At 51.2% G+C, this 68,050-nt stretch overlaps 5 protein-coding genes across 5 annotated transcripts; 1 reads left to right on the top strand and 4 right to left on the bottom strand.

Annotated features, from left to right (window-relative positions):
- Positions 1–298: 298 nt before the first annotated feature.
- On the bottom strand, positions 299–8,928 carry LOC112987285 (BPI fold-containing family B member 4-like). The gene is made up of 15 exons (XM_064521816.1): positions 8,820–8,928; positions 7,615–7,861; positions 6,995–7,099; positions 6,542–6,685; positions 6,014–6,074; positions 5,360–5,420; positions 4,721–4,812; positions 4,127–4,339; positions 3,804–3,857; positions 3,088–3,258; positions 2,829–2,896; positions 2,585–2,627; positions 1,489–1,552; positions 973–1,049; positions 299–581 (listed from the first exon to the last, which is right to left on the bottom strand). Exons 1-15 carry the CDS (start codon positions 8,926–8,928, stop codon positions 558–560), a joined length of 1,533 nt encoding a protein of 510 aa, XP_064377886.1. The 3' UTR covers positions 299–557.
- Positions 8,929–11,197: 2,269 nt separating this feature from the next.
- LOC112987284 (BPI fold-containing family B member 4-like) lies at positions 11,198–18,825 on the bottom strand. The gene is made up of 16 exons (XM_064521261.1): positions 18,776–18,825; positions 17,541–17,666; positions 16,867–17,245; positions 16,284–16,388; positions 15,734–15,874; positions 15,309–15,372; positions 14,834–14,894; positions 14,353–14,444; positions 13,882–14,085; positions 13,742–13,795; positions 13,475–13,645; positions 12,937–13,004; positions 12,541–12,583; positions 12,008–12,071; positions 11,800–11,876; positions 11,198–11,544 (listed from the first exon to the last, which is right to left on the bottom strand). The coding sequence occupies exons 2-16, from the start codon at positions 17,650–17,652 to the stop codon at positions 11,506–11,508; spliced, it is 1,674 nt and encodes a 557-aa protein (XP_064377331.1). The 5' UTR covers positions 17,653–17,666; positions 18,776–18,825; the 3' UTR covers positions 11,198–11,505.
- Positions 18,826–22,135: 3,310 nt separating this feature from the next.
- On the bottom strand, positions 22,136–32,850 carry BPIFB6 (BPI fold containing family B member 6). Its single transcript, XM_064521727.1, has 16 exons — positions 32,759–32,850; positions 31,972–32,142; positions 30,889–30,988; positions 30,123–30,227; positions 29,453–29,599; positions 28,849–28,912; positions 28,207–28,267; positions 27,998–28,089; positions 27,519–27,695; positions 27,259–27,312; positions 26,475–26,645; positions 26,136–26,203; positions 25,934–25,979; positions 24,993–25,056; positions 24,146–24,222; positions 22,136–24,004 (listed from the first exon to the last, which is right to left on the bottom strand). Exons 2-16 carry the CDS (start codon positions 32,096–32,098, stop codon positions 23,966–23,968), a joined length of 1,392 nt encoding a protein of 463 aa, XP_064377797.1. The 5' UTR covers positions 32,099–32,142; positions 32,759–32,850; the 3' UTR covers positions 22,136–23,965.
- Positions 32,851–36,555: 3,705 nt separating this feature from the next.
- LOC112987250 (protein TENP) lies at positions 36,556–43,145 on the top strand. The gene is made up of 15 exons (XM_026107051.2): positions 36,556–36,664; positions 36,946–37,045; positions 37,823–37,927; positions 38,170–38,307; positions 38,789–38,834; positions 39,197–39,257; positions 39,622–39,713; positions 39,899–40,075; positions 40,323–40,364; positions 40,489–40,653; positions 40,958–41,025; positions 41,650–41,695; positions 41,930–41,993; positions 42,141–42,217; positions 42,806–43,145. The coding sequence occupies exons 1-15, from the start codon at positions 36,556–36,558 to the stop codon at positions 42,872–42,874; spliced, it is 1,359 nt and encodes a 452-aa protein (XP_025962836.2). The 3' UTR covers positions 42,875–43,145.
- Positions 43,146–48,378: 5,233 nt separating this feature from the next.
- Positions 48,379–67,577, bottom strand: LOC112987257 (BPI fold-containing family B member 4-like). Its single transcript, XM_026107059.2, has 18 exons — positions 65,427–67,577; positions 62,165–62,409; positions 61,244–61,336; positions 60,433–60,563; positions 59,521–59,635; positions 58,859–58,963; positions 58,441–58,596; positions 56,902–56,965; positions 56,417–56,480; positions 55,478–55,569; positions 54,226–54,399; positions 53,382–53,435; positions 52,324–52,491; positions 52,147–52,214; positions 50,619–50,661; positions 50,029–50,092; positions 49,534–49,610; positions 48,379–48,897 (listed from the first exon to the last, which is right to left on the bottom strand). Exons 4-18 carry the CDS (start codon positions 60,542–60,544, stop codon positions 48,874–48,876), a joined length of 1,380 nt encoding a protein of 459 aa, XP_025962844.1. The 5' UTR covers positions 60,545–60,563; positions 61,244–61,336; positions 62,165–62,409; positions 65,427–67,577; the 3' UTR covers positions 48,379–48,873.
- Positions 67,578–68,050: the final 473 nt, after the last annotated feature.

Below are 68,050 nucleotides of genomic sequence, written 5' to 3'. Positions count from 1 at the left end.
CGCTTCCCAACGCGAGCTGTAATCCTGCCCCTTTCAGCCAGGCGTATTCCTCAAAATCCAGCCCTGAACACCGGCAAACGACCCTTCTTCCCTCATCTACGGGCAGATCTGCCCCAGCCCTACGGCGGATAACCCCGCGGCTCCGGCAGGCGCCAGGGCTGAGCGGGACCGCGGCTTCCCTCGGCCTCCCACCGCCCGCCCGGGGCTGGTACCCGCTCGGCTGGGCCGGCATCGAGCATCGCTGCGGCTGCGGGGAGCGCTGGGCTGGTACCGAGCATCGCTGCGGCTGCGGGGAGGGCTGGCCTTTATTGGAGCACGCGCGAGAGTGCAAAACATACAGGCATCATTCCGCGCATCCGCGAGGCCCCAGCCGACCAAGCCTACGTTTTCCACCCGTAAGTCTGTGCCGAGAGCACGTAGGCAGGATGCGGCCGCTCGGCGGCAGGGCTGGTTCCGCTGTGCCGCACCGCGCGGCGCCCCGAGGCCGGGCCGGACTGCCCACCGCGCCGGCGGGAGCGGTGCGAGACGCGGGCTCCGTTTCCGTGCGGCATCCCGGCTCACGCCGATAACACGAGCAGGTCCTGGGGGAGCCAAGGGGAAGGTGGTCAGCGCGCGCGGTCGCAGGCTTCCCGTGCCGGTGGCCCGGGGCGGCAGAAGTGGGATGCTCCGGGAGGTGGGATGCTCCAGGAGGTGGGATGGTCCAGGAGGCAGGATGCTCCGGGAGGCAGGATGCTCCGGGAGGCACCCAGGGGCAGTGGAGGCGGGATGCTCTGGGGGGTGGGATGCTCCGGGAGGTGGGATGGTCCAGGAGGCAGGATGCTCTAGGAGGCAGGATGCTCCAGGAGGCACCCAGGGGCAGTGGAGGCGGGATGCTCCGGGAGGTGGGATGGTCCAGGAGGTGGGATGGTCCAGGAGGCAGGATGCTCCGGGAGGCAGGATGCTCCAGGAGGCACCGGCCGCCCAGGCACTTACCTCGATGACATCCACGTCAGCATTGTTGAAGTCGATGTGGAGCAGTTTCGGGAGGGGAACGCCTCCTCCGAGGATGCCTGCGGGGCAGAGCTGCCGTGAGCCCCAAAGGGACCCCGAGGGCTGCGCAAACTCTCCGCCTGCGGGTTTTGTCTCTTGAAACTATTCTGCTTTTGTTCCCATCTCTCCTCTCAATGGAAGCAGGGCTTCCTGGGGGGCTGCGTGCCGCAGAGGCTGCCGGGCTCTGGCAAAATGCTGCTTATCCCCGCGGGTGGGGAGGCATCGCCCTGGCAAGCGGCGAACAGCCCCCTTTCCCAGGGCCTTTGTTTCCTCCCGTGCTTGTTCCCTTCCCAACAAAGTGCTCCGTCAACCAAAATGAGCCTGGCCATTGTTAGTGCAAATTAGTTCCACTGGCTCCTATTGCACACAGCTGAGGTGAATTAAAAATACATAAAACGGTTGTGTGGCGCCGGGTCTAGCGTAAATGAACGCACGGCTGAGGACTCGAAGCATCCTTACCGTTCATCGCAGGCAGGAAGGCGACATCGAAAATCTTCCTGACCAGCATCTCCAGGAGCGAGGGCTGCAGCAAGGAGAGGGTCAGCCCCGCCGCGGGTTTGCCCCACACCCGGACCCACTCCCGGACCCGGACCCGGCCGCCCGCCGGAGCCAGAGCCTGGTGCCCCGGCTCCCCCCCCCGCCAATGCAAACCCCACGTTCGCAGGACATGGACCTTTCTTTAAACATTTAATAGTCAACTTATAGCCCCAAAATGACAGCCCTCTGCAGAGCTGTCCCAGCTGGTGCTACGAGCTGCCTGCAGTTAACCCCCGCTGCAAACCTGATCGCCAGGTAACCTCGGAAAGGGGAACGGCAAGATTGTGAATTTTGCCCCCTACAAAACTCCAGGCTGCACCTTCCCTCCGGTGCATCGCTAGGAGATGTTGTGGGTATGTGCAGAATATTTTAAGCATACACCAAGGAGCTCAAAACCTCTCTTTTTTTGGAGAAGAATAACAAATCAGGAAAAAACCTCCCACGGACAAGGAACCCCTCTTCCCGGAGGCCGTCCCTCCCTGCTGCGTTAACGTGAGCGTGCTGGCCGGGCCCAGGAGCTGCCTGGGAATTAAAGTGCATGAGGAAGCACGCTGCCTGCCCCGGGCCAGGCTGTGCCGGGCCATGTCGTGCCGTGCCAGGAGACCCCCGCGGAGCTCAGGGATCGAAATCACGTCAGCTGCGGCCGTGTGCAGCTCTGCCCGGGCTAATTTGCTGTGCTTCTCAGCTGCCCGCAGTGCAATATAAACACCCTCTGCTACATACAGATAATTCTGCTTTCTTCACCTCTGGCCCCGTTTGTCCTGATGTCAGTAACACGGATTGTTCTGCTTCCCGTAACTATTTTTCACACACAGAGATTTACAGGATTTTGCCTGAAAATTGCCAATGGATCATCCATGGGAAAAAATCCATCTCCGGAGTGAAAGAAAGGTTCTACTAAAAATATGACACACAAATTACACCGTAATCGGCCCTTATTTCTCCTGAACCAGTATCTATCGGCACTTTGCTTCCCACAATAGATTTCACGTATTGCTGAAGCCGGCTGCGTTCTTACATCAAAATCACCAACGGATGAAGACACCAAGGAGAGATCAGTCCTGCGGGGAAAAAAAGAAGCAGAAGGGAGTAAAATTTGGGCAGTTCCTTTGGTGGTCTAATTCTACCAGTTTCCCCATCCGCACCCAGCCCGTGGTGGTCCCTTGTGAACGGTCCCATCTCGCTACCCCCGGGCTGGCACTGGAGCAGCCTTTCATTATCCGACGTGGCTGGCGACAAACTGACCCCAGTTTAACACCTACTTCTCAAGGCTGACGCTGATCTTCAGTTTTTGGTCTTCGACAGAAAACTGGGCCAGCAGAGCCGTGTCCTGCAGGCAGAGGGCAGAGAGGGCAGGGCAGGAGCTGGCTCTGCCAGGCCTTGCCCAGGCTACAACACGGGCTTTTCCGCCGCGGACGCGCGTCCGCGTCTACAGGCATCTGGGCAGAGGGGAAGGGGAGGGTGGGCAGCAACCGATGCACCAAAGAGGGATTTCCGCGTGGGTTGCTCCTTAATACACACAATATTCAGAAGGCAGAGGGACTTCAGGACGTCGTCGGGATGGACCGCCGCCAGCTCCGCTGTAGCCGTGAGCTGGATCTCGCCTCTGTTCTTCTTTAAGGTCACCACCGGTGCTTCAGGCACTGCTATTTTCAGCAGCAATTCGTGCGACTCGGGGTATGTCTTGAAAACCTGTCAACATCCGAAGGGAGAGCGTTTGGTGGCAGCAGCACCGTGCCGTTGACACCTGAACAGGCGGAACCAGCAAGCAAACACGGCTCAGAGAGCGCGCTGCCGGCGAGGACCGTGTTCGCCTGGAGTCAGCGCAGCGCTGCGGGGCCAGGTTTCCCCCAGTCCAGCCGGGCCGTATCCCAGTTGATTTAAGGGATTTCAAGCCAGCTGTGAGTTCAGCCACCATGGCAGCCCCGAGCCCAGGTCGGGATGCCTTGTCCTGGGCGCAGGACCACAGACAGCCCCTTCACCCAGGCAGACGCGCGGGTAGCTACGAGGCTCATCTGCGACGCAGGGGAGGTGCACGAGGACAGGGCGATAAACCAGGCTCTGGCCTGCTGCAGCTTTCAATTTTCAACCTAATTCAAAGCTCTTTCAAGTCCACAGGACTCTGAGATCTGTCAGAGGCCTCCGAGCAGGAGAGAGAGGGAGAGCTTCCCCGTCTCTGGCTGCTTCTCCTCTTACCGGATTATTTGCAGCGTAAAGTGGAAACCGCACGCACTCACCGCGGGGATCAGGGCTCCGAGGGTCGATGTCGTCAGCGGTGGAAGCTCAGGAAACTGTTACAGACAAGGAGGAGACGTTGTGTTGGAGTGTGCGTGACGATTTTGAGTAGGTATCTCCTACTCTGGCGCAGTGATGCACCCGAGGCCTTTGCCAGACGGTGCTCTGACTCTCTTTTTGCCCAAGATAGCAGGATTCCTCATCAATGGTAAATAAATGCTAAAGCATTGCAAAGCAAGAGCAGTTGGGCAACCACCCTTAACCTCTCTGGACTCCAAAGCTGGGCAGGGTTTCCCCGTCCCCGTCCCGGGCGCTTCGCACTCACCATCCCGCTGGAGATGGTCAAGTCCAGGGCACCTTGCTTCTGCAGGGCCGACATCACCGAGCTGAGGAAGCTCACGGACAGGCCCAGCTGGGAGGAGCTGGTGTCCGGCATCGGCGGCAGCGGCGGCACGGGGACCTTCGGCGGCGGGGGGGCAGCTTCTGGTCTCCCCAGCGGGTAGTCCACCAGGCCTCCTGCCACTCGCCCCACTGCAGTCTGCAATTGCCGGGGAGAAAGTTGAAACCTTTCAAAACATTGCACAAGGCTGCAGTGATATTTGCCTTTGTGCTTAACGTCCCGCTGATGCGAAATCACCGCACGTACAACCAGGCCACGCCAGCCTCCGCGACGTTCCCTCCTGCGGAGATTCCCGCAGTGCAAATCCTGGCCACGCTCTCCCGCGGCCGCGGCGGGCCCAGCCCAGGGCAGGGCAGAGCGCGTGGACCGAGGCCCCCAGCGAGCAGCAGCCGCTGCTCCTCGGAGCTGCCTGCTCCGAGACCCGGAGACAGCCCCAGGAGCCATTCCCAAGCTGCAGCACCGCTGTGAAACACCACAACACCTTCACAGAAATGCAAGGAAGAAAAAACCAGGGCTTACATTCAAATCAACTTCAAGGAACTGGCCGGTGACCAGTGGAAGGCTCGATAAGGTGTACTGGATGCTGCCCAGTAAACCCAGGGGCACCAGCGCTGGGGGAGAGAAAACTGATCAGTGGTTGCCCGCTGGGTTAGGGCACAACGCCCACCTCCCCATCCGCTCCTTCTCTTCTGGAAAAGCCCCTCGATTGCACGGGGACTCGGAGCAGGAGCCTGCACGTGGGGCCGCTTCACCCACGGGGTCCGAGCGCTGCACCAGACAGTCGTGCTGCAGGCAAAAGCATGGTCTGAGGAGCAACATTGCCCTTGCTGGAAACGAGGGGGAGAGGCTTCAGCCCCCATCGGTGCCCACCTCCACGCAGAGGCCCTTCGGTTAGCGATTAAAGACCGGGAAAGGGAGATCTGGGCCGGGAGGAGGATGAGGCCACGGATGCCGTGTGAGCTGGGGACGTGCCCCCCGCTGCCATCCGGGTGCCGGGTCCAGGCACCCAGCGGGGCCTCGGGTCCGTGGGGTGGAGCCGGGCGACCTGCTCTTGCTGCGGGGGGGCCCGGGGAGGGGGAGCGCTGCAGGCACTGCGGGCCGGGCCACGGGCAGGGATGCGTGCCGGGGAGGAGGGCACGGCGCGGGAAAGCAACTTACAGTTCACGAGCCCCAGCTGGTCGCTGACGAGGCCCAGGGCGACGTCGACCACGGGACACAGCTGCAGGAGGAACCGGAGGGGTGGCGGGTCGGCATCCGGAGCCGGACGAGGCCACGCTCCAGCAGCCCGTTTGTGCCTCATTTTCACGGGGAAATCAGAGCACCCGACTCACGGGCTCAGGCCCCTTTTGCACCGCCACGATGCTGCTGGACTGGTGTCAGTGCGGGGTCCGGCCCCGGCACCCTGCAGCGTGTCTGAGCGGTGGGGCCAGGACGGGTCCTAGGCGCCCGCGTGGACAGGCTGGAGCCATCCCGGGGTTTGCAAGAGGAGGGAGAGATCCAAACCCGTAACGTGGTCTAGGAGACCACGAGAAACGCCGGGGCGCTGGCACAGACCCGCAAAAGGCACTTTGACCTTGAACATCAAAGGAAGGAGCGGCTCTCCCCAGCTAGGCAGCGATGTGGCCCGTGTCCCCCACTGACCCCAGACCGGTGGGGCGGGTGCAGCGGCCCCCAGGCACCGGCCCCGATCCACCGGCAGCCTCAGCGCAGGATAAATCACCTCCCAAACCAGCTTGTGCAGAGATGACACCAAAGCTGGACCTCGACTGCTTCTGTGAAGCTGCACCATGAAGGGGTTTTTTTCAGACTTACCAGACTAGGAAGAACTCTGTTCAGGACACTTGCCAATAAATTGTCCACAATCGGGAGCAGGCTGTGGAAAAACACAGGAGCATCAAGAAAAAAACCCTGCTGCAAAGCAAATGAGTCTTGTTAAACAATTCCCTGTGAATATCATCCGGAGCAGACCTCCCGGAGCAACGCGCCTGCAGCAGCAAAGTGCATCATGTATGCTTGGATTTTGCATGAGCTAAGTCTAATTTGCATCCCAAAATAGCCAGTGGGAAATGTATTGCTGCCTTTTATGTATTACTGTATAGTCTCCTTAAATGAGAGGGAAGCAAACCTCAGCCCAAGCGGTCTCTGTGCACCGCTGTCACTGCGGCTGCGGGAGGGAGCCGGTGGCCGGGCTGGCGCGGTCCCTCCTCCCTGCCAGGGACGCACCGGGCAGACCCCGTCCCCGGTGGGGCGACGCGGTGGGAGGGTCCCCCCCAGCACGGGGACCTCAGCGCTGGCGGCTCTGACAGCCCGGCCAGGCACGGGGCCAGGTCGGGCGCTCACCCGCGCAGCAGCCGGACTTTGATGCCGCCGACGAGGGTGTCGCAGCGCTCCAGCAGCAGCCGGGGGTAGCCCGTGCCGTCCATGGTGAGCCTGACTCTGGCGGTGATGTTCACGTCCACCGCGATGTCGAGGAAACCCAGGAGGCTGCGCGAGGGAGACGGGAAAACCTGCAGGGCCGTCGCGTCCTCCCAGCGAGCGGGAGCTGGCTGCGAGGGGACAGAGCGGCCTTGGCCCCTCTGCGGTGCCTCGGGGACCGGCCCAGCGCGACGGCGGCCACGGGGACTCGTTCACCCTTGGTGCTGCGGGAGGACGCCTCTCCCACATCCCATGTGGGTGGACACCGGTCCCCTCTGACCGAAGCAAGCCGAGGATGGCCCATCCCTCACGGCTCGGTGGCCGCGGTGCCCTGTCACCCCAGCGCTTGGGGACACCCCCCCCCCCCCCCCAACCTACCTCTTGGCGCTGATGGCCGCCCTGGTGTAGAGGTTCAGGTGGACGCCGACGCCGGGCAGCAGCCGCAGCGACACCCTGGGCAGCGTCAGCTCGACGAGTCGCAGCCTGCGGCACAGGGCGAGGGGGGGGACGGTCACGGCCGGGGCACCGCAGCCGGCCCCGCGGCCCCGCGGCTCCCTCCCGGGACGGCCGAGCCAAGGAATGGCAGGAGCCACCAAGGTTCTTAGGTTATTCTGCACTTCTATTTGGCGCTCTGGCCTATGCACCCTGCTCCTGCACGTTCTGCCCCGCGGTGCTTCGAGCGACCGAGTCAGCGTGGGAACCTGGCAGCAGCTCGAGCACCGGCTTGCAGCCGCGGCCCTGCTGCCCGGGGCTGACGTGCGCCCGGCGCGCTGCCTTCGGGCGCGTTGCTCGGCTGCGTTTAACCTTTCCTCGCGGAGCTCAGGAGGCTGCTTTGCAGCCGGCAAGGCAAAACTGGGTGGATTTCCCGGCGATGCTCGTGCCGGAGAAGCATCGGCTGCAACCAAAGCCGAGCACCGCCGAAACGCCGCTATTGCCCCCCCCGACCCGCGTTCAGGGACGGCTCGCTCTGCAGAGCGCTGCGCGCCGCGCGTCCTTACCCCGTGAGCCCCTGGACGGTGCTGAGCAAGCCTCCCTCGCCGAGGACGCCGAGGACGCTGCCGCCGCCCAGCAGCCCGCCGGGGCCCAGCAGCCCTCCTCCGCCCAGGAGGCCGCCGGAGCCGCCGAGGACCCCCGCGGTGCCCAGGAGACCCCCGTCCCCCAGCAGACCGCCTGCTCCCAGAGCTCCTCCGGCCACCCCCGGCGGGTCGTGTCCTCCGGGGACGTCGCGGCCGGGCGCCGGCCGGCCTCTGGGACGAGGGACGTTTCTGGGGGCTCCCCCGTAAGCGTCTCCGCTGCCTCCGTCACCGAAGGAGCCACCAGCCACCCCGCCACCGCCGGCATCGCCCCCTCCACCGAGCAGGCCCCCGGCGAGCCCCCCCAGCAGCCCTCCGCCACCGCCGCCCAGCAAGCCACCAGCAACGCCACCGAGCAGGCCACCACCGCCACCGCCACCGCCGCCGCCGCCGAGGACCCCCCCGCCGCGGCCGCCCAGCAGAGCCCCGCGGCCGAGCGGCACGTCGCCCAGGGCGCCTCGGAGAGCGTCGCCGTGCTGGAAGGAGCCTGCGAGAGCTGGAGACGTTGCGCGCGGTCAGCCTCGGCGCGGAGCTGCTTGTGCGGCTTCTGCAGCGGCTACGAGCTGCTCTTGGCCGGGGACGGCGCGCTGCCTCCCTCCCCGTGCGCGCCCGGCTGGCCGTCGCGTCGCTCGAGCGCGGGTTGCGCAGGGGTTTCTGCTCCCCACTAATATCACTGCTCTAATTCCCGACTCTCTGCTGGTGTTTTCACCTGTCTGTGGCAGAAAAGGGGCTCTGGGACCTTTCAGACACTAGGACAAGAGGCAGCTGGGAGGCAGCTGCCTGCAGCCGCTCTAGAAAACGGCTTTGCACCGTCCCGGGGTTGTGCACTGCTAAATGCTGAGTGCGAGACGAAGCGAGGTGCAACGTGGCAGCCTCGGGTGGGCTTACGCCCCGAGAGCTGGCCTGTGTTTGCTCCGTCTAGGAGCCCGGCCAGCTCAGATTTCCATTAAAAAAAGGAAAACCCTCAGTTTGGTTTCAGGGCTTTTTGCGCGCGAGCCGCGTGCTGTGCCGCTTCCCTGCGCGCTCCCCTCCCGTCCCAGCCCTGGGGCTTCCACCGGCGCGACGGCTTCAGCCCCGAGGCCCGTCGTTCCCTTCTCCGGGGCCCTCGAGGAGGCAGCTCGGTGACTCACCGTCGCTCAAAACGCCCTTATGGATCCTGAGGACGGCGTCGCGGGACGGCTGGCTCGGGGCCGGGGCCAGCAGCACGCAGAGGCCGGCGAGGCTCAGCGCCCGCAGCATGCCGGCTCCGCGGGGCAGGGCGAGCCGCGGCAGGACCAGGCTCGGGGCCGCGGCCGGCGACGCGCCCTGGGCACACAAGAGGGGCGGGAGGCCGGGCAGCCCCGCGCGCCTCCGCCGGCAGGTTTCCAAGCCGGCTTTGCACGGCAGCGGCGGCTGTTTGCTTCGCCCCGCGTCGCTGCACCGCGGGCGACTCGCTCCTTCCCACCTCCGGTCGCCGCGACACGACTTTAAACTTCCCAAAAGAAATCGTTACCAACAACCCACGGACGCGCGGAGCTTCCCGCGCTCCCACCGCCCCGACTGCGTGTGCAGGGTGATGGTGCGAGCGCAGCAGCCCCGCGACGCACCGCTCCAATAAAGCCTTTCGGTTCTTCTTTAATGGCACGTTTTAACCTTAAAAATATCAACACTAATAGATCTAAGGAGATACTGTAACACAAGAAAATCCTTAATTTTACTGTGTCACATGAATATAAACTTTTTTTTCCTTCGGAGAAGGGTTTTCATTTTGCTCTGTCAACCCTTTTTCCTGGTTTTTCTGGCTAAGCACCAAACATAAAGCTGGATTACTTTCCTGCATTTCTACCACTAGTTAGGTATTTTCCACGGCTTTTTCTTGCTCACCAGAGTATACTGTAGGGCTCAGAGGTAGAAAGGTGACCCTGTCCCCCCCCAGCACCCAGCAACACACGTTGTCCCTCGTTACCTGGCCTTATCCCGGGTTTCAAAGCCTGGTGCTGCTCCCGCGGTCGGCTCCGGGTCAGGGGGAGACCGTCGAGCTGCCCACAGCCGCCCGGTTCCTGCGTCCTCTGCGCCGGAGCGCGGGAACGGGGCCTTATATAGCGACGCCCTGATGCGGAAAAGCGGAGAGACGCCTAAATTGTAAAAGCTGGGCTAGCGGATTGAGTGTGCAAAACAGCATTTGTGGTTTTAACATCTTCCAACATAAATAACGATTTGCAGAGGAGGGGAAGGTATTGAGCAAGGGGTTATCGGATACGCCGTTATCGGCCGGAGCCGTTGCCCAAGGGCCGGGGGCTGAGCCCAGCCCCGGGGCAGGAGCCGGGCTCCATGGGCCGCTGTTGGCCCCAGAGGAGACGTGTCGGAAAACCAGCTCATCCTGGGGCTCCGAGCACATCCCAGCTGATCCCTGCACCCAGGCTTTCGCACACAAATTGCTGTGTTGGCACCGCGCACATCTGCAGGCAATTTTTCAAGCCGATGCCCGGGCAGCTGCGGTGATTATTTACTCGCTCCCGTTTCGGGACGCTGCGGGCACCACCCTCCTCCTCTGCTCTCCGCCTGCTTTGTCTTCAAATTTAGACGTTAAAATCGCTGCACCCAGCTTCCCGAGCACACCGAAGGTCTCAGTCTGATAATCACCTTTGCGTGGACGTGCGCCTCGGCAATGCGATCGCACGCGGCTCCACAAAGCCCGAGCTAGCAAAACTGGGATTAAAGCCTGGGAGCTAACAAAAGAGCCGGGACTAAAGCCTGCAAAATCTGAGTTTCCAGGCGAGGCAGGAGAGCAGCGACCGGCCCCTCCAGCCCGCGATGCTGCCTGCCCGCCGGCTGCGTCTGCTTTTTTATTTTTATTATACCCAGCAAACGCCCTTCCTAGGCTGGGAAGTTTTTCCCGGGGGGGCAGGAACAGGAGCTGGAGGTGAAGCCGTCGGAGGAGCCGCGGGGCCGTGCCGCGGACCTGCCCGAGGCGTCAGCCGAGGACCGTTTCGGCTGCCCCGAGGTCCAGCCGGAGCAGCCTCGGCAGGGAGGTCCCTCCGGCTCTTGGGGCTCTGAGACGAGAGGGCTGGAAACATCTGGAAGTCCACGGATGGCGAATCTCTGCTCCGCGGGGCTGCTGGGGAGCGGCACTGAGAAGCAACGAGCACAACCCAGAGCAGAGGGGCTGCTTGCTGCTGCTACCGAGGCAGCAGAAGGGCCGGGGAGGACGCCGAAAGCCCCGGGGGCCCCGAGCCGGTGATGCACGGCAGCAGGGTACAGGCAGGTGAGCCGCTCTGCGCGACCGCACGCACGTTTCGCCAGCTTTAACACAAAGCAGGTGATGGACCCACAGCTCGTGCCCCAGGCTGAGCTTCCCAAACGCGTTGGGAAGGTGCCAGCTTATCGCACTGTTCACTACAGCTACAGTCCCCGCTTGGAAACGCGCTGTCTTTCTAAGGGTCATACGATATCGGGGAGACAGAAGCGGTTCCTGGCACCGGGAAACCCGTATCAAAGAACCATTCGGAGAAAGAAATACTGAGGCAGCGAAAGGTTTTATTGGAAGAGCAATTCAAGAGCAACATCCTTTACGCCTAAAAATGAGCTCTGGCTCCAGACTTGCAAAGTGAAAACAGGCCACAGAAAATCCCCCCCAAATCTGAATCAGCTGAGCAGCTTCTCCCTACCCCAGTGCTAGTCTACAGCAGAGCTCATTGCAGGATCCCCGTCTCCCTCGGGCCGGGGAGCTCACACCGCACAACGCCCACAAGAAAGCAAAGACGACTGGATTTTTTGCAGCGAATTCTCTGCCTCATCCAAGGAGCAGGGTGGAAAAGGCTCTGAAACGGGCTCTTTTTAGGACTTTCTGCAGGTCTGGGAGATCACAAAAGCGTTCTGCCGGGAAGAAGCAGCAGAAAAACAAATCATTTATCTCATTTGGATATCCCCCAGTTTTTCCCTACATCCTGCTCAGCAAGTTTCATTGCTGGGCCCACGTAGGCAGAGAGACCTCTTAAAAACGAGCAGCGACTCATAGGAAACGGGCTGGGAAGGGACTGCAGAGGTTATTAACGCCACGTGTCCTTGCCCAGGACTGGCTCCTCCCGCAGCTCCCCAGGAAGATAAGGTTTAGAAAAACCAGGCCCTTACGTCAACGACGTCAACGTTGGCACCCTCGAAGTTCATGTTGAAGAGTTTTGGCAGTGGGACCCCCACGTTCAGAGCCTCTGCAAAAGCAAGGAGAAACGGTTCATCCCGGCCGTGACACCCTGGACGCGGCCGAGGGAGGGAGGGAGGGAAAAACGCCCTGAAATACAGGCGGAGCTGCCAAGAGCGGGGGCTCAAACCCCGGCCGTACTGTTCACTGCAGGTAGATATCCAGCTTCAAGGACGTCCCTCACCCATCTTTCAAGAAGGGAGACCTGCAGGGGAAGAAGACGTGCATCAGTATCTGAAGAAAAGAGCAATGATTACTGGGATGAAAAGTGAGCGATGTCAAGCTTATAAATTAAGTTCTGTCTGTGCAGGATGCTGGGAACCATAAAATGCAAATGCGAGGACATTTCCTTAAGTAAAGCTCTTCCAGGAATGAGTGTGGGGGTGGTACACAGCGAAATGCTCTTCCAGTGATTTATTCCTGATTCTTCCTTCTCTCCTCGCCCGCGCTCACAGTATGCTCCCAACATCAGAACATACATATTCAAGTGTCGTTGTTACACACTATAATGGCTGTGTGAATCAACAGATCAGTCAACAATAATTCTCTGCCAAAAGAATAAAAAATGTGAAGACCCAGGAAGAATTAAAATTTTGGACCTCCTTCCCCGCATATCGTTTCTGACCATCACATCCCCCGCTGCAGCGGTCAGGTCCCGAGGGCTGGGAACTTACACTGATATTGCCGATTCGCGAATCCGCTTGTCTCAGGCTGATGCTGCGAAGGATAAAAGCAGGGAAGAGTCAGGGGCGCGATGCATCGACTGAAGCCGCAGTCGGACCTTCAGCGTGGTGCTCAGACCTTGCGTGGTCTGACGTTTGTCTTACGCACATAAGGGCATAACGATTTGGAATATAGAGCAACTTTTTTTTTTTCCTCCTAAGTCTCTCTTTACTTGGGATATGCACTTCACCTAAGCTTAGCTCTAGGAAGACGCAGCGAAGCTCCAGCGGCCCTTTACGTTTCTACCCCATCTACGTTGCGCTTCCCTGTTACCCCCCCTCGTCCGCTCCCCGCGCAGCCCCAAGGCATCGCCGCGTCCCCGGGACCCGCGCAGCGCTCCGGCTCACCTCTCGACAGCCAGGGTCGCTTGCAGCTTGTCGCCCGAGAGAGACGCACCCACGTTCAGATCGATGTCCTGCAGTTGGAACAACAAAGTAAATGAAGTTATTTCCCCGTCTACCTCCTAAGACTGAAAAGGAAATCCAGAATGTTCGTAAATAACCCGCCCGAGAGAGAGCACCTCCCCGTGCCTAGAAGCCGCGTTTCTGGCGGGTGGCATCACTGATCTTTCTCCCCAGGATTCTGACTTTCTGTCTTTATTTTGAATTATTTGCCAGATATTTCGCTTGTGCTTTGTTATGTGCATTTTAAAAGGACTGGGCACCACCATTTTGAAGACATAATAAATTCGGAAGTACAAGCACTAGATGCCTACGGGTGGAAAAGCCTAAGTGGATGCCGGAGACCAGTAAAACCCGAGACAGGTCCAGCTTCCCAAGGCCTCATCCCCACCCAAGCCATCGCGCTGCTTGCGGGCGGCGGGAGCGAGCACGGCTGCATCCGCGCGTCCCGGGGATGCGAAGGGAGGGGGGTGCTGGCACCTACCGCGTCCAGGGTGAAGAGGGGCTGCGGCGGGGAGCCGGGGCGCTGGGCCAGCGCCGTGATGGAGGCCGCGACGCGGGCGGTCGCCTTCCCGTCCCGCAGGGACACGACCGGGGCGCCGGTGCTCTGCACCCGCAGCGCCAGCGGCAGGGACTCCGGGATCTCCGCGGAGAGCTGCGCGGGCAGAGCCGTTACGGCGAGGAATCGCTCTCGGACGCCGCGGCGGAGAGCGCGATTCGGGAGACACGCACGAGAAATAAGACCGCTGACCTGCGGCAGCAGCGAGAGCAGCGTGGACGTCGACAGCAGGGCGTTACTGGACCCCTGCGGAAAAAGCACAGCGTGAAACGAGCCGGGTGCCTCCGCACGGGAGCGAGCGCGGGAGCCGCCGGGGCGGGAAGGGCGCCCACCTGGCCCGAGACGGAGCCCAGCGCCGCCGCCGTGACGTCCGCGTCGAAGGCGCCGGAGCCGCGGAGGAGACCCAGCACGGCGCTGAGCGCGGCCTGCGGGATGCTGAGCTGGGAGACGCCGGCGGCCGGCGGCGGCAGGGAGACGGCCACTGCCTGGCCCAGGCCCTGGTCAACCACGTTGCCCTCGGCGTCCCGGACCAGGAGCTGCAGGGACGGAGAGAGCAGGGAGGTGTCAAAGCAGCAGGATGCAACGCTGTGCTCCCCGATTAGCAAGGAAAAGGCGAAGCAGAGCCCCGGTGGTGGCATTAACACAGACCCTGCTGGGTCAGTCGTCAGTGCTTTTCAGGGAATGCTTCCCTAAAGATAGCTGGAAGTAAGAGGAGTCTCTTAAAAGCAGTCGCCACGTTCAGATGAATTCCCCTGATTCACTTATTCCAAGGTGTTTGCGCAAGGGAAAGCGGTGGCACTTACATTTAAATCCAGCTGGATGGATTTGTCGCTGATGATGGGCAGGGACCCTAGCGTGTACTGGAGATTTCCCAGAGCCCCGAGTGGGAGCACAGCTGCAGGAAAGAGGAAGGAAAGCTTCGAAACGGCAATGAAGGGGAAATATTCCCGGTTACTGGTCTCAGAAAACATTTGAACCAGTGGCTGCTCCCGCTCACAGTGTTCCCAGTTGGACAAGTGTCTAGAGAGCACTTTTTTTACAGCAAAACTGCTGTTTCCAAAAGCAGCAGTTTCTGAATTGGCTTTTTGCAGAAAGATTGTTGCTGATCGGGGGTAATGCAAACTGCATGTTGTGCTTGAGCTGAAAGTTGTATTTTTAGGAAGTTGTTAAAATATTTGTATTTATCCAACATAAAAAAAAAGGGGGGGGAACTCTAAATGCCGCACAGACACGGGCTGGGGGATTACAGAGGAACAGAAGCAGAGGGAGGTACCGAGCACTTACAGGTGACGGTGCCAAGCAGCGAGTTCAAAGTGCCAAGCACGGTGTTGACGACGGGGCACAGCTGCAGAGGCAGAAGTCGGTCAGGTTCCCCGAGACTCTCGGAGACACACATCCTGCTACGTCTTATTAACATGCCCAGCGACAGCTCGTCAGCGGGGCAATCCCTGGCCCCGCGGCTGCCGCCGCCTCGCTGGCCCCGCCGGGACGTGCAGCAGCCAGCGCCGATGCTCCCCACTTAACGTCCCAGCAGCGTGCACGAACCCTCTGCGCCCGGGGGGTTCAGCACCCAGGCGAGACTCGGGCGGGGGCTCGTTAACGCGCGCGTTTCTCAGAAACGCGACGGCAGCCGGAGGCTTTGCCCCGCGATGGGCGCAGGCACCGCGCACCGGCCGTTGCTGCAGCCGGGGAGGCCGGGCTTGCCCTTGCTCCGGGTATCGCGTCCCTTCACTTAATAAAGACCTTTTTGCAGACTCACCAGTTTAGGCAGGGCACTACCAAGGACGCCTTTTAAAGCCTGATCCAGAACTGGCAGTTTGGGTCTAAATAATAGGAAAGTAGGAAGTAGAAAGTGGCACAAATTAGTAACCAGAAAGAAACATACTCTGCACAGGAGAAATCTGAGGCCTCACTTGCACTGTCCAGGGTTGTACTTCAGCGCCATTTTTTTTAACAAAAATGAACCTTCCGAATGCGGCCCAGTGTCAGGACTGCAGCACAACCCAGAAATATGCTATTTCACCCACTTGAGCCAAAGCTTTAAGAGAAACTTCAGCATTTTAGCCTTCCTTGTGCCAGGTGAAAAAGCACAACCGCGCTGTCTTCGACGATTAACAGAGCGAACGAAACAAAGCTGCAGCTGCACCACGCGGCCGCCGAGCACCCCGCCACGCGGGCACCTACCCCACGCGGATGCTGATGTCTCCCAGAAGGGTCTTGCAGTCCTCGATGACCAGCTTCACCGCCCCCGTGGCGTCCTGGACCAGTCTGGCTCTTGCCGTAACGTTTGCTTTGACCTGAGCACGGAGCAGCCCAGCTGCAGCCCTGAGCAGAGCCCCGGGGATGAAACACAGGACACGTCTCACTCGCGGACTCGCAGCAGCTCATTCTTTGTGCTGGACGTCAGGCTTCCGAATTTAATCCACCACAACTGGGTTAGTCCCTCAGCCCGGCTAATGGGGAGACAGACGGACACGGAGGCCTCCGAGGAGCAATTTGGGAAGCCTCCGTAAGGGGCTGTCAGGGCTGCCGGGCGCACGAGGCTCAGACATACGTTGTCCGCACGCCGCTCTCGGAGGCGCTCCTGATACACCGGCATTCGAACATGCCGTGTATGCGCGAAGCTTGGTAAGAAAATACTCTAACCATCTACTTTCCAAAGAGATGGAGAAAACCCCCCGTCCTGCCTTGTGCAACAACAGCTCTGCTGTGCTCCAGGAGAGAAGCTACTTACGAGCCGCCGTCTATGGTGAGCTGGGTGTAGAGGTTCAGCTGGAGCCCGATCCCCGGCAGGAAGCGCAGGGTGATTTTGGGGAGGGTGATGTTCACGATTTTCAGCCTGGATAATTGAACCCAGAAGGAGGAGAAAGTAGCACATTTGCAAAGCGGACGCCCTGTCACCTCAGCCCCCCTCCAGCGCCGGCATCCGCTTGCCGAGCCCGCGGTCGCGAGGACTTGTTCTGGCGGCAAGAGAGGCTCCCGCCCCCGCCCCGTGAGCGCTGCCGCTGCGCAGGTCCAGCTCCAGGGCAAAACCCGTCTCCTATAGACCTGCAGCCCTTGAGCAGCCGCCGTGGTCCTCTGCCTCGGGTCAGCGAGGGAACCCTGCCAGCCAGGGCCTGCATGTGGCAAACGCAAGGCACCCTTGACACGGCAGGTACATAGAGCATCTCCCAAAGGCTTGTTTATAAACCTGCCCTGGGAGGGGAAAGAGGGATTCACGTGTCTCCAGACTGCAGGCTCTGGACCAGAACCTCTTTTCCCCAGCATGGCCCAGACCACACACTGCTCGGGGACACCCATCTTCCACCCTCACTCACCCTGTGAGCCCTTGCACTGCACTCAGCAGACCTTGCTTGCCAAGCAGGCCGCCAGCACGACCTTCTCCGCCAAGTAGGCCGCCAACAAGACCTTGTCCACCAAGTAGTCCGCCACCACGACCTTCTCCGCCAAGGAGGCCGCCAACAAGACCTTCTCCGCCAAGGAGGCCGCCAACAAGACCTTCTCCGCCAACGAGGCCGTCAACAAGACCTTCTCCACCAAGGAGGCTGCCAACAAGACCTTCTCCGCCAACGAGGCCGTCAACAAGACCTTCTCCACCAAGGAGGCCACCAACAAGACTGCTGAGCTGATCCCCGCCAACAAGGCCACCCAGGAGCCCTTGGAAAGCGTTGTCTTTGGCAAGTGACCCTGTAATAGCTGAACAAATGGATGGAAGGTCACTGTGAGCCATGCAGATTCAAAGCACAAAGATGCTGTGTCAGCCTAGCATCTCTTCCTGCCACTGCTCCTCCATTTCCCCCTTTACACCGTAGCCACGATGGTACCAGCAACTGTAAAGCCCCTGCAGTCCCCTGTCCAAAGTGTTTTGTAAGTGCAAATTACCAGCATCATCACTGCTGCTGACTTCTGATTTTCTGAGCACAGGCAAGATGCAGGAGGAGCAGAACTGGTCTCAAAATAAAGAAAAATCCCATCCCTTTCATACATTTACCATTTTCTACTGCATCTTTATCCACCCTGGAAATCAAGGGGATGTTTCCGAGAAGTCCTTGTGAAGGGGTCAGCAGGCCACAGAGGAGGAAGACTGCCCAGAACTTGGACATCTTTGCTCTGGGAACTGTGGAAAGCAATTGCAATCAGCGCAGTGTTGAGACAGCGACCACAAGCCAACGGGTTGAGGAAAGAGGAGGGTGGAGGAAAGGAAAAGCAGGAATGCCTCTCGGGGAGGCCAAAATCAGAGAGGGAGCTGCTGGCACCTCTCCCACCTCCTCACCACGCTGCTGTGAACAGTAAAGCCCCTGGCTGCACCTCACTGCAGAAGGAACCAGCACTTGAACAACAGTCGTTCAAAGACTGACTGTCAGAGCACCACAAAAAGCAAGGGGGTGTGCCGGTCTTCCTGCTTTAATTCCTTAGCACCAGCATGCAACATTGGTTACTTCAACTGGAATATCTGGGGTGTAGCCATTCTGGGTGAGAATTTCCCTGAAAAATAATGTTCTCTATCCCCAGTGAAGGGAAAACAGGATGTTTCTGACAACTCTAGTCATGGAAAGAAAAGCAATAGCACGAACACAGGACAAATAAACCAACATATCTAGCAAGGAGAGCATCTCCTTCTTTGAATGGCAGCATTTCTGCACAAATATCAAATGTCCGAGGCTTGTCTCTGCATAGAAGTTCCTTTTGCTAAAATGGTAATAAGGAGAAAATCATTTTAAAATGTTTCAGAGCCCCTGAAATATTTCCTGTATTTTTATGGGACCTACAACCAGAAGTAGCATTTATTCAAGAACCGTAACAAACTTCACTGCCCCCAATCCATTTAAATGTAAATAGCACATCAAAAAGAATCAAAACAAGCATGAAAGGTCTCATTCATCTTAGGTATAAACCTAGCCCAGATAATAGAGTTATACCAAAAATAATTTAACCGATAATTATTTATGAAAATCGTGAAATACCCTTTCTTCTTCAAGGACTGTCGATAAGATGAACGCTCACACGTGCCAGTGAAGCTCAGAGTGAGAGCAGCTTCTCACTTTACCTGCTGGAGCATAACTGACCATGCAGCAAGCAAGAACAACAATTTCTGTTAAAAAACAAGATACCTGTGCACACGATCGACACTCACAAGCTAATGTTAAGAGGTCTCCTTTTGGGGGCATCTGACCTTGCAGAAGCAGAAGCTCAGAGCATGCTTTCAGGGAATAATTTTGCTCATACCTGATCGATCTCTTGCTCGTAAGAACCTCTCCAGCCGATGTCTTCGTCTTCTGAAGCTGCCCGGCAGCACGGCTCCTTATATACAAAACTCTGCAACAGGAAAAAGGCAACTGATGTCATTGGGGACATCAGAATAATTGGTGGGAAGTAAAACAAACAATATATGGTTTCTGTTGACTTCCAATGAAAATATTTATTTATAGATGTTAAAAAGTTAGGTAAGTTATTGAGCAATGGCCAGCGAGGGCAGAGGCAGACTTCGGGCCAGGTCTGGGGCGGGGGTCCACACGGGATGCAGGCAGACACCCGCGTCTTGTGTTTCTGGGCTTGCTCTTCCTTCAGTGAGCCTAGTACCGGCACGTGGAGATGGCTGAAAAATCATGTCTTACTAAGCCTTTTTTTTTTTCTTTTTTTTTTTTTTTAAGGCTGAAATTGAGGGTTTGACTGAAAAATGTTATCAATATACTGGTTACCTGAAAAACAAAACATTCCTTTGGGGATGGGCAGGCACCACGTGCAGGGACATATGGGGCACTGCTACACACCCCCACTGCTCATCAAGACACTTTGGGTTTCAGTTTTTCAGCAGAAAATTAACATGCAACGGGGAAGGGATGGACGGAAATGGTTGCGCTGCCTATTCTGTCGGCATGGGCTCGATCCTGCTGCCGGTAGGACTTCTCATGAGATGCTCGTCATTATAGCAACGCATACCAGCACAAAACTTTCCACCACTTGGGTCCTTCCACAGTCCCCGTTGCGGCAGCACTGAGCACTTCAGCCTCGCAGCAGGCCCTTGCAGGGGGATGTGCCACCTGTTTCAGGTGATAAATGAAGACCAGAAAGCACCTTGCTCGGTGTCAGGACAGGCCCAGAGATGGTAACAACTTGGTGTTGCACCGTCCAGGTCAGCGTGCCGAGCCTGGCCTTCCCCACCTCCACGCGCCTGCGGGCTGGGAGCTCACCCAGCCCTTCCCAAAGCCAACAGGGTCTTTCCAGGGACTTGAATAGCTCCAAATCTATTTGATAATTGAGGGAAAAGACTTACTGGATTGGAATAGCGACACCACGATAAGGCATATTGATGAAGTGCTGCTGCTTCACGGATGCATTGAGCGTACAGGCTCTTTGGAGCACCACCATCTGATTCTCAAACGCTGCACTGGTCTAACTGGTACAGCATTATTGCTGAATCTGTCACCGACACCTTAGAGCAGTCCAGAGCGACTGAAAGCCACATGCGATGCCACGGAGAGATGCAGCTGAGAGGGCGATGCCATCGACCACAAAGTCAGGATGCTCCTGGGCTACAGCTGGTCGGCTGGCAGATCGTTTTGAAGTCCTGGAGGGACTGCTGTTCCCCGGATGGGTACATCAAGAGAGGTGGCCTCCACAGCAAACTATCCCATGCAGCGAATGTGCTGCAGGAGAGGAAGAGCCCTGCAGCTGCACAAGGTCTTCTGCCTCCACACCACAGCTCCATCTGGGCCTGAGCCCTCTTAGATTTCTGGGTAGGTTTTGGAAGCATGTTGAAAAGTCGTGTCCCACCTCATACACTATTGCTCATTTACTGCCAATTAATTTACTGTTACAAACAGGAGAAAAAGAGAGAACCTTCTGCTCAGCCAATGTGTCACATGTGTCTACAGAGTTACGCTGGTTGCTCCCAGTTTCACTCCCGGTCCTGGACCGGGATCATCTGCCCTGTGATATGTGGAGAGCTACTGCCTTGAGCCAGAGCAGAAAGGCAGCTCTTTGGGGCAGGAAAACAAAAACCCTCCTCCGTGGGCCACGGAGGAGACACAGCCCTGGTGTGAAGACCACATCCCCACCCGCACAGCAGAATCGGTCCTCAGTGGCAGAGGGGACGTGTTGGCCGGCCAAGGGACCCGTCATGAACGACCCACGCGGCTGCCTCACTCTGCGGTGACGGTGGCAGATGGGCTGCTCCCCAGCTCTCGGGAATAATAGCCCAGAAAAGTGCTTGCTCAGAGTTAATACGTTCTGCAAACTTGGAAATAAGTATTTCCAGGAGATTAGCCAGCTTTTGCCATGCCTTAATTACAGCTTTGAAAAATATCTTAGCGAAAGGCCAAGGAAAGGATGGCAGAGGTGCCAATTTACTTAAGCAGCTGTGGCTCTCCCTGCAACCTGATCAGTCAGGGTCCTCCGAGCACAAAGCCTGGCTGTCAAGGACGGATCAGGGCATTTGATAAGATGGAAGAGTGCCTTAACAAGATGGTATTGTGTTATCATCCCTCCTGCACCGCTTTGCACTTTGGGCAGTCACCACACAACACCTGCATTACCACAAGAAAAGGCCTGATGATGGCCAACCCGCAGCAAGGGGGCATTTGGGTGCTAGAGGAGCTTCTGAGCAGTGACCTCCTCGGCATGACTGCGACTTGGCTTCTGTCAGCTCTGCTGAATGCAGAGGTCTCTGACAACTAAATATTTTAGATAAACCCATAAAGAGAATCACATTGTGAGGTCCGGTTCTCACTGAAGCAACCCGCAAAGCCCAAGGAACACGAAGTCAAATCAGAGTATGAAGACAGAAACACAGAGTAAATCAGAACAGACTTGTTCAAAGGGAGACGAACAGGAATGATGTGAATAAATACAGCTTTGATGCTTGGAAACCGGGAAATTGAAATGTAAGGGCAGACGGTAACCGTGACATACCCCAGAGAAGCGTTAGAGATCTTGACGTTAATAAGAGAAGAGTAGGTATTGCTGAAACGTGGGCAAAATAACGATTGACTCCTTGGTAAAACTGGCTGTTGGGACAGTGAGAGCTTTGGAGGGCGAGGAGCAGAGCTGCCAGGCACGGGGCCCCGCGCGGGGCTCGGACGCAGGCTGGGGACACCCCCGGCACGCCGTGACCCTCACTGCCACAGGTGGCAAAATAAAACGCATTAGCTCTGGTTTAAAAAGGAGACCGCTGTCTTCTGCCCCCCCAGTGCAGCCTGTCCTCGCGACACCGTGCAGACGTCTGCCCGAGGAAACCGTCCCCGGGGGGATCCCTAAGCCACAGCAACCTTAATTTGTCATTTGAGTCCCCTGCACGCATCAAGCAGGGAGACTGGAGCGCTCCCCCTCGCTGGAAGGAGCAGTGGTCACGGGGGTCCAGCTGCAGCGTGGCCGGATAACGCTGATTCGTGCGCAGAGCCCAGGGCTGCCCCTCTCCCAAGCGCCCAGGGGTGTTACACACCCGCCACCTGACACCGCAGCTTGGTTAAGTGTTTCATGAAAAATTAAACAGCTGCCACCTGGGAGTTCCTGCTTTGATTTCTCCTAGGAGGGCTGCATACAGATATTCCCATTCGTTTTTGTTCTTCGTAAGAAAATTCAGGCTCAAACTGTTTGATTCTTTATTAGCTAATGTAAGAACAGTAAGGAAAATCTTGCTAAAAACGTGCTTGGCACCGACAGTGTTTGCGCTGCACTGCTGAGAAGCATCGTGAGCAGCACCTCTCGCAGGGAGCTGCTTTTACGACTGCTTGCTTCATTGCTGAGAACTTTTCACACAGACAATTCCTTACGAGCAGTGCAAAACAAATGCCTGCTGCGTCTGGTAACGCACGCAAGAAAAGAGATGGAGTTTTCATCGCCTGCCTCCCAGCGAGATTTTCTTGAGGACAATTTTTTAAAAACACAATGATCTTTTCAAAAATAGCCTTAATTCTACAGCAGCTACCTGTCACCAGGGAAAAATGTTCAGTCACATCACTTCAGTCAAGTCGAGATCGAAGCTGTTCATTGACTTACTACTGACAGGCAATTACCCGGCGATCGGTGAACTATACACTTGGGATCAATATCGGCAAAACTAGCAACAAACCACGATGCTGGGCACTTCTGAAATATTAATATACACCCAGAGATGTCTCAGTGCCCGTCTGCAGTGAATCCCGAGTAGCCCTGACCCCGCGTGCACAGGTACAGACACGAAGTCCTGGGAGGCCACGTTCGTGCCCGAGGTGGGTCCCCGCTGCGGGCAGCCCCACAGCCCAGGCGCCGGGCACCCGCTCGAGGACCGCGGGGCCCCTTCTGGCCCTGCCCAACCGGGTTTGGTCCCTTCTGCTGCTCTGTTCTCCCTTCCCTCGCTGCTGTGACAAATTTGCATGCTTTTAAACTTATTTTCAAACTGGCCCCTCCTTTGTTTCTGAAGTTTCTTTGCAATTCCCCGGTCACTGTTGAATCTGGTTGACGGTCATCTCCCCCTTCGGTGTCACTGGGTGGGGGAGCAAACGCCCCCCCGGCAGTTTTGGGGGCTCCGTTCACACGCGCTGTTCACACTCGTGTCCTGTCTCGCCGCTCCTGTTATCCCGGCCAAGGCTGGGCCGTGCAGGCACTACCCCTTCACCAGCAGCTCCCAAAGCATTTGCAACCTCTGAAAACCCTGTTGTGTGGAAGTAACAAATTTGCTTAGCAAAATGTGTTTGTTTTCTGGGTATAGTTTCTGACAGACAGGCACAAGGACCCTTTCAGAGTTAACCTTTAATCCTACAGCCATTACCAGATGACTGATGTTTGCAAATGGAAAGGTGCCTGGAAATTTTTGAATGCTTTCATTCTTCTTGTTGTGAAAGAAAAAGCCAAAGACAATATTTGCTAAATGCATCGGGGTTTGCAGGTTTTGAATGTCAGCTTTCTATCTGCAGTTGTACAATAAAAGCCCAAAGCAACATCTAATAACCACAGGTTCTGGAAAAACAACGTCAGGCATTCTGTTTGCGCTACTGTAGCTAAGGCGAGACATGTGCTTCAAGTGCTACTTACACGATGCACCTAAAACCTCTCTCAACACCTGCCAACGAATGCTGAAAGGAGCCTCGGCCGGCAGCACAGACCTCCTGCGCTCCTCCACCACCGCAGCTTCTTTCATAACTGGGCTATTTCTGTTGTAAACACAATCAGTTTAGGAACCAATCTTTTAAAAAGTTACCACTTCTGCAAAGACGTGCCTAGCTGATTCCACGAAACACACTGCACGCCAGAGCCCCATCGCTGGGTGCTGCGGTCTTTTTATTTTAGCTTGCAGAGTCCAAGAGAGTCAAATTACTCAAAAGTCAAGCAAAGAGGAAGATGACCCTTTGAAGACCCACCACGCTTGCTGGTCCTGCTTTGCCCTTTTTGGCTCATTCTCTGCTGCAGCGGCAGGGAGCGGCCGTGCCTCCTCTCGCGTCAGGTTTCCGCGGCGGGCACGCTCAGCACCAGAGCGTTCTGCAGATTAAACAGAAAAACCACAAGGGCTGCAGCTACCAGTCGCTTCTGTGCTCAGATGGGACAGACTAACAGCACTAGCTACACGGATTACACAGAATACAGAAAAAATACAATGCAGCTAAGCCTCTCTGTCCTTACCTCCGACCTGCTGATCTCAGCCTGCCGGTATTTAATGCCCAGCAGATCGGGCAGCGGGATCCCTCCTTGCAGCGCCTCTGAAACGAGCAAGCGGGACTGCGGTGAGAAGCACCTCCGGCTGCTGCGGGAGGTGAAGGCACGAGACACAGCACCAGCGCATCCCTGGCCTATTTTCTTTTGCTCTGCTCTCCAATGACAGCTTCCACTCCATGTCTTAGAAAAGGTGTTGTGAATATTCAGAAAGAAAATCAATAGGGATGATATTCCCATTTAGGTATTTTAGCATGGGTAAAATCTCTACTTCTGGCATACTTTTCACATTAATTCAGCCGCTAAATTGATCTTGCAGGGTGTTTCTTTGTTGTTGTTTTGTTTAGTGACCACCATGCTTAAGCCCAGCCAAGGTAAGAGGGACACATTGATTTTTGAGACTTAACACAAAGAACTTATGAAAACTGTTCCCAGTTTTTCATGGAAAGTGGCTTTGATCCTGAGGACAGGAACAATGTTCAAAGAGACTTCAAAAAAGCAGCCTGCATCATGTGCAGCATATCTGTTTTGTGTGCGCTGCTGTCTCTTCTGCGAACGAGTGGGCACACCTGAGCCCACGTCCAGGAAACTTTGCCCTTCCCTAGCACCGACTGCAAACCCTGCATGTGCAAAACGACAGGCAAGCAATTTTCCCAGGCAGTTTTTCACAGACGTTAAGGGCAAGAAAAGTATGCAAGGTCAGCCAGTCAATGATGTTTCCAGAAAAAAAAAGACAACAATCTATAAGAAAAGAAATGAGAACTATTTCCCCGTGCAAATAGCAAATCCTCAGATGAAGTCATCTGGCTGTGCTTACCATTGATGGATGGCACATAAGCCACATGAATAACATTTGCCAAAATCCCTTTCAGCAGCAGCTCCTGAAACAGAGACGAGCGAGGTAAATAGCTCATCTTTCTGAATGTCAGCAGCCACTTCTGTCAGATTCACTTCCATTAATTCACCTAGGATAGTCTCCAATCTCAGGAAAATTGCAAAGGTTTCCTCCCCCTCCCCTGAAAGGAATGGGAACATTTGAGAAATTCTAAATTTCAATGAAAATTGCCAAACGAGAGACTATTCCCTGCTGCCACCTACACTGTTCTCACAACTCTAAAAATGTTCTCAGCCGCGATTCGGCTCATCGCGGCAGTTGGTGACGGCGTCCACGGAGCAGGCGATACCGCGACTGTCCCTGGAGCCCAGCCGCTCGTCCTCCTCGCGCACGCGAAGCCCCAGAGCCAGCCCTGTCTGTCGGCCCTGCAAACAGGCACTACCGAAACGCAGCTCCAGACGCTCGCCCTCGCTCGCGCCTCCATCGTGGAGTCAGGATTAGGGGAAGAGTCAGGACATTTAAACAGTCAATGCATGAACATGAGTGCAGCCCACACTTCCCTCTCCCTTCAGTGCCAGCACGGGGGAGAGTTATTTATGGTGAAAAATCTCCCGGGAATTAACAGAGTGCATTATAAACAGGGATGGATCCCTGCCAGAGCATTCATGCTTGTGGGCAAATGGTTTGGGCGGCTAATTTGTTATTTATAACATCTTCCTCGAAGTAACATTTTGATCTTTGGTTTTAATCGAGTTGGTTGTCTTTTTTTTTTTTTAATAAAACTGTTATTGATAATGAAAGAAACGGAATGGGGTTGCGAGGAATGAATTCCTATTATAGTTAGCAAACCCGTCAGTGCTCAGATTCATAGATGCAATCTCAGCACTGCTCTTGCCGTGCACGGCACACATCACCGAACTCACATCAAATGTGCCAACGGATGAGGAAGCCAAGGCCATTCCAGATAAACTGCAGAGGAAGGAAATACAGCGTCATCCATCTCCCCTCAGCCCCTGCGCATCTCTGCCGCACGCTTTGCTTGCTGCTGGGGTTTTTCTCCCAGTAAAGTCCTCACCGAGTTTTTGGCCTTCCCGCACCGGGAAGGAAGACGAGCAGCTGCGTTACCTGTCCAGAGCCAGGGAGATGCACAGCTTTTCTCCTCGAACAACAAACCGCGCTTTCAGGTCGCTGTGCTGCAAGGAGAGAAGGGAAGCGAGTGTCTATCAGGGAACGCGTCCGGTGGAGCAACACCCGCACGGGGACAGGTCTCGGCCGCGGGCAGCTCCCCAAGGACGGCTCTCGCCCTGCAGGGTCACCAGCATCCCGCCGGGACGAGGCGTTTCCGCACGGAGCCGTCCCTGCCGGCTCGCCCCGCATCCCTCGCCTCGGTGTGGCGGCAGGGCTGGCAGCGAGGGGCAGGGACACCACGTTACCCCCCCGTGACTGCAAATGGCTTCGACTCACAACGTCCAGGACAAAGAGGGATTCAGGAGCAGAGTCCGAGGGGGAAACCAGGAACTCGGCCGTGCTAAACAAGCGCACGACTCCTGCCTCTGGGGTGATGGTCACCAGGGGCGGCTCTGCTTCTCTCATTGCAATCACCAGCGGCTGCGACGGAGGCAGCGCCCCGGAAATCTGGGGAGACGCAAAGCACAGAGGCAATACCAGGGCGGGCCGCTCCGCCCGGTCTCAGGCACGCTCTGGGAAGGCCAGCAGTGCTCCGAAAAGCCTCCCCTGTTCTCAGGAAACTGGTCTTCTTGGAGAAGCCTCTTACCGCCCTTTAATCATTCATCACCTGAGGGAAACACAAGGCCCTTTTTTGTCCTTCCCTGGAGCTTCCATGCACCTGAACAGGCAAGAGCTATTTCCACTACTCAGTTCCTTCTCCTGCAGTTAGGAGGGGCAGAAGCTGATTATTATCACGATCTTTCTTTTCCCATGCACTGCTCTGGGGATTATCCTAACGGGTGCTAAGTTCCACTAACAATCATTAATTCAGTGAGAGCTAGACATCCTCTGCGGCTTTTGCAGACAAGCTGATCCATATTATTTATTACATCCCATAAATAATTTTTGTTAAGAAAAGCTTTATTAATAAATGAAGAGAGCACTAGTTTGACACTGGGGAGATGTTCCCAGCATGCCCTTGGGAACAGCCACAGTGGCTGGACAGAGATCACTGTTATCTGCTGCTATAAATACCCTAAGATGACCCCAAAGTCAGTGGGATTAAGCGAAGTCTACCCACCTTGGGGATGAGGGCTCCAAGCATCGATGTCACCAGCGGGAGAAGCCCAAGAACCTGTCAATAAAACATCACAGGGCAGGGAGTCAATGCACTCACTTTGGGAAAAACGGTTTAGTACGGAGAAGGGAAGAGGGACAGACGAAGGCTGTAAAACTCAGTGAGTTGGTCCCGTGGCTGGAGGCTGCTATGGGCTGGAGGACATTCAGGTGTAGATTTCTTTAGGGGCCTCTAGAGGAAAATCCCAAGCCCAAGTTACCCACCATGTTATCCCGGATGTCCAGGTTGAAGGATGCCTGCATAACGCGGAGCTCAGCACTCAAGAAATTCGCAGACAGGATTAGCTGGGTAGCAGCTTCTTTCTTCGGTGGCAGAGAAGTAAGAGGCGTCTGGTCTGTGGGAAGGTGAATCTCATCTCCCTCTTTTTGGTGCAGAATGGTCTAAAAGGACCGGTAAAAATCATCATGTCAGAGACAACACAAGCCCACTTCCAGCATTTGTATTTGGACCATGTACCAGGAAACTGGATGCATCTCTACATAGTCTCAGCAATGAAACAGAGAGAGCAACAAACTCCACAGAAAGCGACAGGCCAGAGAAGTGGTTAGGTGGTATACTGCAAACAGCACACACCTAAACCTCCTCCAAAGCCTCTGCTGCCAAGGCCAGGAAGGACTATGCCTCCGAGCAAATGGATGTCACAAACATCACTCAGGCCACAGCGCCAGGCAGCAGCACTCACCTTTAAATCCAGCTGTATGAAAGTTTCACTTATTGTTGGTGGATTCAGCAAAGCGTATCGGAGGGTCCCAGCAGTCCCGAGAGATATCTCAGCTGCATGGCAGTAAAGGGGGATGTATTAAAGTAAGCTCCCTGCTCTGAGTGACGTTTCTGCATTGGGCCCTTGCTAAGGAAGGGAAAGAAACGGATGAGATGGACCTGCCCACTTACAGGTCACGGTTGTCAATTTTGCATTCACAAGGTTGAGCACTGCATCCACAGCTGGACACAGCTGCAAAACAAGAAGAAAACCTGTGAGAAAACCCTGCACTGAGACTTCTGGCAGGAGCAGTTTCACAGCTGCCAGACTGGCACACCTACCAGACCTAAAGCACCAGGACCCTCTACTCATAATTACCTGCAGAGGGGCTTATCTCTGTTTTCTTTATCCCTAACTGAATTAGGTTATTCTAGAATAAACCTCATGTAAACTGAATGAAGAAAAGGGCCAGACTCAGCCACAGATATCTAATCACACCAGAACAGCTTTAAGACACGGGTCAAGCAGCTGCAAATCTGCCTGCTGACAAGCCATTAGGAAGAAATGTGGTCAGCATCAATCAAGGTCAGCACTGTCCAAACACCGCATCCCTAACCATTTTGTCCTGGATGTCAAGGCTTTAGGCAGCAAGAGTACATGCACTGTGGGTGCTGACTGCACAAAAACACAAGGCTGCCAGATACAAATGCTTGAAATGTTCACTTTTATCAATTTGCATGCTCCTTTAGCTGGCAAAACTAAGAAAACTGTTACTGAGCAGTGAAGAGGAGGAGATCTCTAGAAAACAAGGATCAAATGAGGATTAGACTTACCAGACGTGGCAGCACTTTCTGAAGGGTGCTATCCAGAAACTTGCTCATGACTTTAGGCAGCAGGCTGGGCAGAGATAACATGTCAGCCAATGAACACAGTCATTGCAGACAGTGTAGTAATCATTTACTGAAGATCAAGAGACAATAAAGTCAAGCGACAAAGAAACCTATCTGATACAGATCAGTCCAAAATATGCCTGATGTCTAATAAAATATATTTTCTCTATTTACAAATCTCTTCTCGTGAATGGCATCTTCTGGTTTTAAACAAACCTGAAAGCTTCTGTGCCTAAAAGAAGTTCTGTAATCCCAGGAGTATAGCACTGAAATGAGGACTCATGCCAAAGATGAAGACCACATGAAATCAAATAGATGAGGCTGGCCTGCATTTGTGCATAAAGCATTTTGGTTTTCTTAATGGAAAAAATAGGCTCTTCACTGAACAAACATTTGCAGTGTACCTGTGTTCTGCAGAAACCCGCACCTGAAGACTGAAAGATTTCCATTTAAAAATGCTCTTATATACTTGCTAGGTATTATTAACTTTGACAAATCATCAGCATTGTCCTCTACAGTGGGGAGAGGAGCTGTCTTGGGCACTCACCTGCTGGGAAGGTTGGTTTTAACACTAACAAGAGTAATGTGGCAATTTTCAGAGCTGAACTTGGGGATGCCCAAAGCATCCTGCGACAGCCTGCTGTTTGCAGTCAGGTTTGCTGCCACTTTGATTTCCATGTTTCTTCCTGTAAAGCTGCAAAGAGCAAAACCCGGTTAAGTCAGGACAGACCCTCCCCAGGGGACCTGTCACCCTGCACTGCAGTCATTGAGGAGTAAAACTCAGGCAGTGCCTAGATGTAGCGAGTTGCCTTCCTGAAGCGACTGAAAAAGCTTTATTTCAGATCGACTTTCTATGTCACACACATCCTTTCGGCTCTTTCAGATGTTAATATAAGCAGTAGCTTGGGGGTTAACATACGGCTAGTGCCCAGATCTGCAACACTTCGTACTGGGCCCCCCCAGGACTGCAAAAATGGACCAGGAGCCCTGGAAAGGCCACGGGGAAAAAGGTGCCACGGAGAGAAAGCACTGCGAAGCAGAGCTTGCAGCCAGCAGGCACGCACAGAGCAAAGCTGGAGCCCTCGAAGGATGCCGTGCCACGCAGAGCCGCTCGCGCGGCCGCTCCCCGGCCCCACGGGAGCCCCACGGCTCGAGCCGCCGGCAGCGCAGGGCAAGCGGAGGGATGCTTCCTGCCCGGCACACAGCTTCCCACTCACCTCTTCCCAGCAATGGTCATCTGCACTAACACAGCCATGAAAAGCCCCGTTCCTGGTGAGAGCGTCAGTGTTACCACAGGGGGACGGATATCTTTCATTTTCACCCTGTTTGGGGGGGGGGGGGGGGGAGGGGGGAAATGGAGGAAAAGAGCTAGGAAAGAGGTGCTACTAGAACAGCTAAGTGAATTTTTAAATCAGTCACCTATTATTGATATAGCCATTATCATCTTTATTCTTTCCCCTTTTGTTTAAACTTTTTTCTTCCAATTCAGATCCACTTTAAAATTTAGAAGTATGCTTCCTCATAATAAAAAGACTGCAAAGCTTAACTTTGAAAAAGTTCAAAAAAATGTTTTGGTATTTAAAACTTCTCCATTCTTTTGTCCAGAACTATTTACCAGATTTGGAGATAGCGCTGATGCCCCAGAAATTCTGGGTTTTCCTCAGGATATTATCCACAAAAAAATGGACACACGCAGCTTTGAGAGCAAACCTCCCACCCAGATACCACGGAACCACAGCAGCAATCTCCAGCTTTGAAGTAGCCAGCTTTGAAGTAGAAGCTGACATGCTTTGTTGCCTTTAAGTTATAGTTTCTCCATGTATTTGTAGACACAACCATGCAGAAAATCACCAGCTTTAATATCACACTTGTAAGTGGGGAGTGATTTGTTTCTGCCTCCAGGCTGACGCTTCTGAACCTTCTGCTTTTATTTTGTAATTTCCAGCTTCAGACTCTTGGTGTAATGTGCTGATTATAACTCACCCTGAGATACCTTTGATGGGTTCGGAGTTTAGCTTTTTTTTTGTTGCTTCCTCTGCCATTTTCCGAAGAATATCACTCTCAGTCAACGCAGTGGAGACCGCTGGAACATTTGCACAAGACAAGACGAGTTTAGCACAAAATCCCCATGTGCCAGGACTGTGTTGGAGGGTGAAGGAACTTTGAACTCCCCATCATATCCTTTAAAACATTGTTATTAACATATACCCATTCCAATAAACAGAGGTGCCATGAGGATGCTTCATGTCCTATAAATGTCCAATTACTGGCGGTCCTTGCTGTCCCTGTGTAATGATTCAAGCTCAGCAGCTACTTGCTGTGCATACATACTAGTTTTGGACATGAAATATGGAGCAAATTTTCAGGCTCCCACCTTAATAAACCAAAACATCCCTGAGACGATCCTCATGCTCCCACATCAGGTCATTACAGGGCTGGAGTCCTGCTTGGGGTTACAATTACATTTTCCCTCCTTCAAAGCAAAGACACAAGAAAGTGACTCTTGCCACAGGTTAAGGGAGGTAATGGCACAAAAGCCAGGCATAAACGTTTGGCATTTAAGTCTGGCAGAGCTAAACTCTGGACAAGCCTGAGAAGATTAGGATGTGCCTTCAGACCACCTTTTTCCTGCTGCCCTGGCACAATTCAAAGGCGCTTTAGAGCCTTCCCAGGTTGCGGCTCAGGGCTGATGCTTTGGTGCCAGGCGGAGGGAGCACACAGGGGCCCTGGCGATGCTCTTCCTATGCTGGGCCCACAAGAGGGAGAAGCTGTAAATACTGTAAATACCCCAGCACCAAGTCCTCAGCTGTCCTCTCGCACCGCAAGAGCAATGCTCCAACTGCAGGAAGCCATGCAGCCAGCTCAGGTCTGCAACTAGGCAGAGGATGGGAATTCACCTCCCTGGCAACACTTGGTAGCTGATGATATGCTTAAAGACACAGGTCACACAGAAGAGGAAGATGGTTTCCCTTTTTGTGATGCAGCCAGTGCACCACGTCCTGCTCGTCTGCACAAACGTGCAGATTTGCCCCCGGGGACAGATGTGAATATGGCTCTTTTGCTTACCGTGATCAATTGTTCCAACATCAACCTTGATGATAGCCCCTGGATTATCAGCTCCTTGCGACAGCGCCAGCCAACCACCAAGGAATAAAATGCACCAAATCCTTGACATCTTCGGATCCAGTACCATCGTTCGCAAAGCTCCCAGAAGTGACAGAGGTCTAAATGAGCGCACTGGCTTAAACAAACAGAAAGAGACAATTAGCTGGAGTTAATTCCCAAAGGGAGAAAACTGAATCATGAGGACTAAATTCTGCAATCACACTGAAAGAAATGAAACAGGGGTCCACGCAAGTCAGTAGAGCTACACTAGCCAAAAATCAGAGGGAAGCAAGAATCACTCCCCAAACCACAAACATCTGTGAACACCACTCAGCAGCACCATCAGGATGTGCCTGCCTTCTGCACCATCCACCTAAACTGCCCCACGGTGCGGACCAAAGCAGAGTGCTCAGTCGCCCTATTCCTTAAGCCCCAGATTTGCTCAGGACATTTTCTTGTAAAGGAAAAACCACAGGGGGAGAAAGGACTAGAGATACCTAAGTGAGCACACAGCGTGCTGGGTCTAGAGTCCCCCGCCCCCAGCCCTGGCCCAGCAGCAGCAGGAGCACGGGTGGCTGCTGGGCACGCCAGCGGTACAACTCTTAATGAATGCAAATAGACTCTCCGAAAGCTCCTCCAGTCTGCTCCAGCTTGGCCCTGCACGTCTCATTTGCCCCTCATCAAAATGACGTGAGCTGCAGCACTTCACAGCAACAGAAACTTCTTCAAGGAAACGCACTGTTGTCACCTTGCTAGGGTCCTTCCTGGAGGAGAGTTCCCAAAGAGTAAGCTTTGCACTGATCTTCTGCAGACAGGCAAGAAACAGCCTATATATATGAAAATCCTGCCTGAGAAAGAGAGAAAAATGAAAGGATTAAAGGGTTGAGTAATTATTCTGATCTAAAACTAATCCCTGTGTTTCTGACATCTTCCAACATAAATAATTTCAGTAATAAATTTTAAAATCTGGCTAAGTTCTTGAGCCTCAGGTATCAAGTAAATGTTCTTAGCATGCATGAAGCCAACTCTCTTGCTCAACACTCATGAAGAGCCAGCTGGAGCTTTGCATGTTGGGTTTGAAAGAGAAAAAGTGATCTGCTTAACAACATAGCACAGACAGAAATGGGGGAGGGAGAAAGCAAAGACCTCTAGGGGGAAATCCTGCTTCTGGGAACATATAGTTCCTTGTGATTCTCACCTAGGTTGAGTAGCTCACACACTTCCCCAGATAAAGGCTCATGGAGCTGATGCAAACATCAAGTGAGGACTAGTGATCAGCTGATCACTCAGTGGCAACTGAGAATCTCAGTAATGTTCCTACCAATTTCAGCAGGGTTGGAACAAGGCTAACAAGAACTATGACCTGCTTGGAGCGGAGAACAGGCCTGTGAGCCCCAGCTGTCCCTGGCACGCGTGGGAGAGCTGTGGTCCCACCAGACTGCAAAACAGGCCACACGCATCTCGCTCCCAGGCTGACCTCACTCCTGCCTTTGGGGCGGTTGCCTGTGCCCTGTCTTAGCTACAGCTCGTGGCTGTCAGCGCATATGCACCTCTCCCACCTCTGGGATACCTCACCCGACGCGGCGCAAGGCCAGCTCGCAGCAATGCCTGCGCGGCTGCAGGAGATCGCCGTCAGGTGCGATCCTGCAGCACCGAGTCATTTATTTCTTCTCTTCATTTCTATATAAAGTCTGTCATAAGGCTTAATCTGTCATTACCTCCCTCTTAGTGATATACTTGGTGACTCTCTACTAAGTATGGACGAGAAAATTTACATCTTATCTAACAGGAAAGTAAGATTTATAGATAATTCCCATTTAAGAGCCCATCAAGACAGAAAGACACTTTTGTGCTGGTAACTTGATCAGTCATTATGCTATAAGCTGACATCTAATTAAACCTCCACTGGGACTGTCAGGTACAGAACAGCTCTTCAGGGGAAGAAAATCCACGTCTAAGCACCACGGTGCCTTCTCTTCCCTTCAGTCTATCCCTAGACTCTTATGCTGCTGTAAATGATGATAACAATCCACAGATAAATTTCAGCTGCTGCTTTGGAAAGAGCTACCGGTATTACCTACATTGGAATGAGGCTTAACAGGGGGGCAATTTCCAGTCACTGCTCTATAAGAAATAAGTCTTCACTGTTTCAGAGAGTTTTGTAAGACCTGGATGTGTCCCTATCAGTGCAAGATGCCTGAAATGCCTCTCCCGCCCTCAGGCAACTCATCTGCAGTTTACAATCTTTCCAATGGATTTACTTTTCTGAACACATTTGTTACCTCTAAATGGGCTGCATGCATCAATATTAAAGAGTAAATTCTGCTCTCCCCCTTATAGCTTAGCTTGATATTTTCTCTTGACGTTGCTATTCGGATACCTTCAATAGAAATGCAAATGTGGCTGCAACTCTGCCTTTCTTCTTGGCATCTCTCTGTCACACTGAGAAAGAAAGCACCATAAGGCTAGTGAGAACCAAAGACTTCTCTGAACGTGTCAAGATGCACCTGGAACCAGAGCCCAATAACTCACTTAGCCAACGCACAAAGGACAATAGCTGCCTCCCAAGGCAGAGCAGGTGTATCAACAAGCACTGAACAGGATATCCTATGGTCAAAGGATTCAGACCAAAATGGGCAATTTAACCCTCTCTGGAAGACGGACCATGCCTCAAGGCTGGTATCACAAACATCAGGAAAAGAGAAAGTCAGAATAAGTAGTGTGAAGGAGAGCTGCATGAGACCACAGAGGATGTATTTACCCGGTATTCTTGCAGTCTATGCTCCATTTTCCAAGCCAAAAGGAAGCCAGGAGAACACGTGGACCCGAAGCTAAGCCTCAACCAGCAAGGCCAGCACTGAGCAGGGCCAAGATCAGTGGGGTGAGAATGCCATTTCTCACCATGTCTGGTCAGCATGAATATTAGACAAAGTGAACTTGGGCCTGCCAGGAGGACAGTGTGCAAAACAGCACCCCAGCATGCCCCTAAAGCAAAAGCCAGCAAAAGGATGCTGTTCTTGCAGCGCAAAAAACAGTCAGGGCTATGATGTAAATCATATTATTTTTCCCAAATTCATTCTTTCTCTCAAGGCTCAGCGTCAGGCTGGCTTGAGAGAAGACAACACATGAAGGAAGAGGACTCTTACTCCTTCCATGGATGCTTCCACTGCTCAATGTCCCTACAGTGTCAAAGAGGGTGGACATCATCCACCATTTTCTCTATCAGTTACTGTAAATATTGTCAGTGGCTTTTGCTTGGGAATGAGGTAAAGGCAGGCAGGAATTATCACAAGTGACTGTTCCGGATGTTAGAGACAATACCTTCAAAAAGCCTGACCTTCTGTCTGGTTTAAAACTCACTGAACTCAATGGAAACACTCCCGTTGCCATCAACAAACTTCCGATAGGCCTGAGCAAAAGCAGCAAGTGGCTCATCCATCCTTGCAGGAGGGCATCCTTGCTGTATTTCCAAGACCTTCTTCTGCCTTGTGTGTCCAAGTCTGAGCACTTCTGATCTGAGCCGCCCAGCAGGGAGCTCAACACAACCCTTTCTTCCTAGCGTGGCCGTTGCACAGACGCTGCCTCCAGGGTGGTCAAAAGAAATCATGGCTGCAGAGCAAAGAAACCAATGTTCACTTTCTAACAATGTTTGATTTCTTGGCACCCTCCACTCAGAGACCTTTCTTTGTACAGCTTAATAACATCACAATAAAAGGCAACCTGCCCTAACACCTGTTCTTCAATATTTTACCTTGTTAGGTCAATGGCCAGTGTAATCAAATATATGGAGAAACAATAAAAATGGTATATAAAACAAAGTGTCTCCACCCAAAGTATCCTCCTCTTTGCCAATTTCTGCCTTCATTAGCCTGGGTTATGAAGATATATAAAGCATGCACAATCCCTTGACGTGGCCACAGCAAGACACAGACTGAGTAAGAAGAATGGGAAGATTGGCCAGAAAAGGTAAAGATGCATTTAGAAAATGAATAGATAGATTTAAGCATTGCTTGCATTCCCTTTGGTATATCTATGTAAGGGTCAGTTTGATCAGAAACCCTCTCTCTGCAAAGATTGATACAAATACGTATCTTTTTAACTCAGGTTAAGCTTTCTGAATGACTATTTTTCTTAACATTGTAAGAGGAGCATTATAAACAATTCCAAAATGTTTTCAGCGAGGTAGAGGACATTCTCACCACTCCAGCTTATATACTTGCAGGAGGTTTTCAAGCCTGAGCCTTCTTTTAGTATCTTCAAGTCCTCAGGGACTAGGTGAGAACCACACATTTATTTTTTTAACAAAAGCTGAAAAGAAACTGCAAGGAAGCTCAGTTTGAGGTGAACCAGAGGAGCCATGACTCTTTCAAGCGCTGCCCACAGCCCTTCTCGGGAGAAGCCTCCATTGACCAGCTCAGGACCGCAAACCCTACCTGGGAGCCAGAGTCCTAGTCCATCCTCTCGCTCCCTGCCTCGATCTGCCGGGCCGAGGCCGTGCTGCCCTGACCTGGCTGCCGTGTGCATCGTCCTCTTCCAGGCACCAGCATGGGGAAGATCTGCATCCTGGGCATCGTCCTGAGCCTCCTGGCCCCAGCTCTCACCACCAAGTCTCCTGACTGCGGCGGGATACTCAGCCCATCGGGACTGAGTTACTGTAAGTACAGACTCCACGTCTCGCAAACTGCTGCCAGTAAGGAGGGGAGGCAGAAGCTTCTTTCAATCAGATAATGGAATGCTTCACCAAATACTTTTGACTCAACCGTCACCATTAACTTACGCCTTTTATTAGCTCATTTTCATTATCCTCTTTCTATAGCTAGTAACAGTAGGATTTATGAGAAAGAAACGTGTCACCTGGACAGAGTCCAGTCCCTGTTCTGCCCATGAGACCACACATTCAGGAAGGTCTAATAAAATATCTGCCCTATCGCACAGTTGCTGAAGTTTCAAAACAGCATGTGGAGACAATCCTAGTGCAGGACCTAACAGGCCGGAGCGTCTCAGATCTGCTTCTTGGCTCCCCAAAACCCACCAGGTGAGTCCACGGCTCTGCCTTGTTGAGGCTTTCCCGTTACACCACAAGTTCATGCTGCTGTTTAACCAGAACATTTGGACTATCGTTACAAAAGGCATTGCCCCAGCAAGGGCAAAATCCTCATGGAAATCAACATGCCTATTTTAAATATCACTTTAGAGAAGAGCTCCTGTCTCCGGAGAGACGATGGGCGACGTTCTTACCGGAGCATGCTGGGATTCAAGATGAGCAGCTGGGACTCCCTTCTTTAGGCAGCAGGACCAACAAATTTCATTGCAGCTGTTTCAGCTTGAGCCACTAAACCAAGCAGGAAAACTGAATGAAAAGAGCTCAGATTCAGAAAGCACACTGCACTAAAACAGAAAAAGGGAAAATGTGAGCAGATGGTCAGCAAGACAAGTGCTATTAGTAGGAAAACAAATTCACTCCAGTTTTCTTTCGAATTCACAGCAGCTGTGCATAGGACGTGCCTGGCTATAGGATTTACTAACTTGTTTTTTCAGGCAATGGCCTGGATTAGACTCCAAGACCAAGAGACACCCTGTGGCCTCTTACCCAGACCTGAGCGTTTTATATCCCATATAGCTGCTTCTTGGGCCAAGACAGAGAGGTGTTTGAGATCTAACAGCAGCAGTTCAGGTGCCACTTTGAGGCACCGTTTCACTTGTGCACTGCACAGATCCCACAGACTTCTGGTGTTTGTCCACTGGAAGCGCAACTAGGGATTGCACATGGCTCTGTGCTATTCTCCTAACACCTCCATTTCCACTTGAGCAGGAACCAAATTGACTCCGTCAAAGTTGTTGACCTCTCTTTGTTGCTCATCCCTGAGGCTGGGCTGCGGCTGAGCATCGATGCAGACCTCGGCATCGCAGTCTCCCCGTGAGTACTGGGAACGGAGGGGCTGCCATGGGGAAACACCTCACTAGCTGTCTCTTACCCCCAGCCATGGGGCTCGAAGCGAAGCCAACCCCTCCAGCTCCCACGTGGAGCAACGGAGCCAAGTCCAACGAGGGAAATCTGCACGTGGGAGCAGGCAGCTCCGTAACGAGCGGGAGCAGGAGCAGCCCCGACTCGGGAGGCCCCGGTGCTCCGGTCCATCTGCGTCTCTTCTCTTCGCACAGCTCGACTTCCAAGGTGGTGAGACTGTCCATCCTAGCAGACCTCCACGTGGAAAGGAATCCTGAAGGGAACCTGGAGCTGACAGTTTCTGCCTGCAAGCCCACCGTGGAAGAAGTGCAGAGCACCGAGGAGACAGAAAGGTCAGTTCCACAGCTTTTCTTCGTTCAGGCTTACGGGATGCTGTGCAAGTATGGGATCTGGATAAACAGGGTAAAAGAAGAAGCTGAGTGAGAAATATTTTTTACACACAAAGGTGATTTGACCACTGACCCACCAATGCCCTAAAAGCTTATAAAGATTAACACGAATCCTTTATCTTCATGAGAGAAACTTCGTTCTGCTTTCAGGGTTTTTAAATTTTATTGGCCTATTTTAAGAGTTTAGTTTTCCAATAAGCAAGCAGATCTTTTTAAGTACTGTGGCATGAACATTTTGAATGCAGGTCCGATGACAGTTCTGCAGTGCTTTAGGGTTCTGAACTGTTGTAATAGTTTAATATGTTATACAACATAATCACAATAACGTCTCGGGATGCTTGTTAGGTCAGATCAAAAGATACTCCCATTCACCCGGCTGAGCTCGTTCCCACCTAACATCTTCCGTTTTGTTGTTTTCATCCAGCGAGTCTCTTAGTTCGGAGGCGGACAAGGAGATTGATGTCGATAAGGTAAGATAAAGTTTGTAAAGACATAAGATAGGAGACAACAAAATTGTACGGTTCCATTAGCATTAGTGAACCTGGTACTTACAAAACCTGTCCTTGCTAGATGCTCCCCACCATCCCCTGCAAGCAGGCCAAAAGGAGCAGAGGCCATTTGAAGAATTTAACACTATCATTTTTCCTCTAAAAGCAGATCTGACCTGGAAGAGCAGAGCCACCACAGAGGGGAAAAAACAGCTCCTGTCTAGCGTTTAGTCTGGCCAGTGCGGAAACTTGAGCCCGACACAGGGGCTGTTTGGTGGACGCCTGATGTGGCCCCCCCATGTTCATCTACCACCTCTCATTTTGTTTTGTTCCTTATTCCACAGATTTGCTTGGAAGTCTCCAAATTGCTCGTTTTGCCAAATGAATTACTAGCGTCTCTGACAGGTGAGCACACTCTGGCTTCCAGCCTCGCGACGGATAAACGGCGAAAGGGCTCGCTTTGAAGCCGGGTCTCGAAACGGCCCAGGCCCCCAGCCTGCAGCAGACACGGCAGCGGCTCCGTGACCGCGGGCTGTCCACAGCTGGACCACATCTTCCCAGCAACGGACCGCAACGGCTGTCAAACGAGCTGTCTCTCCCGTTCCTATTCCAGATGCATCGGACAATTGGGGGGGGGGGGGGGGGGGCGCGCCAGTAAAACCAAAACCATCTTTTCCGCTTTTCCTCCCTGTATCTGTCCCTGCAAATCTGGGAAGTCCAGAAGCGTCACAGATGTAATCTTCCATCACTGCTCCCCTCCGCTTCGCAGCTCAGCTCCCCGTCACCGCGAGCTGCCAGCTCCAGTACCTGCCCCTGGCCGCACCCGTGATCTCCGAGCAGGGAATCACCGTGTCTCTACAAGTAAGCGTTTGCTCTCCAACGTCCACGCGAGCCCCGCTCCTAATCCCACCCTCCGGCGCGGCAGCTGCCGAGCGCGTGCAGGGGGGCCCCATCCATCCCTGCTCCGCCCCGGGCCGGGCAGCCCCGCGCAGCACTGCCGGTGCCGAGACCCCCCGACGCCGCCTCTCCTCCCGTGTCCCTCGCAGACGGTGTTCCTCGCGGCGGGGACGGCGCTGCCCCTCCCGGTCAGCCCCGCGCCCTTCTCCATGCCCGAGGCGGCGAGCGCCAGCGCGTCCCACCTCACCCTGGCCTTGTCCGAGCACTACTACACCAGCCTCTTCCTCGCCCTGGCAAAGGACGGAGCCTTCAACGTGACCGCGTCGGTGAGCGGCGCAAGCGGGGAGGGAAAAGCACGCGTCTGGGGGGACACCGCCCCGTCCCGCTGCCGAGGCAGCCCCGCTCCCCGCAGCGTGGGGCCGGGTCCGAGCACGCCGGGCCCCCCCAGCTCCTGCCCGCGTGACAACCGCGCGGCACGGGCCGCCGGCCCACGGCACGGCCGGGAGCCCAGAAACACAAAGCGACGCCTCCGGAGGCCTCCAGGCAGGTAACGAGCCGCATCGTGCCTTTCAGAGCCCGCTGACCACCGCCGCCGTGGCGCAGAAGATTTCCCAGGTGCGTCCCGCGTCCCGCGGCGAGGCGCAGCACCGGCTCGGGCAAGGCGCCTCGTCGGCCCCAGCGCCGCGGGGAACCAACGGTGCCGGCCGCGACGACAACCCCCTCCGGGGCTCTGCCGCAGATCGGCTCCCTGTTCCGAGAGGACCTGCCCGTGAGGCTGAAAGCCACGTTCAGGAGCTCGCCGCGCGTGCTGCTGGAGGAAGGCAAGGCCGCCCTGAAGCTCTTCCTCACTGTCCACGTCGGGGTGGGCTCGCCGGCCTCCCAGAACGTCCTGAGCGTGAGCGTGGTAAGCGGAGCCCGAGCACAGCGCGAGCCGTGCCCAGCTCCTCCCAGCCGCACGTGGTGCGGAGCACGCTTCTTTAACGAGAATCTGACCTGATTACAGCCGTTACAAATGGGCTGACTGTAGCCTCCGCCTGTCACAGCGCTCACAGTCCCAAGCAGCGTTTGTCCCCACCGCACAGCACAGGAGCGGAGACGCGTGCTGCCGGCGGTGATACGACGACAGGCTCCTCGCACCCCAGCATTCACAGCTGAAACGGGGTAGTTTGCTTCACACTGTGATTCTGCCGTCTCTTCTCTACTTGCAGGATATGTCTGCAGGACTCCTCCTCAGCGTCACCGACGTAAAGATGATGATCTCTGCGGCAGCGATAGAGTAATGAACCCCGTCACGTGCCGAGTCCTTGAAGGGCACACACACCCCAGTAGCACAGGGAAGGAGAGGCAAAGCGGCCCAAGGAATTTCTTTTCCTTTATAATTTGAACAGTGTCGAGGTAGCTCTATTCCAAGGGAAATGGTAACACTCCAGTAACATGTTTAGAGAGAAAAACAGAAATTGCATCCCTCTCCCTCCACCTCCCCCTGCACGCAGCACACGCATGAACAGGCCACCGACGCGTGCTAACGGTCACCGCCTCCGCCTGCTCCGGCCACGGCACGGACAGAGCCACGGGTGAAAGCGTACGCTCGCACCACCCCGCTCGCACCCACGGCGCGTGCCGGCCCGGCTCACGCCTGCCGGGCTGCCGCAGCCCCTGCTGCCGCCACCGAAGCTGGCAGTGCCCGTCGCGGCTGGCCCGCAGCCCCGGCACGTTCACGCAGTTCGGTTGAGCCCAGTTAGAGAAAGCTGTTGAGCGGGCACTGAACTTGGCCATCACGTTCAGAGCCCCGTGCAAGCCGCTTCTTACTGAACTTAAGCCTCTGATGGAAATCCTGCTTTGGTGACCTGTCCGAAAGGCCTCCAAGCAATTCCTGTGCCACTGTTGGCTTGTTTTACAGGGACGTTGAGCTCAGCCTGGCTGCCTCTGACGTGGGTCCCGTGCCGGTAGGTGCCTGCTTAGCTGCAGCCCAGCTTCGAGCTGGGCCCCACCTCTCCGAGCACGGCCACGCCGCCCCCTCGCACCGGGGCTTGGTGTCTTGCTGCAGGCAACGACCCACGTCTCCCGCGCCGTGCTGCAAAAGCCTGGACCTCTTCTCCTTGCTTGTCCTTGCCTCTCTCTCCTCTTGCTTTAGAGTCGCACAGTAAATCAGTTCAGTGTGTGGATTTTCCCTTTGGCAGGATGCATTACTAAAGGAATTATTTTTGTCTACAATTCGTGAGGAGATACTGGCTCAGATGAATGGTGAGGACCTGTGACTGCTCGTCAGGGCTTGGGGCTGCCAACCTGGACTGCTGGGAGCAGCACCTCAGTCCTGCAAGGTTTTGGCACGTGACATGAAACAAGAACGAAGGCAGCACTGAACTCGGTATTTTCCCTCTTTTCTCCTAGCGGTCCTGAGTGAAGGAATATACCTGCCACACGTGCCCAACTTTATCTATACTGACGTCAACGTCGTCATTCACAAGGTAAGAAAACAGACATTTAAGATGTTTCCTGCTGTATTTGATTTAATGCCCTTGGAGCGAGCAGGGAGTATTCCCTCTCCAGGGCAGATGCAGCCGTGCCCCGCCAGGTCGGTGCCCGCGGGGACGGTCGGAGGGGCAGCGCTGCGCGGGCTGGTGCTCCCGGCGAGGCACGCAGAGCCCCTGTGCGCGGCTCTGGCCAAGGAGCCGGCTGGCGGGATCAGAGGTTTTATCGCAGACCTCCGCCAGCCCGGAGGAGGTGTTGGTTGGTGCCAGTCTGTGGGAGAAGCTGCTGAGCCAGTTCAAGGTTCCTCCCTCCTGACCGGGTCTCCCCGAGACGCCTCACAGCCCCAGGGAATCCAGGAGGGACATTTATCTCTTGGCTCTAGAATAAGTCTGAACCTCCTCCTCTAGTACTGCTAAGTCACAGACCAAGTTTCATTGCTTTAAATACGATTTCTCCTCTAACCACACTAATATGAGCAAAAAACGCACATGAGAAGGAGCACTGGCCTGCGGGGAGAATACTGCCTGCAGGTTAAAATGGACTGTGTAAGCACGTCACTCACCCTTGTTCCTTCCTCTGCTTAGGACTATGTTTTGATCCCCTGTAACCTCAAGCTGCAGCCTAAAACTGGAGGGCAGATCATCACGGGCTGAAGCATGCTGTCCAATTTGTTGTGCCTGGAGAAAAACAGTGGCAAAATTGTTCTACAGACTCTTAAACCAAGCTTTCTTACTACATGCAATGCTAAAAATCCTTTTCTCTTTCTTTACGAAAACAATGCTTTCTTGTATTTAGGATAATAATGGCATTGCACTAGTGACTTTCTCTTCCAGTCCTGCTGTTGGAATTTTTGTTGCACAGACAAGATGGGTTGTAACCACGTTCCATACTTTCATTAAATAATTCTCTTTAATACTGCCTTTATTGGTATGATTACTGACTTTTTGTTCCCTCAGTGTTTTGCACCTAAAGATAGATGAATTTCTCCTTGCTGAGGACTGGTACCAGTATAGGAGTCCAGATTTCATATTTAATTGAGGAAGAATGAAAATTCCACTGATTTTTAAGGATGGTAAAACAGCCCCATAGTTCTCAGCTGCAGGAGAACAAGGCACCTACTAGCAAGAAATATTTTATCTGCTTTTCTTCCATTTCTAGCAGTGTTACTATGGGAACATGGCAGTTGGTTAGTTTTTCACTGGGTCAGAAAAAAGAAAAGAAATCACTATCTGCACAATGGTTTCTAATTTCAGACTTGAAGCCAATTATATTTTCAGAAAATATGCTTTCGACAAAGCTCACACACAGAGAAAGCATGCAATGTTATGTGTACACAGAGGTATTTGCACACTGGGTTCTGCACGTTTGAGCACTAAAAGGGAGCAAGTAGGTGCTTTTGTCACTGACCTCAGTACTCCACCATACAGACCAAAAGGCCCAGACATGTCTCTGCAATGGACTCAAGAGGCTGCTCAAGCAAACCAAAAGAAAAAAATAAGGAATGGAAACACAAACAGACGTCGGTTTCCAAAACTGAACCTTGGGATGATAAGGCAGCTTTAGAGCAAGGCAGAGGCATTGCTGGGGAGCACATGGGCACATCAGGTTGTGGCAAGATTTAATTGATTATTGGATGCTATTGGCAACTTTCTCCAGACATTCAGGATAATTTCATTGCTCTGCTGATGCCCAGGAAGAGCACCGTTGTTGCTAACTCTGTAATTTTCACGAGCACTATGATGGTGATGTCTCACTTAATATCCCAGTCCATGAAACCATATTAATTACACATACATCTGCTTTCACTTGCAACAATTATGCACGTCATTTCTAGCCCTTGGAGCTGCTGAAAAGCACTTGAAAACCTCATATTTCAAAGGCTCAGAAATAGGAAAGCAAACAAAACAAGCCAAGCTGATTTATTACAAGGAGGAAAAAACCTGAAGGTTTATATGCCCAGCTTGGGGACCTGACTAATGATTTCAACGCCTGAATTTGGCAATAGCGGGAACTGTACCTAATACAGTTTGCTGGTAGAGCTACAACCGTTATTCTTTGGCTAATAAATCTTAAACCAGTTCCCCAGAAGGAATAAGCTACAGTTGTAGAAAGATTTATTTATTTGCCAGAGGATGTTCTGGCTTTAGGCTTAACCACACTGCTCTGCATCTTCAGGATACGGCTGGGTTCACAGGAGCTGCATATCCAAACTCCTATCGCCACGGCCATGCCCACACAAGTCCTACCTGGAGATCAGCAACTGCTTCAGAAGCAGACCTGTTTTATCTTGGAGGACTGGCAGCTCTGCTTCTCCCTCGCACCACCCGATTTAGGAACCCCCTTTGTCCTACAGCACGGCTGCAGCCTCGGGAGGTGGCCAGTGTTTTCCCAAGCAGTCACTTCGGGTTCAACCTGGGGGGGAGGAAAAAAAAAAGCCAGAAAAAAGCCGAAAAACAGCATTTGTATTAGTGTCTTTGGCAAAAACAAAATCCCTAATTTTCTTGTGTAGTAGCCAAGACTCCAGCAGGAAGATTCACTTAGCAATGCAAAGCTTCCCTTCCTTACTAATGTACGTAGAACGTCACACAACAGCTAAATGGTTCAAACACCGGAGAAATAAACAGGTGAGACCCTTCCTCCAGCCTCCACGGAGGACGCTTCCCAGAAGAGCGCAGCTGGCAGCTCCCCGCCCGTGCCAGGGTGCCCGGACCTGAGGAACGTGCTCTCGGAAGCCCTCCTTCCCAAGAGGGCGCCAGGGACAGCCGGGCTCTGTCTCACCTCTGCCCAAGGTGCAGCCCAAGCCTCGGCTCCTGCGGGGCACGACTTACCTGTCACCTTCAAAACCGATCCTAGAAGTCTCCCTTGGCCAAAACCACCATCCCAGCCTGCCCCAGGAGAGTCCTCCCCAAGTGCAAGGTTACAAAAACATGGAACATTTTCAAGGGCATTTCTGGAGGAAGAGCTGGAGCAGCCCTTTGTCTCCTGCACAGCCCAGGCAGAGCAGAGTCAGCCCTTCCCAGCCTGGTCACATTATTCACTGGAAAAGAACATTTACCAGAAATCCATTCTCATTTTCAGGCAGAAAATGATTTTCATACAGATTCCAGTTTCTTCAGATATACAAATTATCCATAAATATTTGCCAAGTCCTCAGGACAGATCCTCAGCAATTATAGCACAACCTCATTCCATTGATTTCCTTGGAGCTACGCCACTTGTGTTAGGTGAAAATTCAGCTTATCACTTGTAGACTGCTCCATTTTCCTCCTCCTTCGCTGATAGCCTAAGTTACATGGGGCTGTACTGCCAAATACATGTCTTCTACAGAAAGAGAAGTATGGACTAAGTAGTAGTGAATAACAAGCTCCCAGAGTGAATTTTCATCTTCCCAAAAGACCACAGGAAAATACTGTGATCAGAGAGCTTGTTCCTAATTACCCACAAGCTGCCCAAAGTAAGTAGCAAATGGTGACAAGTCAAACCTGAAACTCGCCTTCCCAAACACGGACACGAGCCTAAGGTTTTCCACCATTTGCTGTGGACCAGCACTGAGCAGATGTCAAAGTACAGCCAGGCGGTTAGTCCCCTGATGTCAGCTCAGAGGACAGGGCTAACAGGCTGTTCCAAGCACTTCACGGATGAACAGTAAAGAAAGACGTAACTGTGTGGACAGAGCCTGATGATTAGTTGGTGTGCATTATAAATCAAGGGTAATTTACCCTGATTTGTAACGGGCAGAGGGAAGCTTTAGTTATGATATTCTAGAGACCCGTGATGGACTCATGATTACTGAAGGGGTGGTCCCATGCGAATGGACTAGGACACAAAGTTAAATGCTCAAAGCACACATCTTCATCCATTCCTCCTCCTGGACTCCCCAGCAGCCAGGGCAACGGTGCCAGTCAGCCAGAAGACAACAGGCAGGACGCAGCAGCATCCAACTAACAATACCTGTGATAAAGCACAGTTATTAACAGACACAAAACACCTTCTCAACAAGCACAAGTCCTTTTCAGGAAATCAAGATCATCAATTCCAGCATAACACAGCTTCCCCAGCCTAAACCCTTCGCCCAGCACAAGGAGGTGCTGGCACGCTGCAAAAGGCACGTGTAATTGGTTTTTTTCCACTGTTGACAGGACCCGGGTTTTATGAATTTGACTTTCGGTGTCCTGCTCTAGGTCCCTCTAGTGATTCACAGTATTAGATTTACAAGTTACAGAAGTTACTTGCTACACTAAGGAATTGCTACCTCTTTCTTTGGAAAAGGTTCCTTTGCTCCTTCCCATTGAACCTGGTGCTACAAATGACGCAACAGACTCCAGGCCCCAAAAGGAAATGCTGTTTTCAGAGAAGGCTGAGAAGGTTTCCCAGTTCTCCTCGGGATTCCACAGGCTCACGCACTCCTGCCCCCAGCTCTGTGAGAAAGCATACTCTCTAATTACACACTTCCAGCTGTATTTTCTTTTTCAAGTCAAACAGAACCCTGAGACAGTGACAGATCACAGATTATTCTGCTAGTATGCCAACAAAATTAATCCTCCCTACCCCCGCCCCAGCAAACCGGAAAGTACACAGAAGTGCTTGCTAAAAGGGTGTGCAAAAGAGATGCTAAACTTTACTTACTGTACAATAGGTGTTTGCTTTGGAACCAGGACAAAACCTTCTTCATATAAACAAATCCCTTCCTGCAATAATGCTGGATGAGGAGGCCATGCTCACATGCTTCTGATTGCCCAATCTAGTAATCCCAGATAGCATAAAGCAGCGAATAGAGATCTAATGGCCTATGTGGCTGTCCAGGTGTCAAGGGGGCTGCACAGCTGGTCATCCTGCCCGCGGGTTAGCGTGAGCCACATAACCCCAGCTGCACTGGCAGGAACCCCACCACCAGCCTGGACGGCGTACCAGGCATCAGAGCGCCGAAGGAGAGGTGCCTCAAGTTTTCTCCTTGCTTATTAGTACAATCCGATCACCCACGTTGTTCCCTGGTGCTTACATCCAGCCTCAAACTTCTCGCCCTGCTTGGTTTAGCTTGCGACAGGACTGCCACTCCGCATGTTGCTCAAGAGGGAGCTTCTCCACCCTGGGGCTGACTACAGTCCATGTTATGAGCAGGTGAAAGGCCTTCGGAAAGCACAGTCCCACCATCGCGCATCAGCCTGCACATCACATAGGGCCTAGCAAGCAAACGAGCCCTTCGGATTTGCTGAAATGTTGGTCTTCGGTGTGGCTGTCGACTTTCACCCACCCCAAACACTTTCATAGTTACACAAGCCGTGACAGGCCATGTGATAAGTGTGCCCTATAGCAGATTTCACATGTAACACAGCACAAGGAAAAGTTCATTGCATGAACTGGGACAACTGAAGGGTCCAGTGTGTTCGACTGCATTGTGTAAGAGGCAGCTAAAACATGTCTGAGGATTCCTCTCCGCAACATCCCACTGTGATGCTGCTGAAAACCAAGGGCTTGGCCATGCAGATATTTAATTATTCTTACCTTTAAATGGAAATGCAGAAAAGGATATTGCCCTCACCTTCCAGATAATCAGTGGTTAAGTTCATCCATCTATCACCCATGCTTTAACAGCGATATAACTTCCATTAGTCCTGGGAAAGCTAGTAATAACTAATAAGCTACTAACAACATCTACTGCTGGGAAAAGAAAAATGGGTGTTTGAGAGATTTAAGACCTTCAATGCTTTCTACCCAAAGACATTTCTTTTTTTTCTGAAATCAAAAATGCTTGATTTCTTTTCCCCATGATGTGCAGAGACCTACTGACTATTACATTAGTCTAAGTAAACATGGGCTATTGCATGTGGATGAGCATCCTCCAGTGTTATCATACTTCTCTATTATCTGCTAATGGTGTTTTCCCCTCAGATTCTATTAGGAAATGCTTCATGATCTTTTGAAATCCAATTTCCTTCTGATTCCTGTCTGTGGACTAGCACCTGTTCAACAGGAATACAATCAGTTACCCAGCCAGGAGTAGCTACTGAAAACACATACTTTTTCCTCTGGAAGTTTGGGTGGAGAGTGAGTTTTCAAACCAAATACCGAAATATCAATTGCCACAGAGCAACCAAATCCCATAGCAGGAGGCAGGACAGGTACTCTGCCTTGAAAAGCATTAGAAACAAGAACCTCATTCCAAGCACTAAAAAGTAGGAACATTTATTAAAAGAGTTGCATGAAAAATGTATCCTGAGCCTTCTACTCAGAACTTCATATTCTTCTGAACATGGATGGTGACATTTACTTACAAAGCCACATGCACCAAATTGACTTTTTCATTATATCAAGAACATTTTTGCCTCAGGAACAAATTTTTCAAGGAATTTAACCATTCAACTGCAGTATCACATACAATTGCTATAACTGTGCCCTCTAAATTATGCAAATTCACCAAATGAAATATTTGTACACTGAGCTACCTGTTTTTGGCTTATACAATTATGTTAGTACTCACGTGAGCCAGTTAGATTTAAAGTGCCTTAAAATGTGACCAAGAATCTTGAATCAAGTTTAGAAAAGGAAAGAAAATAATGCCAGTCTTGATGCTTCATCCTTGCCGGTCTTTCTTCCTTTTTTTCTGCCCAGTGGTATAATCGGAAAGACTTCTCCATGCTTTGTACTCGCCAGTTCACACAAGAATTACCAACATGCCCTGAAGAAATGCAAAGAGTGACACATGTAAGTTATTTCCTACATATGTAAGTTATTTTCTGACTTTAAAGCTGCTGTGAACCTATGTCCTTCAGCAAATGATACGCTGTCAGCAACATATAGTGAGCAGTAAATGCTCTTGCAGAAATTCTCACATTAAGCTTATAAAAAGGAGGGTGCAATACCCTTCAGAAAGTATCAGAGAATATCCCAGCTCCTCTGGGAAATCACCAGGATGCAGAGGGCTGGGATTTGGTGTGATTCAAGACACTTTAAACAGTGCCACTTGAAAGGGCATGCCAAACTCCATGGACCAACATCAACAACGTTGATCAGAGTTGCTCAGAGTTCTCAAGAAAGGAAAGACAGTCTGGACAAGGGAAATCAGGATCTACCCCCAGAAGGGCTGAACATGGCTCATTTTGTACCTTGCTTGATAATGTACATGGGCAGGAAGTACTCAGCAGCATTTTCTGATGGCACAATCTTTTCTTGAACTTCTGGGCTTAAAATCTATGGCTCTTGCACACTAAAATGCCACTGGGCAGGGTCCTATTGCAGGAGCCATGTGCTAGAAATACCTCCCATGACCTACACCGGTGCCTTGCAGGAGGAAAGAGCCTTTCCAAATACTTACCGCTAATATTCGGACATCTGCGTCTATTAACTGAATGCCCAGCACATTTGGCAGGGGGATTCCGAGTCTCAGACAACCTACAGGGAACAGACCGGTCCTTAAACACAGCGGGAAGGACGCGTGCTGCTGTTCCACCCAGCTCCCCCCCAAATCACAACCATTGGTCCCAGCGAGGATGAAGGGAACAGAGCTTCGCAAGAGGCAAGAGTGACTCAGAGCACCACTGCTTGCAATGCATTTTGGCTTTCCTTATGTTCTCTAGCAGTACTTGTTGCCAGGGCGCTAAGGACTGACACTGCAGTAGATGCAAGACTAAAAGGCTAGGTTGGTGCTTTTAACTACAGCCCCCAAATGGGGATTACAGGCCTCTAATCACTGCAGCAGCAGAGCTGGAGTGTCACTACAACTTTCAAACATGCACACGTACCCCTTCCCCTCCTCCTCCACAACTCAGCCAAAGCACTCTAAATTTTACAGCTATTCCAGTCACCGTACCATCGAGAAGCGGCAAGAATTTTTCCACCAGAAGATTTTTGCAGTGTGGCTTGAGACTCGAGATCTGAACCAGAGAAGAAACAACACGGTGAGAGGTCTGCCAGGCACACGACAGCAGTAAGCGCTGCGGCTGGAAGACAGCCAATCCTAAGGACTGGAAATAACTTCCTCCTAATACAGCAAGAGAACAAATACAGCCTGTCTTCTCTGAAGCAAATCTACTTTTCTTCCTCAATTTGTATTTGCTGTTTCCTTTGGGAAACCTTCTACCAGGTAAAACTCCTACTGGAATTCAGTGTAATCTTTCCCAAAGTAGGGGTGAATAAACACTGAACAGACTTCAGGCTTTACATTTGCGTTATGAGAAAAGGCAAAAGCAAAAAAAAAAAAGCAGCAAAAGAAAAATTGCTACAACCTACAAAGCGTAACAGCTAACAACTAAGACCCTCGGCAGACAGAATCCGTCACAACCAGGACATTTGTAACAACATCATGCAATGACATCGTGTTTCCCTCTTTCCCCAAAGCTGCAGCTCACAGCACTTGGCCACTCTAACCACATACTAAGATTTGCTTGGTAAAAGACTTACGTTACTGATGCCAACATCAGAAGACTCCAAAGAGAGGACAATGCTGCAGAAAAGGAAAGTAAACAGAACTTCAGACACCTAGTCATCTGGCCAGAGCTCACAGATCCCGGAACCTTATTGTAAGACCACTGCAATCACCCAGCTCAAGCGATCATCTCAACCCATCTGAAGCCCAGGGACACCTGTAAGACATCATCCAGGCATCCACAAAGGGATTGCAGTATTTTAACACAAGAAATAGACACTCCCATACTTGCAAGGGAGCAAAAAACCCCAGGAAAATAAAAGCAATAAATCAACATTAAAAGTTTAACCTAGTTTTTATTTGCTTGTAAATAAAGCAGCATTGCAACAGTGCACACTAGTTGCCAGATTGTCCTTCCTTCTCCCATGGCCAGGCAGTCATTCAACTTAGAAAAGCTCAGAAATAATTGACCACATCTCTTCTCCCGCTTAGCCCAGGCCACACAGCTTCCTGCAGAATCAGCACCTGTTTGGCCAAGAGTAGAGCTTCTAGAAAAAGCATCCACTCCAGGTTTAAAGATCACGAGTGCTGGAGAATTTGCTACAGCCCCTAATCTATCATTTCAATCACATAACTATCATGATGGTTAAAAAATGTGCTTTATTTCCACTTTGAATTTCTCCATTCTACTTCCATTGAAACTTGTTATATCTCTGTCTATGGAATTAAAGAGCCCTTTAACACATTTCTATCTCCTATATCATTGCATACAAGCTATGCCAATGTTGCTTCTAAATCTAGCTCTTTGACAAGCTAAATGGGTTGAATTCCTTGAACCTCACACTATAAGAAATGCTTTACAATCTTTAATTATACCATGTCTGTCATTAATGGTAACACCTTCCTTTACTCCTTTATCACTCATGTCCAATATCAGACATTTCAAAGTACTGCCCAGAATAAAAGTCAAACTGACAGCCTTACAATTATTCAGGTTACCTCATTCCTCCTTGTTATAAAACCAGCATTTTCTTCCAGTCTCCTAAAAAGTCTCCCACTGCTGCAATGTTTTTGAAAATCAGCAGTACCTGTCCACCTCATGACATCAGCCAGATATAAAATTCTTAGATTCAAGAAATCTGGGGTTCACAGACATTGAAAAATATTTTAAGTTAGCATTTGCTGCATTAATATTGCAATAGAGAGAATTTCATCAGCATTTAATAGCGCGGCACTGTCTGGCTTTTTCATGGAAGTGTTTATGTAACAATCCTATTGCTTCTCCCTTAATTCAGATAGTTCTACCACTGCCATTTTGTCACAGAGGAATACTGCAATGAGCGTTTGCAGTGTCCCCAACAAACTGAAGTCCTTCCTTTTGTGCAGCACTCTTCCGGCCACTGGTTCCCAGAAAACTGAGTATCTGCATGCTGAACTCCAGGAAAGCTGGAGGTTCTCGGCACTGTTGAAAACCCAGGACTAATTCAAGAGAGCAAGCAGCATTAGGCACTTGTGGCAGACTGCTTTCAGTACTGCCATATAACTGCTACGGGGACAGATTACCTGCTCAGGGACGCTGTGAGCAGCAGTCTTCTGTCAGTAATCGAACCACGGACACTTAGACCAAGTTCCTGCAACCAGAGAGTGAGGATTAGCCTGCAGAGAAGCCATCATCCCAGTTACCAGTCACTTAGGTAGCTGCACACTGCATCCATTTGAGGTCTTTACATTAATACTTACTGCCTTCAGGAGCAGAAGGTTTCGGACAGACTCATCTAAATGCTGAACGAACAGCTGAATCATGACACAAAGCTTGAGACTGGCTTTGTTTGCTTCCAAGAGCAAAAGGGGGCTCCCAGACAATGCTATCTTAATGCTTGGAGGATCGGTCCTAGGACAACTGGAGCACTGCAGGAAGCAGAGAGGAACAGAGCTGGCTACCTTTGCGCACCAACACACCCGCCCAGCAGAACCTAAAGCTCAGCATGAAAGGACCAACAGTCTGCAGGTGAACTCTCACAACCCCATAACTCCTTAGGGCCTCCTCTTGAGGTGCACAGATCTTGGACTAGCATTCCCCAGATTTACAGAACAAAAAGGAACTTTTGAGAAGACTGAAGGTAATTTTAGCAGCATGCAGAACTATATAAAATAAATGCTAGATAAGAGAGGTAAATTAGACCTCAAGGCTCTCACAGCAGGCTGTAAATATACTGATTGACTGGCTAGTACTATCTCTGCATGTTCCTGTAAATCCAGCAGCAAAAGTCAGCACTCTTTGCTTTTGACAGTAACCGACTGAGCAAGCAAAGGTGGACACTCTCTAAGAGGGCTGTGGCCATATAGGGGGTCCATAGTGCCTCGCAACAGGCCTAGGAAATGGGAGATGCAAGACATTTATTAGCTGTTTATGCCAACAACTGCAAGCTAAGAAGGAAGACCTTTCTTTTGCTTAGGGAATGGGAGAAAGCTGGCTACAGCTCAAGTGCCCCACAGGAGAGCACACGCGGAGCAGAGGCTGCAGGCAGCCCACAGCCTGCCCTCAAGGGTCGCTGGTTGGAAGCGCTGCTCATACAAGCCCCTTCATTCATTCCTGCCGGCAGGCCTTTAAGCAGGGCAGCCTCGGGTTATACCGATGTGGCTTGGCCACAGCATGCGTTTGACACGGCGAAGAGGAGGGGAACAGACCACCAGAGACCTTAGGGGCAGCGCCCCGGCACACTCAGGTGGCTTCGCTTGGACGGACTCAGGCCCTGGGGATGTTTACACAAACCCTCGCACCAGCGAAATTCACTCACCCCAGCAGGAAGGAGGGTCATGACAGCTTCTTTCAGCTGTTTGGCACCAGAGAACTGTTGGGACAAAAGTGCAAACAGCCAAAATCAGTGCTCTCAATGGATTTCAGCAATACCCATCCTGCCAGGAGCCACTCCTGTGCGTTTGCGTCCCCGTTTTCAGCCAGTTTGTTCACATTCTTGGGGCCAGTCCCAGCGTCCTCACTCATTCATTGTCCCCAGTGAAGTCAAAGGCAGTTCAGTCACACGCAGACCTATGTTAGACAACAGCAGGTGCTGCCCTAAGGCCTCAACCTTTTCAAGTGCTCCACAACTGCTCGGGTGATTCTCAGCCGGTTGTTAAGGTGAGGCGAGAATAACCAGCAGCAGAAGACGACGTAATCTAGAGGTGTTCAACATTTTTCAGTGTATAGACCCCTAATATCTTCCAGTGGAAGTACAGACTAGGGGTCTAGAAAATGCACGTGTCGAGAATTGTTTTGCATATACAAAGTCACTTTTCTTCGTGACATTCTGAAATGGAGTGCAGACCCCCAAGAGCCTGTGACATAACCAGTACACAACTGGATTCAACAGATATCCCCGGACATGTCCATATGGAAATAAGAAAGGCTGGTGACTGCATGCACTACTACAGATTTGTGAAAACAGCAGTAAAGGTGCGCTGGGGCTTCAGCATGTCCAAGTGAGCAAAGTACAGACTCAGGTCCTCAGAAAGGCCAAAAGTCGAATGCTAGCACAGGCTAAACCCCACGCCACAGCCTGCTACCTCAGCAGAGCGAAGCTCAGATAGATATGCATCCTTCTCACTTTCCCTAGCATGCAGCTCAGGCGCTGCTGTACTCACGGCTTCTGGAGTGCAGGGAAATCTCTGAGACGGCCTCTGGATCAGGAGGGACAGGACTTCATTGAGAAAGCTCTGGTGCAATCCCAAGACAAGAAGCTTGTCCAGCACAGGAGGCAAAACAGCGAAGGATGAGTCATGGGGGATGATGCTGCCTCCCATCTGCTGCACTGTACCCTGCGAAGAGAGATGAGAGTCTTCAGACTGACCTACAAAGCCACGAGGCCTGCCCAGATCCTTGAGACAGAGACTGCTGGGCTTATACCAGCTTTAACAGCCATCTTCTCATCAAGAATTTAGGGAAAGCACTGAACTCAGAGAAATTCTCTCTATATTTAATACATGAAAAGAGATGATAAAGACCAGAGTGCATAACTGAGCCCTTCTTAGCTAATGAACTCACCCTGTCCAAATCACTATCTCACTGCTCCATTTCATCCTTGAGGTTTCACTCCAAAAGCAAACGAGAGGTGAAGACGTTGCCAGCAGAGAGGTCATAACACTGCCTTTCCTCTTCAGCACTCAGCCAAGCGTGAACCACTGCTCTGACTTTACAACAAACCTGTACTGATACTATCAATTCACTAAGGAGACTAGCTCCGACCATCATTGCGGGGGGCAAAACCTAATTCCTATGAAGTACCTGCATTAAAGAATGAATGTGGATCTGATTTTACAGACTGGAGCAGGTGTTGTTTAGCCTTTGCTATTCTTTATTGCTTATTTCCAATTACTCCTTGTTAGTTATTCACTTTTAATTATTTAAGCTTGCCTGTTTGAAAAGGGGTTTTTCTTTTTTTGTTTTGGGGGTTTCTTTTTGTTTGTTTGCTTGATTTCCAGTGAGACAGTAGTAAAAAATACATGCATTAACTTGGTTTAGCGTTCACACACACATCACAGAGACTGAACAGTGAAGGCAAAAAGCAACAATAAATAGTACGCGGGCAGTGAAAAGAGGGTGAAAACTGCTTGTCCCATGGAACAGTTACAAATAACAGATGCACACGTTGTCTCAGGATAAGTATGTGAACAGAAGTGAAGGCTTGAAGGAAAGCATGCAAAGTCACTTAGTGGTGGATTTGCATCAGGGCCTAAATATTTAGCTAGTATTTCCAGAACAAGTCATTCATTTAGCTCTTCTATTTCATTGTACTGAAAGAAGACAATTCTCCCTAGGGGATCAAGGTAAATAGTGGTGAAAGAAACCATGCTACAATCAAGCTCCCAAGGTTTTGTTACCTAATATTTAACTTACATCTAAATCCAACCCAAGAAACGAGCCAGATGTAAATGGAAGGCGGGCGAGCTGATACTGAATTGTTCCTGCTGTACCAAGTGGGATCACCGCTTCAGAGAGAAAATGAGCAATAAAACATTAGGAAATAAAATCAACACAAACTCCTTCTGTGATCCCTCAGGTCATCACCCAGGCCTCACACCAACAAGCAGATCTCAAGCATTCATTTCCATGGGATGCTCTGTAAAAACGTTGCTACTCAAAAATTGGCAGAACATTAAGTCTTGTGGGATTTGCATTTAGACTATAGCCCCTAAAAAAGTGCCAAAGACAGTAAGCTAAATTCAAGGATAGTATATAAAAACGGCATAAGGAAGACCAAGGTGAGAGCAGTTCGCTGGGACTGTTTAGGTGTGAATTCAGTGCTGAACAATATTCTTAAACATGCAGTGGATAGAGATTTAGTCTGGAATATGAGTATCTGGGGCCTCTTTACCTACCCATTTACAGGTCTGAATGCCCACAAGGGGCAGGGTTGTATCGAATCCAGAGCTGCTACTCCCAGTGAACGCTCTGTACAGACAATCCCTAAGATACAAGCCAGGGAGCTGAAAAGGTTGCAGTAAGAAAAACAATTTACATGAAGGCTGCAAGAATGGAAACTACTACAGGCTCTAATTTATTCCTTTTCCAGCTTTCACCAAGGATGGTTCTGGATCCTCTTTCCTCTCCACCTCCTCCCCACTCCCACCTCTCCCAGTCCATTTACTAACATGTAATTTGAACCACTGCAGGTAGCACATCTGAACTCAGCTTTGCGTTCAAAGGTGTTTAGGAAACTGCAAAATGACATCTCCCCTGATGGATCTTACGGACTAGTCAGGGAAAAGCACTTCCCATCACGGGATTGTAGAAGAATGGGGAGAAGTAACACCGGCGCTCCCACAAGAAACATACCATTGAGAGTGCCTAAGAGCTGGATGCTCACAAGATTGACAACTATATTGATCACGGAACACAGCTGCAACACAAAACAGAGACGTGACCACTCAGCCACCCTTCCCCACCCAGCAGCAGTGAGCTGCCACCACTCAACCTGAGCAGACCCTCGCTGCAACCTAAATCCTCGGGGAAAAAGTGCTTCATGGCATTAGGGTAGCAGGGTCTTTGTGAAGGATTTGGGAACAGTGGAGGACCCCTGGGGTTATGAACTGCATCTAAGGGGACCGTTTCAATCCAAGCAATATTTAAAGCATTGCTCGGTGGGGAGAAATACTCCAGCAGCGACCAGACTCCCACGGGCCCCCTGCAACATGGTGCATTCCACTAATAACATGAAAAAGCAACGCAGACAGATCATGCAGTTTGCTTCAGCACTGTAGCAAGTTGTTCCTGATATTTCTGCATCTCAGCTATGAAAAGATGGCAATCTGTGGGCTTACCAAACGAGGCAGAGCTCCTGTCAACTGGTTATACACCAAGTCATTTATTGATAGGGACAGTAAGCTGCAAGAAAAAGAGAAGAGTGTATGAGAGCCAAAGCAACTCCCAGTCACTACAAACAGAGCTCCAGGACAGGAGAGCAAAGGATCTCCAACCTTTGTTTTGCACACTGCTACATCCTTTATCACCCCTTCAGGGACACTGCTGCAACCAATCCTGCAAAGAGAATGGGGCGTGCAGAAGGCAGGGAGGGTAGCGAATTGCCAGCCCCAAGGAGGGGAGAAGCTGGCTCATTCCTGAGAAATGAATGCTTGAGCACTCCGTGCATGCAGGCACCGCAGCATGAAAGCGATGAGCCGCTCACAGTGTCACCTGAGTCCGGTCTTCTCGCTCTGGTATTTAAATTAGTGCTGTAGTTAAGGGAAGGTGGAGTTATTTTGAAACATCTCCATTTTAGTTACGGGAAACAAACAATTTACATGTGGATTAACAAGAGAAGAAATCTGCTGTGTAGCGTTTCAACACTGCTGCTAAATAGATCACTCTGGGCTACATGCTGCCTGCAGGCAGCAGAGCCATTTAGTTTTGATAATCAATATATTTCTGGGCTATTGAGTTAGAACACAGAGCAGCATATTCTGCAAGCCACAAACAGCAGGAATTCATAATCTATCTCATTATCTATGGCAGAATTCTGCCTATAGATGCATCTGAGGAACTGCTGTGAAGTAAATTGTGTACATACACACTCACTGTTACCCCACAAAGAGCTCATTTCCTCTGCACAGTCAGTTTAACTCTACTAGAGCTTAAAATATGGCCCCCAGAGTGGGTGGGCTGTACTTCTGTGGCCATTTACATAGAATCTTTCAAACCAGCTACTGGACTGATTAAAATATAATGCATAACTCGGGTGCAAAAACTAATTAGGAGAAATTCAAAGAAATGGAAAAGTGCATAATTCAAAACTGATAAAAGAAAATTTTTCACAACAATCCATTTACCTGATGCATTCATTAATACAAGAAGTCAGCAATGCCAAGAATTTAGTAAGACTGAGCAAGAGATGGGACGCTTGCATGGAATTATACATTGCCACAGAGGTCAGGCCAGAAGTCCATATACCCAGCATCTTTTCGTGAGAGCAGCCAAAGACCGAGTATAAAAACATGATGAGCAATAGGTGCTGTTTCCCTAGAAGACTCTCCCTGCCCTATTATTCCAACCCCTTGGATATCAATTCATTAGCTAATTCTAAAGAAAATGCATTGGAAGAGATATTAAACCTCATACTTCAGCTCTCTAATTCAGGTAAGATTTCCTGGGGAAGCAGGGCAGATTATCCCACATTTTCCAACAGCCATTTTTTTGCCATCTTCCAGTGAAGCAACTGGTTTCGGCAATGGGAAATAAATTAGTTCTACTGAGGCCTAGCTCTACGTCAACTGAGCACTGTCTGAGTCCTGGAATACTGTTAATTATTGGATAAAGAGTAGGGGATTGCTGGCAACGGAAAACATAAATCCACAGGCACTTACCCAGAAAGGAGCTTCATCTTTATGGCACCAAAAATACAGAGGCAGTCTTCAATAATAACCTGGACTGTACCCAATTCATAATTCGTGCATTTAATGTTTGCAGTAATGGACACATCCAATACGATATCAATTATTTCTGAGAGAAGACCAACCAAGCTGAAAAAAGTAAATGAGTTAAACAGATTTAATTTCTCAGCCTCTAAAGAGAATATCAGCAAAGCCAGCAGCAATGAACAGCACCTCCATCAACTGTAATTCACGACAAAAGCCACAAGCCACCCTTGGTGCCTGTTCCACTCTGTGACTTTATTATAGGTAAGAAACATTTAGAAATCCGTAAAAGATGCAAAATATCATGTAACAGAAAGCCTGTGGATAGGGGTTTCCTTTAACAAATGCCATGAAACACAACATTCACCTGTTGCCTTTGAGATCTAGCTTTGCAACGATGGTCATCTGGACCCCAATTCCAGGCAGCAGTATCACTGACAGGTCGGGGAACTGAGCCTTGACAAGGTGCAGTCTGCGGAACAGCAGCAGAAGCTGTGACAAAGTAAAAGTGTCTTACAACAGCTAAGCGGCTTCATTCACTGAGGAACCTACAGTGCCCACATCAGCACGCCACTTCCAGCTAGATGCACAGACATTTAAGCAAAAGATAGCAGCTCCAGGATATGAGACACAGAGTCTGGAGCTGAAGCCCAAACAAAGATAATTCTGAGTCCTAGAATCAGATTGAGATGGAAGACACTTCTTAATTTTTTTTTTTTTTTTTTTTTGAGAGTGATCAGCTTTTTATCTCTGTTGGATCCCCTTTCCTCTCTCAGTGCTTTCAAGCATCTCAGATATCAACAGTAGTGTCAGAGCCATTATTCTGCATCTGGATCCACCACCTGCAACACACTTCACCATCCACTTTACCACTACATGGAAAACTCTTGCTGGGCTAGAATTTCAGCATCAACAGTATCGACATCAAATATGACTACTCGGGCCAATCACCACAACTGAAGCTTGGCTCTTGTCGCTTCACTTGTTGGACAATGCAAATTCCCAAGGAAGCCCTCGCTCTCCACTTACCCAGTGATGCTGATGGGTGCATTCAGCAGACCTCCCTCACCCATGATGTTTGGGAGCACGAGGCTCTGGAGGTGCTGCTGGAGAAGCCCGTTCTGAAGCATGGCTCCTGCGAGAACTGGAAAACATCTCTGCATGAGGACAGACGCTTGTGGCAATGACCTCTCTCCACCCTTCAGACTCGTAGCTTGGCAAAGTTGTTACACAATACAGCCCCACCTCTTCCCAAAACTTATTTGCGTGCATTAATGCTGATAATCACATTGAGCATAATATTTTACAAAGTGGACCAGAAAAAAAGCCACAACTGTCATAAAACAAAACTGTCCTTAGTGAATTAACCAAGAAAGGTAACAATACAGAGCATCCCAGATCTCTGACTTGAAGATTAGAGAACAATTGTGCATTAACATAAATAACTGCTACCACACTCAGCAGGAACACTGCTTTAACCTACAACTTTTGATTCCCATTTGTAAAGAATTTAAAAGAAAAAAGTAGAAGTAACTGCAAATGAGTTGCTCTTTTTTTTTTTTTTTTTTTTTTTTTTTTAACCGAAGCACTGCAAATATTAGCATGGCTGTTAAACTTCATAGCAGTTGTTTGGTAAAAACTAGCTGCTCCATTACACAAATGGGAAACTAAGACAAAAAGAGGAAATAATCCACATGTGGTCCTAAGATTCTCTATGGCCATTTGGTGCTGAGACATGTCCCAGTTCCACATCCTAGAGACTTCCCTAAGAGTCCATGAATGCAACAATGTCTGTCAAGGGCTCTGAAGCCATGAGGGACTATAAAAAGAGAAAAAGAAAAAGAAGAAAAAATAAAGATGAAGACAGTCAAGAGGTTTTATTCCACCTCGAGGTCCCAAACAGCTTTCGAAGCAAGCATAACTCCCGCTCCTGATGTTTACCATTCCGCAGTGCGCCTGGGCTGACTGCGCAGGACAGATCAGGCGGTACTTCCTGAGACGGTGTCAGCAGGCCGCAGAAAAAGAGAGCTCCAAAAATCTTGAACATCTTCATCTCCAAAGAGACTCTCCTGCTGGCAAGGGAAACATCAGAGTAAAAAGTGGAAAAAAACCAAGCCTCTAAGAAGAGATCTGAGTCTCTGTACAAAGATACAGACCAAATAAGAGTTCTCCCCTCTACTCTCTATTAAGCTTGAATAAGACTGCTCAAACCTGTGGGAAGCAGGAACCCATTTGCATTCAAATATGTAGACAGGCTTCAAGTCCAGGTCAATAAAAAACCCTTACGTTTATTTTGTGACTTGCACAAAATACCTTAGATGTTCACACAAAAGAGAGCCAAACTGCTTTTCCTAGTAACTACCTTTAATTGATGTTTAATTAGTCATTATTTTCTATATCCCTTAGATGAAAAGTTATACTTCTTTTGCAAGGATCTTTGCCAAGGGAACATCTCAGAATTACTCTTATTCTTTCTAATTTTCAAAGGTAACAAACTAAAACTAAAGTAACAAAAATCATATAACTTAATTCTATAACCATACTTTAATTATTATTGACATTAATTTAATTATAAAGTTATAGACATAGACAGATGATCAGCAGTTTGGCGCACAGCAAAATCTCAAATTAAGGAAACCTAGCAATGAGCACACTATGCATATTCTTCAAGGACCATAATGCAATGACACTGTTTCCGTGCACTCTGCCCCCCATCCAGCCTTTACCAGACGGGCACGCATGATGTTATTACCTGCATCAACTGTGGTGATCTGTGAAAGGTTCTCGGGTCAGCTCTGGCTCTCTTAGATGTAGTCAAGACTCTTTGCGTCTTCCCCTTTTTTTCCTGCAAATGAGATGGAAGAAGTTGCCCTTATATAAAAGTTGCAGCCAACCAGACACACCTTTTCCTCGCAACCTTTTCCTTCACATCTAATAATCAGGCATTCCTCTATATTCCTGCTCCTTGCAAGCAACACCCAGCTGCCACCTGTATTGATTTATATAAAGTAACGTCACTACTGACCGTACTGAACGCTGTTTCTCTTCACGGCCCAGACTACTTACTTGGACACTGCTTTTTTCCTCTTAAAACAGATGCTCTGCAATAGTGGCCCCAATGGGGAAATTCACATCTTGAGGAAACCAACACTTTAGGAAATCATGACAATTACTGAAGTGTCTAAACTTGACAAAAGGCAGAATATGGACTGTCTGTATGAGGAAGACTGTGCACAGAGCTTCTGTTGAACATGCGCACGTAACCAAAGAGGCTTAGAGTAGGAAATGATCTAGTTTTCCCAGTCCCTGAGGAGTTAAGATTTATAACATTCATTCCTGTTTCAAGTGCAGCACTGGAAAAATATTTTCTTTACAAAAAGCAACTTGGAAAGGTTGCAGAATCATGATAAGTATTGGCTTCAAGACTGAGCTTCAAATTGATTTCAATTGTATCTGTTAAGAGTTTCACAAATTGATTGCAAAAGATAAAGCTGCACTGAAACGTGTTAAAAACAACAATAAATATCATTTTGAATAAGCAATGCCTATGCTAGCTGAAAGAGCTGAGGGCAGCAGCAATGTGCATTTCAAAGAAAAATAGCAGCCATCCACAGAGAAAGGTGTTTCTCTGAAAGGCTCTCGAGAAGAGAGCACCACAGTCCCAAGTCCTTACCCAGCAGCAGTGGTTTTGCCCGGCTGCGGCACAGCAGACATGTCACGGCAGGACACCGGGAGGGCGGCAGCAGCGACGCGCTGGGGCCCTCCAGCAGCCCGCGCGGACGACGCAGGGACGGCATCCTCGGCACGGAGCTCTGGCCCGGCTTCGCAGAAGTTTCCATTGTGCAGGGCCCTGGGAAGATCTTATCCGAGCGCTTTGTTCTGGTCTGGTCACCCATGTTCCACAGGGACGAATTCAAACTGAAACCGTCAGAAAAGGGCTACTAAGAGGGTTAGCAAACTGGAGAGCCTGTCTTGAGAGAGGAACGGTTGGCTTGTTTGGTCTAGCAGAACAAAGACTGGGTAGAGATACGATTGTTCTCCATAAATATAGGAGGGGGTAAACACTAAGAGGAGAGAGGAGAGCTATTTAGGCTAATGGACAATGTTGGCACATGAACAAACAGCAGTAAATAAATTCAGGCTGAAATTAGGAGAAAGCTGCTACAACCACAGCGAGGTCTGGAACAGCTTTCCCATAGGAACACAAATGGCAGCAAAAACCAGTATTAGAATGGTATTTGACACTGCACAGTGTTTTCTCGCAGTAATAGGAAACTGCTCTCACCGAGCAGCGAGGTCCTTCAGTTTATGTTTCCAGTTGCTTCCAAGGCCTCACGCTATCACAGAAACTCTGTATGAGCTTTTGTTTTATTTAACATACACCTAAATCCGGACTGCATTTGACCTGTTGATGACAGCCTAGTCCCAGAAACAGAGGATGAATTTAGCTACCCAAGAAGGTTGGAGCAGCAGAGTGAAGTCAAAAATCATGGTCTTCACTGGCGGCCAGTCCCCCTCCAGCTCATCACTGCGTCCACATCTGACCATCGCCTCGGCAGCTCTGGTCCTGCTCTCCCCGTTTCCTCCCCAGAACGCTCAGGTTGATTTACACTTACTGATTTTACTGCTGACTTCACTGCTTGCCCTGACGTGTTTTTATTGCCTGGAACAACCTGTGTTTCTCTTGTTTTTGTTCCCTTTTGAAGAACCCCATTCAAATTCACAAGGCTGAGTGATCACCATAAACACCCGCAGCCAAGTCTCCACTACACTGTGCTCTGGTCTTTGACACGCTACAAGAGCATCTCCACTACACTTCTGCTAAAAGTCAGCTACCGAGCATACATAAAAGTAGACATGCAACTAGGTACACAAACATCTGAATTACTGTATATGCACAATATGATTGCATGCACAAATTGGATAATCTTGCAGGTGAATGGCACGAGATAGACACCTGTGTCCACATCTGACACACATACGTTGTAATAACGGCAGCAAGCCTAAGCTGTAAGTAATGCAGTACATTTTACACATAGCTGCAGGTATTCCTTCTTGTTGAGCAAGGTTTTTTTCACTCATATCCTTTGCTTCTCTCTCATTCACCTTTATTTAATTCTCTCATTGCAGATGTGATTTAGATATCACTTAGCAGAACACTGAATTTAGTTCTGCAGTAACAAGGGAATATACATTAAAACAAAGCACTTCAAGAGATGCTACAAAAGACCATCACAATACAAATACTGAACAGCAGAAGACCTGCTGAAAGACTAATGTGAAGTGGAAAGACCCTACAGAGCAGCCTTCAGTGGTCTGAACTGTCCCAAAACTGGCAGCTCTGAAAGACAGCAGATTAAAAACAGCAGGTAATTTAGAAAAGAAATATTAGAGTTTACAAATTTTTTCTTCTCTATTAAATATGGTTATATTTTCTGATTTTTTCCTCTAGCATTCAGAATCACAAAAGTTTAGAGAGAAATTAGGAGTATCACAAACATGTCAAAGTAAAATATTAAGCAACATAAAGGGAAAAGAATTCAGAATCTTTCCTCCACGGTTTGAAAAACACAACATTTTGATGACAAGATGCTGTTTTCCATATATTCTGGAGGCGTGCATGCCAGAGGAACACAAACTTTATTTATATTTATGTGATGAATAAAAAGAAAGAAGAGTAACTTCAGTCTGTAAAGCTCCTTTAAGAGGCAAATAGTAACTCCTTTTTAAGGACACACACACAAACTGAATCCTGTCTCTCAAGGTGAAAAAAAACAAACCTAGTAGCATAAGTTACAACCTATAATAGCGCAGACTCTTGTACAAATACTCGGCCTGTTCTCTTGCAGGCACACTTCCTAGGAAGTGACTCCTTTCAAATGGATGTCGTGAACATTGATAAAATTGCTCAGTTCAAATTTCAGCAGAAAGTAGCTTTTCTGAGGTCAACAAAACGAAGAAGCCAGCTCAAGAGAACAGTCCTGTAGAAAAAAGAAAGCACTCGGCCAGGAAAAATGGCATAACAAACCTCAGACTAAGTTAGGCTGCTAGAAAAAACTCTGTGAAAAGAGAGAAAGAGTAATGGAGTAAGTTTTAAACACTATGTCTGCATCTGGGCTGTGAATTTCCAGCCTGGCTTCAGAGTAGTTAAAATTCCCCTTACAAATTGTTGTCCCCTGCCTGTCACTTTTACCGGGGAATACGGCAATGATGACAATACAGTAGCATGTGCACTGCGGTAAGTCTGATACCTTGGCCAGTGAGATGGTCAGTGGCAATTCAGTCCAGAAACTGGAAAATAAATCTGTGGAAAAGTGTTTTGCTGCTGCCTTCCTCACTCTGCCCTACTGCAAACAGCCATGCACAGCAGAGATGTTTTTTCCACACCTATTGATGAAAGTGCTCAGAGAAATGGAAGAAGGGAACCTCTCTCTGAATTCTCCAGTTCAGCGTAAAGCATTGAATTATGCTAACCAAAAGCCCTGCGATAGTAAAGCATTTTTGATGACAGCACATCTTCTGTCTTTCTAAAGTTATTTGTGTTCTTGTTTGGTTTGGGATGAATGAATCCTTCTAGAGCCAGCCCTACAGGGCTTTAAAAGCTAATTTCCTGCAACAGGATTTGTCAAAACACCTGTCAAAAATCCCCATGCTGTGTCCTAGAAAAGAGTTGGAGAGTTTTAGTAAGAATTGTTGAAGAAATCAAACTCTCCTCAAGCTTTGAGACTGGACTTTATCACAGGATTGTGGGAATCCCACAATTCCCACAGCCAAATTCACGGTTGGCTTAGCAGCTTCCATTGTCAGCGGTCCACAAGGGCAGAGCAGCTCAATTAACGCTAATGACTCTTTACAACAATGCTGAGCCTCGCTGCATTGATTCCAGGCTCACCCTGACCCAGGACACACAGCAATCTTCTGCTGAGCGCACGTACCGGGGACTCGTGGCGCGTCGTGCGTGGGCAGACGTCAGAAGCACCCTCGGCGGATTCACTGCTGTCTGATCGCTCGCCCGTGCAGTTTCCTACATATGGAACACTCAAAACAGGAACGTTATGTTGAGGAAGGACCACGCAGAGAGCACAAGAAGGAAAAACAGGGAGAAGCGCACAAAACTCACTGCCAACGGTTCTGAGGAGCTGCCTGTCAAAAAGACCCAGAACAGCAGCATTGATTTCCGGATGCATCTGCAATGCTGAGCATAAACAGCAAGGCAGACAGTAAAATTGCTACAATGAGACAACAGCAAATCAATGTCTCTGGGAATTTTATAGACAGGAAACTTTCTGCTTCCGAGATGCAAACCAAAGTAAAATGAGCGGAACCTTATCAGCTACAGAAAAGGGACAAACTCTGTTATCCAGATGCTACTGCGATGAGCTGCAGTGCAAGAACTGAAATAAAGAATGACGAGCATTTTGCACACACGTCCTCAGGCCTTAACAAGACAGCAGAGCTCCACAACGCAAGGCTGAAAGCTGCATCTTGTACCACAGGACTTACAGCTTAATCAAGCAACACCAGGTGGGAAAGTCTGCAAAGAGGCCTCAAGTACCACCACGCTACAGAGCAGATGTGGTAACAGAGACCAGGCGAGCACTCCTTCAGACCACGTAGCACCTGCGGCACAGGGCAATGCTCCTTAGCAGCACCGTGCTCCCGCCTGCAAGTCCCGCCCCAGATACAACACCAGATGCTTTGGGCAGGTGCTGGTTTCACTGAATTTTATGAGATTTAGTAGGTGTCTGTTGGTCACTCTGGAGAGTGAGATGAAATCTAAAAGCTGTCTTGAACCACTCTCTGGGTGGCCATCTTCCATTTCGACTTTGTCGGGGCTGTCATACTCCAGGCTCCCCTGGGACATTCTTCTTCTTCCAGCCCAAAAAAGACAAACTTGGTTGCTTGCCACGAACGGCCTGATATCCAAGGGCCTGCTCAGACCAGCAGAAGCAGCTACAACCCTCTTTTTGGACACCCGGGAATCTCGGACAACAGGCCATGGTGCATGCACAGCTCAAGCGCCCTGCCTTTGGGGCACGTGGCCAGAACCACCCCATGCGAGAGTCACCTTGTGTCTGCAAGCAAGCGGCCTGCACCGCAATCACCGCACGTGTGCTACGTGCCGTATGTGCACTACGTGCCGTATGTGCACGTCTCCCAGCAGAAACATGGCAGCGGACTTCTCAGCGATGCAATGCGCATCTTAAAGTCAAATCTAGTCCTGTCTTTTAAACAAACAAATGCTGTACCTGCCTTCTTCCCATCACTTCAAATCATTCATGCTGAAAGCCCTGTGAACGCCTCAATTCCTCTTCACTCTTCATTCTTCCAATTTATTTTTTGCCTTCCTTCCAGCCTGGAAAATGGATTTCTGTCCATTTTGTTGTCTAAGGAAATGTCTGGATCGCGGCGCCAACCGAGACTTTGAATAAAGACAGCTATTTCCATCTGACTGCAAGAGAGCAGCACAGAATCACAGTCACGTTTCTGTCTCGCCTCAGGTTTGGGAAAGCTTCACTTTACAAAAAGAAAAGCAATATCGGGCAAAGTTTTCCTTGATGGTACCTCTTAATCCCAGGAAAGAATTAGCAGCAGCCTTTATTACAGACATATATCTTCTGCAAGGGAAGATTTTCGGCCTTGTGGCTTGTTCTCAGCTCTCAGCAGAGACGCGGCTCCGGCGGCGGTCGGGCCTCAGGCCGGGCTTCGAGGCGCCACGCGGACAGGCGGAGACGAGGAGGCCGCACTAGGCCGGGATGGTGACAGGCGCCGCCATCTCGCAGCAGCCCGGCCGCCGCCGAGGGGAGGGAAGCGAGATGCAGCCGCGTTTTCGCAGCCGGTGAAGCGGGAGGTGGTCAGAGCCAGGCCGGGAGCGCGGCCCACGGCGCCAGGCCCTGCATGGACACCTCGCTCCCGGACTCACCGGGGGGCGGCTCACACCCACCCACCCGCAGGGCGGCAAGCAAGAGCGGCACGGCCTCGGGGCCATCCCGGGTGCTGCCGGAGGCAACGTGAGGCCCGATGCCGCCCCGGCAGCCAGACGACGCGGCAGGGCCGAGGCTCGAACCGGCGGCGCGGCGGGGCCCAGGCTCGAACCGGCGGCGCGGGACGGGGCGGGGCCGGCGCTGTGCCGCCCCCACGGTTATAGCGGCCCCTGGCGGCGCGGCGCTGCGCCGCGGCCTCGAGCGGAAGGTGCCCCCGGTGCCGGCGCGGCCCCGCCGCCTGCAGCCCAGCCCGGGACAGGCCGTGAAGCGCGGGCGGCTCCCTCTGAACCACGGAGCGGTTCTTCCCCCCGCCTGGAGCTGCCCCGGGAGCCTGCGCAGCCCCCGCGCGTGCGGCAGCCAAACCGCGGGGACGCGGCCGGGGCAGCGCTCCGTGCCCCCCCCCAGAGCAAAGCACCACCCCACGAGCGGGAGCAACCTAAAGCAGGGCAAAAGGCTTCCTTGAAGGCCGATGCCGTCTCACGCACGGATGAAGGAGCTCGTGGCTTCAGCGTTAGCACTAGGGCTGAACGGAAAACGGTTGGGAAAGTTATGCAGAACACTGTGCCCAAAAACAG

This window comes from Dromaius novaehollandiae, chromosome 16, assembly GCF_036370855.1.
Source record: "Dromaius novaehollandiae isolate bDroNov1 chromosome 16, bDroNov1.hap1, whole genome shotgun sequence".
Lineage (NCBI taxonomy): Eukaryota > Metazoa > Chordata > Aves > Casuariiformes > Dromaiidae > Dromaius > Dromaius novaehollandiae.
Note: the sequence above shows the minus strand (reverse complement) of the source record. Positions and strands in the feature narration are given on the sequence as shown.

Bases quoted from the DNA above. Each gene is read 5' to 3' on its own strand.
- LOC112987257 (XM_026107059.2), bottom strand. From the start codon at position 60,544: ATGAAGATGTTCAAGATTTTTGGAGCTCTCTTTTTCTGCGGCCTGCTG. The intron at 59,636-60,432 runs GTAAACATCAGG...GATGTTTTCCAG, and splicing joins CCCAGGCGCACTGCGGAATG to TTCTCGCAGGAGCCATGCTT. The intron at 48,898-49,533 runs GTAAGTATTTGG...GCATTTCTTCAG, and splicing joins CAGATGTCCGAATATTAGCG to GGCATGTTGGTAATTCTTGT.
- LOC112987284 (XM_064521261.1), bottom strand. From the start codon at position 17,652: ATGTCCAAGTTCTGGGCAGTCTTCCTCCTCTGTGGCCTGCTGACCCCT. The intron at 14,895-15,308 runs GTGAGTCTGCAA...CTGCCTCTGCAG, and splicing joins GTAGTGCCCTGCCTAAACTG to CTGTGCCCCGTCGTCAACAC. The intron at 13,646-13,741 runs GTCAGCGGTCTT...CTGCCCGCGCAG, and splicing joins TGCTCTCGCTGCTGCCGCAG to CTCTCCGCGGAGATCCCGGA.
- BPIFB6 (XM_064521727.1), bottom strand. From the start codon at position 32,098: ATGGTACTGGATCCGAAGATGTCAAGGATTTGGTGCATTTTATTCCTT. The intron at 29,600-30,122 runs GTGAGTGGGAAG...TGCTCTTTGCAG, and splicing joins ATGACCATTGCTGGGAAGAG to CTTTACAGGAAGAAACATGG. The intron at 26,204-26,474 runs GTGAGTCGAAGC...CTCTCCTTGCAG, and splicing joins CCCTCTTTGTCCTGGACGTT to CACAGCGACCTGAAAGCGCG.
- LOC112987250 (XM_026107051.2), top strand. From the start codon at position 36,556: ATGGGGAAGATCTGCATCCTGGGCATCGTCCTGAGCCTCCTGGCCCCA. The intron at 38,835-39,196 runs GTAAGATAAAGT...CTTATTCCACAG, and splicing joins AGGAGATTGATGTCGATAAG to ATTTGCTTGGAAGTCTCCAA. The intron at 40,365-40,488 runs GTGCGTCCCGCG...GCTCTGCCGCAG, and splicing joins TGGCGCAGAAGATTTCCCAG to ATCGGCTCCCTGTTCCGAGA.
- LOC112987285 (XM_064521816.1), bottom strand. From the start codon at position 8,928: ATGCTGCGGGCGCTGAGCCTCGCCGGCCTCTGCGTGCTGCTGGCCCCG. The intron at 3,259-3,803 runs GTGAGTGCGTGC...GGATGTTGACAG, and splicing joins TCGGAGCCCTGATCCCCGCG to GTTTTCAAGACATACCCCGA. The intron at 1,050-1,488 runs GTAAGGATGCTT...TCTGCCCCGCAG, and splicing joins CTTCCTGCCTGCGATGAACG to GCATCCTCGGAGGAGGCGTT.